At 41.5% G+C, this 63,695-nt stretch overlaps 1 protein-coding gene across 1 annotated transcript; it reads right to left on the reverse strand.

The window, feature by feature from the left end:
• Window positions 1-39,506: 39,506 nt before the first annotated feature.
• Window positions 39,507-59,419, reverse strand: LOC310956353 (carnitine O-acetyltransferase-like; the record flags this gene model as incomplete). The annotated part of the gene is made up of 6 exons (XM_083926550.1): window positions 39,507-39,630; window positions 48,727-48,907; window positions 50,485-50,659; window positions 50,758-50,923; window positions 51,193-51,218; window positions 59,153-59,419. The coding sequence occupies 6 exons, from the start codon at window positions 59,417-59,419 to the stop codon at window positions 39,507-39,509; spliced, it is 939 nt and encodes a 312-aa protein (XP_083782676.1).
• Window positions 59,420-63,695: the final 4,276 nt, after the last annotated feature.

The raw sequence follows: 63,695 nt of genomic DNA on the forward strand, positions 1-63,695 counted from the left end.
AAAACTCCTTGTTTCTCAAAATCGAAGGGGAAAACAAGAAAGTTAATGCCGGTACAATTAACCCATCTCTTGTGTGTAATCAAACAAGGGTACTGTGGAAGATAGAGATCTCGTGCTGACTCACACACCCCTTGTGCCCACTCACACTCACCTCGTTATGACCCTAAAGAACAGAGGAATGCTCATTTCCTCATTTTATGACACACACACACACACACTCATTAACTAACAATGTCCTGTGGTGCAAACACAGACACATCTGTTCTCTCTAGATAGCCATATAGGGACATGCACTAATTTCCTCCACACAGCTTTTAGTGTTATAATGTGTTGCCAGACAGATTAATGCCCATTGCCGCCTTCTTTTCCTTTAAGGCGTTACCATCGACAGAAGGGTATTTAAGCCTCTACCCCTAGACAACAACAGACTCTTCTGATGTATGACTTGGTTTGTGTTGTATCAGAACTTGTCTCCGCTTTGCAAAGTGCTCCAATAAAGATATTGGTGTGATCTCAAGCCATCGTCTCAAGATCTCTCCTTCTATCCTCCGATCAACGGACCGGGGGAGGTAACTGCAGGTTGATCTCAACAATTTGGGGGCTTGTCCGGGATCGGAAGGAGGAGAAGGCAAATTCGACCTGAAAAGGTTTCTTCACAGGGAACAGCGTGAGACACAAGCCGGCACATTAGTAAAGGTAAGCAGAACCTGTTTAATCGAAACTCTGCACATTGGGCATTCTAAAACATTGTGTCTTGCCTGCGCCACAGTGAGTAAACTATTTAAATTGAGATAATGGCAAAACTGAGAATGGTTAACTGAGAATGGTCCTGGGTCGTGGTTGACCCCACCGTTATTCTGACGAGGATACGGACAAAACCTAGGAGGTTACTGGGTTAGAGGCCCAGGGAACTGAGGATACCCCGAATTCTATAAGTGAGTTTTTAGCTCACAGAGGCATCGCAATTTTGCTATAAGCCGAGTCTGGGACTCATATGTAGAGGCATCGCAATTTTGCTATAAGCCGAGTCTGAGACTCATATGTGTGTTTAAAGAAGTATGGGAGGTTCGTGTGTATATCCACTTTGACATCAGACTCAGGTTCTGAGGAATAAACATTTCTGTGGGACAACAGAGGGCGGTATAGTTCTGTAGCTGTTTTTATCTGAAACGGGAAAAGTGGTGCACGTTCTGGGGTATTACCGGCATTGATCCCCGTTGACGAGAACAGTGAAGTGTTATAACTTCATTCATGGTTGCATCATATACGTCACCGGAGTATTTAGCGTGGATTGTGAAAGTGAATAAAGAACAGAAAAGGCAGACGAGATACTTAGGCGCCATTTTTAGGAGTATTCGTGTTAGAGGTGGTATTGGTTGTCGGATATCTTATTCACGCATACACGGATAGTTAAAAGTTAAAATATGGATTTCCATCGGGAATAATTAAATATCGGGCTTGCTGTTTTCTGACTAACAAATGAGAGAAGTGTTTTGGAAAATACATAAGCATTTAGGGAGAAAATGAATGATCAATCAATTCTTTAAAGGAGTAGAACTTTTTAAAATGCAAATATAATCTGCATGAGTGTAGGGATTCCCAACTACAATAAAATGGGCGTATGAATGTGGTAAGAAAAATAAACTTTGTGGTAACTCATTTCAGTGTCTAAATATCCAGTTTGGATATTAAAGGTTGCGTTGCTCGGAACGAAGGTGACGTACAAACCACCTGGCTGAAAGATTATCCAAAGTTAGTGTATGTGTGATAAGATCTAACCATATTCGTATGGAAAGATCAGCATGTGTGAAATCTGTCTGAGTGAACAATAAGCCCATTGAAAGTAAAAGCACATCCCAGTGAGTCAATAGTAAAATGGGAAACAAAATGTGAAAGTTAAACTTTTTACAGATCCTGCTAAATTTATAGCAGATAAATGGGTTAATGTGGTTGAGAGCTTCCATTTTGGCACTACTAGACTTTCTTCGTCTTTTATTAGGCACATGTTTAGGTACAAATGTAGTGAAGAGGGTAAAGTGATGAGAGAGAAAGGGACAGCGAGTAGGGAAAGATAGGAGGAAAGCAAACTCAGTTATAGAAAGACAAGAAAACAAAGAAATAAGTATGTGTGACAGAAAGAGAAGTGAATGAATGATGAGGAGCAGAGATTAGGGATAAAAGACAGGGCCTCCTCCTAATGTATAAGTTAACAAGATGCAGCGGCTCTTAGCTCTCCAACTTGGTGTTTTGTTTTATTACTTTTTTTGAATGTTCTGTTGGACCTTTGCACTGCAGCCATCATATATAGTCGCCAGAACCTAATCGACCTGGGCCTAAGGCACACTGTGTCTGTAACTGGCGACTATCAGCAAAAACACAACTTCCCGGAGGACATCGTGAGACCACCGGGATCTCCATGGATGGTCATCCCGCCCAGGAAGCGCAGGAGGCAGCGGAGAGAGAGGAAGCAGAAGCGAGGATGCCGGTCGGGCCCAGATGCTAGGCTACGTAAACAACCGCACAGGCCAGCATTACCAAGCCTCTTCATCTCCAACGCCAGAACCATCACCCATAAAATGGACGAACTGGAGCTACAGATGGCAACAACCAGTTTTGTGCGAAACTGCAGCGTTATTGTCATCACGGAGACGTGGCTTCACCCGCTGATTCCCAATGCTGCAGTTGAGCTAGCAGGCCGCGCGCTACACCGGCAGGACCGAAACGGAGACTCAGGTAAGAGCAGAGGAGGGGGGCTTTGCGTTTACGTACATAACGAGTGGTGCTGTGACAGCAGAATCATTGACACACACTGTTCCCCTGATCTAGAGGTTCTGGCAGTCTCGTGCAGACCTTTTTATCTACCGAGGGAGTTCACTGTAGCCATTGTTATAGCTGTTTACATCCCACCGGATGCTAACGTTAGCACGGCCCTCAGCCTCCTGCTTGCTACCATAAACAAACAGCAGCTCGCCCACCCGGATGGGGTCTTTACCGTTGCCGGTGACTTCAATCAAGCGTGTTTAAGGACTGTGCTCCCAAAATTCGTACAATACTTGAATTTTGCCACCAGAGGGGAAAATGCTTTGGACCATGTTTACTCTAACATCAAACATGCGTCCAGAGCGACGCCCCTCCCCCACCTTGCTGGATCTGACCATCTCAGCATGTCCCTCACCCCCACCTACACCACCCTGCTGAGGAATACAAAGCCACTAACAAAGACAATAAAAACGTGGCCTGAGGGAGCCCTCTCTCAGCTGCAGGACTGTTTCTCAAGGACAGTATGGGATTTATTCTATAGCCATAACCTCCAGGAGCACACTGACACTGTGATCTCCTACATCAAGAACTGTGTCGACAACGTCACCGTCGAAAAAAGGGTCAGGGTCTTTCCGAACCAGAAGCCCTGGATGAACAGTGAAGTCCAGTCCCTCCTAAAAAACCGCAACACCTCCTTCAAGTCAGGGGACAGGGCCCTGTACAGTGCAGCCAGGTCAGACCTGAAAAGAGGCATCAGGGAGGCCAAGGCGGCTTTTAAGAGGAAGATTGAAGACCACTTCGCTGTGAATGACCCCAGAAAGATGTGGCAGGGAATAAATCACATAACCAATTACAGAAGCAACAACCAGGGGACTGCTAGGACTGACGCCACACTGGCAGAGGGGCTCAATCTCTTCTTTGCCCACTTCGAGACAGACAGGTCCTCAGCAGCCACACCACTCCCACCTCCCTCCAGCACCGCCACACTGTCATTTCAGGAACATGAAGTGGGACGAGTGCTGAGGACAGTGAACCCCAGGAAGGTGGCCTGCCCAGACGGAGTACCTGGCAAGGTGCTCAGAGCGTGCGCTGACCAACTGACTGGAGTCTTCACAATGATTTTTAACCAGTCCCTGGCACAGGCCACCATACCACCCTGCCTCAAAGCCTCCACAATCATCCCCGTCCCCAAGAAGACAGCAGTGGACAGCCCCAATGACTACAGACCCATGCACTCACGCCTGTAGTCATGAAGTGCTTTGAAAGACTGGTCTCTCAACACATCACGGCCTGTCTGCCTCCCACTCTGGATCCCCATCAGTTTGCCTACAGGGCAAACAGATCCACCGAGGACGCCATCACCACAGCACTCCACACCGCGCTGAGCCACCTGGAGCACAGGGGGAGCTATGTGAGGATGCTCTTCCTGGACTTCAGCTCAGCATTCAACCACATCATACCAGAGATCTTGGTGCAGAAACTCTCTCACCTGGGCCTCTCCACCCCCATCTGCCACTGGATTAAAGACTTCCTGACAAACCGACCACAGTCTGTCAGACTTGGCCCTCACATCTCCACCGCGATCACCCTCAGCACAGGCTCTCCACAGGGATGCGTATTGAGTTCCCTTCTATTCACCCTATACACACACGACTGCTCCCCGACCCATCTCTCAAACACCTTCATCAAGTTTGCCGACGACACCACAGTGGTCGGGCTCATCTCAGGGGGAGACGAGTCCAACTACAGGGACGAGGTAAACAGACTGACGACGTGGTGTTCAGTAAACAACCTCCAACTGAACACCACAAAAACAAAAGAACTGGTACTGGACTTCAGAAAGGGCAGAGCGGACCCAGCCCCCCTTTACATCCACGGGGACTGTGTGGAAAGGGTCCACTCCATCAGGTTCCTGGGTGTGCAGATGGCCAATGACCTCTCCTGGACTGCAAACACCACGGCGGTGGTTAAGAAAGCCCAGCAGCGTCTCCACTTCCTGAGGGTGCTCAGCAGAAATAACCTGGAGGAGAAGCTGCTGGTGATGTTCTACAGAGCCGCCATAGAGAGCATCCTGATGTACTGCATCACAGCGTGGTATGCAGGGTGCTCAGCCGCAGACAGGAAGGCGCTGCAGAGGGTCATCAACACAGCCCAGAAAATCACTGGGTGCCCTCTGCCCAGCCTGGAGGACATTGCCAGCTCTCGCTACCTCAACAGAGCTGAAAACATTATCAAGGACTCCTTTCACCCCAGCAACCACCTGTTTGACCTGTTACCCTCAGGCCGACGCTACAGGTCACAAAAATCACGGACAAACAGACTCAGAGATAGCTTCTTTTCTAGAGCTATCACTGCAGTCAATAACAAAAAATAGAACAACGAAACAAACTACCTCAATGTTACAAATATTGATCTCAGATTTAAAAATTTAGAATCTAAATAACCTGAAACAAAGCCACTTTAAACCGAAAAAAGCCACTTTAAAACTCTTGTGCAATAATAACATGCTCCACCCTAAATATACATATTTTAGTATAGTTTCTGTTCTCCACCCATCTGTTTATACTGTTCCCCATCTGTTTATACCGTTCACTATTACAGGAGAAATATGTTCTCTTCGATTTGTTTTAGTTAGTACACGAGCTGCAGCGTTTTGGACCAACTGGAGACTCTTAACAGACTTATTGGAGCAGCCTGATAATAAGGAGTTGTGGTAGTCCAGCCTAGAAGTAACAAATGCATGGACTAGTTTTTTTGCATCTTTCTGAGACACAATGTTCCTAATTTTCGCAATATTACGCAGGTGAAAATATGCAGTCCTCGTCGTAAATTTTATGTGAGAATCGAAGGACAAATCCTGATCAAAAATAACACCCAGATTCCTCACTGTGGTGCTGGAGGACAACACCACATCATCCAGATTAACAATGTCTTTAGCTATTGAGTTTCAGAGGCCTTTGGGGCCAAGTACAATGACTTCAGTTTTATCTGAGTTTAACATCAGAAAATTGCAGGTCATCCAGCTAATCTCGCCACCTGCCTCGTCTGCCATGCTAACTTTCACATGTCAACATATTTCGGTGGTGTATCCGTCAAACGAGACGAATATTACTATTTATTGTGACTTTCGGGGTCCTGAAACGTGAAATTATCAAAAGTTGCAGGAGCGAGACTGGACCCATGTCTACTCCATCCATGTCTACAGGAAGTATGACTTATTTTATATTCTGAACAGTTTTTATATGAACAGGTAACCTGTTCCAGAGCTTTGGGGCAGCCAGTGCAAAAGCTCAGTCACCACTGTTTTTGTGTCTTGATCTTGGAACATGATGCATGTGATCAGTGTCATCTGGAGTGTGAAGATTCCAGAGTTCTGCTATATAAGGTTGTGAAAGCCCATCTATAGATGTTGGTTATTTCAGATATTGTAGTTGGCAGTTATTTAGGTTTAACAGCATTGAATAGGATGCACTTTTCATACTATATTAAATTCAATTCAATTTTATTTATAGTGCCAAATCATAACAAAAGTTATCTCAGGACACTTTACAGAGTAGGTAAAGACCACACTTTATGACTAATTTATAATTTTCATAGACCCAACAATTCCCCCGTAGAGTACGGTGGACTTCTGGACATTGACTGTAATTTATCCTTGTTTTATTTAAACGACAGACTTGTGTATTGAGCTTGCTGCTAACATTAGCCTCGGCTGCAGTTTGAAGAACCTGAGCAGACGGTGGTGGGGGTCGTTTTAGCTAGTTAGCCAGCTAGCTCGCACAGCCACAAAACAGTGGTCCGACCGAGAGCCGCTCCCTGTGTTAAAAATAGTTTGAATCCAAATATCAACGCTCTCTGGTCTCACCCGTGTGCCCCTCGCCTTTCTCTGTTGGTGCAGTGAGTCGATCCAAAGCACCATTGACGTGCTAGCCGACTTTGTAGTTAGCAAAGCTTCGATGCTACCACTCCGTGAACCCCTACGATGTTGTCCTCCTTCGGGACAAGCACACATCACGGCCTGTCTGCCTCCCACTCTGGATCCCCATCAGTTTGCCTACAGGGCAAACAGATCCACCGAGGACGCCATCACCACAGCACTCCACACCGCGCTGAGCCACCTGGAGCACAGGGGGAGCTATGTGAGGATGCTCTTCCTGGACTTCAGCTCAGCATTCAACCACATCATACCAGAGATCTTGGTGCAGAAACTCTCTCACCTGGGCCTCTCCACCCCCATCTGCCACTGGATTAAAGACTTCCTGACAAACCGACCACAGTCTGTCAGACTTGGCCCTCACATCTCCACCGCGATCACCCTCAGCACAGGCTCTCCACAGGGATGCGTATTGAGTTCCCTTCTATTCACCCTATACACACACGACTGCTCCCCGACCCATCTCTCAAACACCTTCATCAAGTTTGCCGACGACACCACAGTGGTCGGGCTCATCTCAGGGGGAGACGAGTCCAACTACAGGGACGAGGTAAACAGACTGACGACGTGGTGTTCAGTAAACAACCTCCAACTGAACACCACAAAAACAAAAGAACTGGTACTGGACTTCAGAAAGGGCAGAGCGGACCCAGCCCCCCTTTACATCCACGGGGACTGTGTGGAAAGGGTCCACTCCATCAGGTTCCTGGGTGTGCAGATGGCCAATGACCTCTCCTGGACTGCAAACACCACGGCGGTGGTTAAGAAAGCCCAGCAGCGTCTCCACTTCCTGAGGGTGCTCAGCAGAAATAACCTGGAGGAGAAGCTGCTGGTGATGTTCTACAGAGCCGCCATAGAGAGCATCCTGATGTACTGCATCACAGCGTGGTATGCAGGGTGCTCAGCCGCAGACAGGAAGGCGCTGCAGAGGGTCATCAACACAGCCCAGAAAATCACTGGGTGCCCTCTGCCCAGCCTGGAGGACATTGCCAGCTCTCGCTACCTCAACAGAGCTGAAAACATTATCAAGGACTCCTTTCACCCCAGCAACCACCTGTTTGACCTGTTACCCTCAGGCCGACGCTACAGGTCACAAAAATCACGGACAAACAGACTCAGAGATAGCTTCTTTTCTAGAGCTATCACTGCAGTCAATAACAAAAAATAGAACAACGAAACAAACTACCTCAATGTTACAAATATTGATCTCAGATTTAAAAATTTAGAATCTAAATAACCTGAAACAAAGCCACTTTAAACCGAAAAAAGCCACTTTAAAACTCTTGTGCAATAATAACATGCTCCACCCTAAATATACATATTTTAGTATAGTTTCTGTTCTCCACCCATCTGTTTATACTGTTCCCCATCTGTTTATACCGTTCACTATTACAGGAGAAATATGTTCTCTTCGATTTGTTTTAGTTAGTACACGAGCTGCAGCGTTTTGGACCAACTGGAGACTCTTAACAGACTTATTGGAGCAGCCTGATAATAAGGAGTTGTGGTAGTCCAGCCTAGAAGTAACAAATGCATGGACTAGTTTTTTTGCATCTTTCTGAGACACAATGTTCCTAATTTTCGCAATATTACGCAGGTGAAAATATGCAGTCCTCGTCGTAAATTTTATGTGAGAATCGAAGGACAAATCCTGATCAAAAATAACACCCAGATTCCTCACTGTGGTGCTGGAGGACAACACCACATCATCCAGATTAACAATGTCTTTAGCTATTGAGTTTCAGAGGCCTTTGGGGCCAAGTACAATGACTTCAGTTTTATCTGAGTTTAACATCAGAAAATTGCAGGTCATCCAGCTAATCTCGCCACCTGCCTCGTCTGCCATGCTAACTTTCACATGTCAACATATTTCGGTGGTGTATCCGTCAAACGAGACGAATATTACTATTTATTGTGACTTTCGGGGTCCTGAAACGTGAAATTATCAAAAGTTGCAGGAGCGAGACTGGACCCATGTCTACTCCATCCATGTCTACAGGAAGTATGACTTATTTTATATTCTGAACAGTTTTTATATGAACAGGTAACCTGTTCCAGAGCTTTGGGGCAGCCAGTGCAAAAGCTCAGTCACCACTGTTTTTGTGTCTTGATCTTGGAACATGATGCATGTGATCAGTGTCATCTGGAGTGTGAAGATTCCAGAGTTCTGCTATATAAGGTTGTGAAAGCCCATCTATAGATGTTGGTTATTTCAGATATTGTAGTTGGCAGTTATTTAGGTTTAACAGCATTGAATAGGATGCACTTTTCATACTATATTAAATTCAATTCAATTTTATTTATAGTGCCAAATCATAACAAAAGTTATCTCAGGACACTTTACAGAGTAGGTAAAGACCACACTTTATGACTAATTTATAATTTTCATAGACCCAACAATTCCCCCGTAGAGTACGGTGGACTTCTGGACATTGACTGTAATTTATCCTTGTTTTATTTAAACGACAGACTTGTGTATTGAGCTTGCTGCTAACATTAGCCTCGGCTGCAGTTTGAAGAACCTGAGCAGACGGTGGTGGGGGTCGTTTTAGCTAGTTAGCCAGCTAGCTCGCACAGCCACAAAACAGTGGTCCGACCGAGAGCCGCTCCCTGTGTTAAAAATAGTTTGAATCCAAATATCAACGCTCTCTGGTCTCACCCGTGTGCCCCTCGCCTTTCTCTGTTGGTGCAGTGAGTCGATCCAAAGCACCATTGACGTGCTAGCCGACTTTGTAGTTAGCAAAGCTTCGATGCTACCACTCCGTGAACCCCTACGATGTTGTCCTCCTTCGGGACAAGCTTTGGGACTGCGCTTCGCTCGTCTTCCAGGGATGGCTAGCCGAAATAGGCTAGCTCGCTACCTGTACTCGAGTCCCATTGTTAACTGCAGAAACAAATTGAGCATCGCCTTCGCAGGAAAAAAGCGTCACATCTACTCAGTGCAATAAAGCGGCGGTGTCTAATCATTAATATACCACAATATATCATACAAATTGTTGTGCAAACTGTATGTTTTTGTAAGATGAGAATATGTTGCTATGCGATGATAAAACCATAAAGTCAGTGGCTTACTTCACCCCAGTCACTGCTTTCTCCTTCACCTCTTCTCTCCCTCCTTTCACACTCACAAAGTCATCCCTGTCATCATCACATATTGGTATTGCTTTTTTTATATGTTCTTTGTGTTATAAATCTGGCTTGCCAGCAGTGCACCCGTAGGCTGAATTCCTGCAGCAGCATAACCGCACATCATGGCTTGATATTTCTCTCTCTGCTCCAATTACAGCACTGAGTATCTGCCCAGCATCTCTTGCTCTGCCTGCCCACTGTGTGGACACACCAGGGGATGTAAGCCTATCTTTTATCCACTTTCATTTTATCTCTCATCTCATCTCATCTTCAACCGCTTATCCGGGGTCGGGTCGCGACCCACTGGTGATTCCTCTCCGCCGCCACCTGCCCCTGTTCCACAATATGGACAAAATACTCTAATAAAGACAGTCATTTGTCATGTAGGATTCAACTGAGGTGGGCTTTTGAATGTAATATTAACATTTGTATGCCATTGTTAAGTTTTGTAGTTGTATAGGGTGGATTATTTCATAATCAATGTAAGAAGAAGTATCCTGTTATTTACTTACTTAAGTAAAAGTAGAAATACTACAATGTAGAAACACTCCATAACAAGTACAAGTGCTGCATTCTCAATTGTATAACACCATTCATATCATTTGAAACTTAATATCAATACTGGAAAAGCTGCTGTATACAATGTGATACAGGTTATCTGGATTATCCATGCACTACAGGCACTCCTTTGAATACGAAATAAAAAATGCCCGCATATTTTTTCAATGTAAATATTTACTGAGTTGTATCAAGGTGATGCTGCAGGTATTTAAAGTTATTAAATCGATCATTATTTATTTTATAGGCAAATTAATTTTTTTTTTGTCAAAACGTCCATAAATGCTATCTATTATTTAATGATTCCTTTACAAGGGAAAAAAGGATGTGTTATGTGCAACTTATATTAAAGTGAAATTACGTAGCAAACCTGCTCTCATTGTTGACATATTATTTATATATCTTCCTCTTCTTAGGTGTGTTTTCACATACAGTATAGTCCTCTTTAAACAAACCAAACTCAGTCCTCTTTAAGTGGACCCAAAAGTGGACCAACACATTGCTTTCACATTGTCACTTCATGAAAGAGGATTCAGTTCTCTTTTAACCTTTTTCAAGTGACAGAGAATGGACTCCGTAATGGTTCGTGCAACTTTTTTTCTGGGCAAACCAGTTCAACTTTGACAACATCAGTGGGTGTGTCAATCAAAAGATAGAGCAACGCAGCCTTCTTCATCAGGGGCATGACCGATAAAGGACATGAATATGTTAAAGGAGATGTGTTATGAGTGGATGAGAGAGTGTGATCAGATCTATGGAGAAATAAACTTTATCAAGATATGTGTGAAGATATCTAGTGAATGAACAGCAGCTACAGTTTTCAGTTTGAGAACAAATAAAGACCAGCAGAGGAGTCCCATGTGTTGTTTCTACTGCTGAGTGAAGTGACGGAGGTTTTCTCCAGAGACTCAGGCCAGAGGACAAAATAAAAGTGTCTCCTCTTGTGATTTCGGACCAGAAACAGCTTACACCAAGCTACTGTAAGATATTTTATTGAGTTACATCCAAATCCCCAACAAAGCGAATTCCTGGTTGATCCAATCAAGAAGTGCCAAAAACGTCAGTTCTCTGAGTGTCCCAGGTTTTTAATAATAGAGCAGTTTCTCATTGACCCCCATGTTAAACAGGCCATTTTCACAGCATGATTAAACCTATTTAAGTAAAAAAACACTATAGTCTGTATGTTTAGGTCATATCTCCATGACAACACTGTGGGAATTTTTTTGTACCAGGCTAGTTTTTATTTTATTGGAGTTTAAAGTTTATGAATAATTAGGGGCATGGCCTCTTGAGTGACAGCTAGCCTCTGGCCCTCATTTCTGCTCTGAGGTATACCTCTGAGGTCAGCCAGATGGACGTATCTCCCCCCAACGTCACATACATGCCTCTTTTTGGTAAGAGGAAATGAGGCGGAGTGGAAGTCTGACAAGATGCCGTAGGCAAGGACGATTGGATCAAGTTGAGAGAACGGACACTGACAGGAATGCTACGTCCATTTTTTACCAGTCTATGGTGGCATCTTTTTTTTCTTGGCAGTTTTTCAAGCCTTTATTACCTTTTATTATAAAGGACAGAAAGGAGATGGGGTGAGAGAGAGAGAGGGGGAGACATACAGCAAAGCCATAGTCGAAACCCGCGGGCGCTACCTCGAGGACCTTCGGCCTCTTTACATGGGCGACTGCTCTAACCACTCAGCCACTGGCCGCCCCGTATGGTTGCATCTTAATGGAATGCTCTGAATCAATTTAAGTTCCCTCTAGTAAACAGTTAATTATGTAGTGTGTGTCTAGAGCTTTTATTGTGAAAGGTAAGAACGGAAGAAGTGAAGCTGCGCTGATTTTGTCGAGGTTAAAGTAGAGAAATAGTTTTCTGTCTGCACACAGAAGACCTCTGTGTTGTTGTCATATAATCCTCCGAAGAAAGCAACACAATGTGATGAGAGAGAAAATTACCCCACATTCAAAATAATAACCTTTAAATGGAACTAAATAATAATAAGCAGTCCACATTATGGCACATTCAGGTCATTTATGCACCCCAAAAACACACATACATCAAGCTCACTGCACACAGTATTGCATTTACTGCCGTTGTACATTGTGCACGCCCCCAGTTGCTGACACATCTTTGATTACAGTGGTTCCACACTTAACTGATGGGGGCTTGTTCATTAGACAGCACCATGGTTCAAATAATTCTGAATGAAACCGGTTCACGAACCCGTTCCCTGTCAGTCGAAAACCACTACCTTTTGGTCCACTTCAGCTTTGATTGGGCTTCAGTCCTCTTTTTATATTTATATATAGTTCCTCTGGAGCTTTACTGCTTTGGATTGTGGCTAGTTTTCCCTTGGAACAAGATATTCATATATTTGATATAATTTTGGACCTGTATTATTATCTAAGATAACCCCCATAAAGCTTAAAGCTGTGGTCCATCAGATTTTCATCTAGTTAAATGTCTGTTAAGTTCCTATCTATCAAAGAGTGAGTTAAAACAATGGTGACCGATCATATGACCCACTAATGAAAGCACTCGCTGCTTTGCCCAGAGATATGATTTTTCAGTGTCTTTGGCGACATTCCTGCACTAAAATCAAATGTGTCTCAGTTAGTGATGCTTTTTACATAATTTTACAGCATAAAATACAGTCTGTCACAGTCAAACAGTATATAGTACAATTGTACAATACTGCACAGACACAACAAAACCAAAAGGTGATTAAAGGACATTTAAGCAGAAGAGAAATTTAATATTTAAAGTAAATAAATAAAATTTATTGGAAAAATGCTTCTTTTTTTTTGACAAATGATAGTCTTTCCCAAATTGAGTATATGTATTGTAATCGATACAAGACACACACACACACATATATATATATACAGTATATATATATATATATATATATGAATTAACAGATAAATAAATACATTCTACAAGCTTAGAAACTGCATTGTCCATAAAATTTAGTCTTTCTCTTGATCCTCTGTTAAATCCAATCCTTAACATGGTCTATGGAGGGTCTCCATATATTTTCAAATATTTGCTGTTGTGCTTTTATTGTGTAACTAAACAAGGAAGACATGATAACATCGGTCTTATCCACTGAGGCATGTTTGGTTTTGTCAACGTTCCTCCATAAGATTGCAATACAGCTACATCAGCTTAGGATGGGGGGCCCAATTCCAGGGACTGTATATTTGAAGTTAACAGGTTTAATATGCAGAATATACTGTAAATTCTTTATGAAGTCATTCAACATTGAGGAATTTTACTAACTTGAAGGGGGATCAAATAATTAAATCATGTGGCTCTTCCTAACTTACAAACCGAATCGAGTCATTTCGCCAAAGGTTTTGACGCTCCAAACTATTTATCTACCGTTTTAACAGTAGTGTCTATAGACTGTATGGAATTATTTCTATAGTAGCGTATATAGACTGTATAGAATTATATCAACAGTAGTGTCTATAAACCGTGTGGAATTATATCTACAGTAGCGTATATAGACTGTATAGAATTATATCAACAGTAGTGTCTAAAGACTGTTTTTCGGCCCGGGATGGACCTGCCGTCCAGGAAAATCTCCCGAACCTCCCAATGGCTAGTCCGCCCCTCCAGCCCTGGGACATGTACACAGCACACTCTCATGAATGACAAGTAAAGAGACAGACAGGGCCGGGCTACCAGTAAAAAGATTTAAAAAGTGGATGAATTATTAAATCTCGGCATACCAGCCTGTTTCAATTGATACAGGTGAAACATAGCTGAGGCCGCCACTGCATGTATTACATCCAATTAGTCCAGTATATAATCTCAATTAAATCTAAACTAACAACCTTCTCATGCTCTGTTTTTTGTCCCCCAGGTTCGCCTGCCACAGGTGAAGAGTGAGTCATACCTGCTTGTATGTGCAGAAGGAAGGGAGCTCCAAGCCTGGGATAGACACTGTTATACTGAGCTCACCTGAATGTGCTTCAAAGGTGGCACATGCTGACTTGGAAAGGACTGAGCCCCTGCTCTTTGCTCACTCACTGCCCCACTTCTCAGTCTCCTAAACTTTCCAAGATAAAGGAAAAGCAGGACTAAAACCCTTCCATTGAGAGCTTCTGAGGGATTCAGTATTGTTAGAGATTTTCAAAGTGATGTTTTCAAAGTGATAGGAGGAGAAAGGCCGATTGGGTTACTGGGATCTAATGAAGAAATGATTACAACATCTTCTGACCAACTTTGTCTGAAAGGCACGATAGAGATGCAATGAGTTCATGAAACACTGACAAAAACACTTAACTTACTTTAATGTGTGATAGTGACAACGTTGTTTGAGTGACACACAGGGGGGCCACAATCTCCTGTATCTGCACCTTGAGGTGGTTTGTTCTTCTGCTGGACTACTATAGACATGCTTTTGCTGTGCCTTTTTTAGTATTCAAAACGTTACTAATACTGACCATGATATCTGTATATTAACTTACACTGACAGTTTAAAAAGGTGTGCTGCATAAATAAAGACAGACATCCTTGGAGAGTTAGGATGAAAGATGTGTAGTGTATATAGTCAGTTATGAAGCATAGATGACCGTAACCGTAACCGTAACGTAATTTCAGTATGTCAGACTGCAGGACGGAGTGTCTGACACCGTGGTCTGCAGCACTGGAGCTCCACAGGGTACTGTTCTTTCCCCATTTCTGTTCACCCTGTACACCTCAGACTTTCAGTTCCTCTCTGAGTCCTGCCACCTGCAGAAGTTTGCCGACGATTCTGCAATTGTTGGCTGTGTCAGTGAGGGGAAGGAGGAGGAGTACAGGGGCGTTGTGGACTCCTTTGTCGACTGGTGTGCAGCTAATCACCTGATTCTAAACGCCACCAAGACTAAGGAGCTAGTGGTGGATTTCCGCAGGAGCAAATCTGCCCCCACACCCATCTCCATCAACGGACTGACTGTGGATGTTGTCCAGGATTACAAATATCTTGGAGTATACCTGGACAACAAACTGGACTTTTCCAAGAACACTGAGGCTGTATACAAGAAGGGCCAGAGTCGTCTCTATTTCCTGAGGAGGCTCCGGTCATTCAATGTTTGTAACACCATGCTGAGGATGTTCTACCAGTCAGTGGTAGCCAGTGCCATCTTCTTTGCTGTTGTGTGCTGGGGCAGCAGACTGAGGGCAGCAGACGCAAAGAGGATCAGTAAGATCATCAGGAAGGCTGGCTCCGTCCTGGGGGTCAAACTGGACTCTTTGGTGGCGGTGTCTGAGAGGAGGATGCTGTCTAAACTGCACAGCATCCTGGACAATAACTCTCACCCTCTCCACCAGCTGCTGACCTCCAGCAGAAGCACATTCAGCCACAGACTCATTCTCCCCCGGTGTAATACTGAACGCCGGAGGAAGTCTTTTCTTCCGGCGGCCATCAAACTTTATAATTCATCTCCCCCCAGTCAGGTAAGGAACAGTGGAGACACTGTATCCTGAAAATGTCACTTTGTCACTTTATACCATCACTGCATCACTTTATTCAGTTGTACTTTATTCAGTTGTACTGTCACTTACTTCAGTAAGTAATGCTGCTATACGACACTGTCACTTTATATCACCACTACATCACTTTATTTATTTATTAATGGTTTACTGTAACTATCTGCTGATACACTTACTGTGCTTTAGGACATGCTGCTACATTTCACTGTGGTTTACGTTAACTGACTTAAGTACGAAATGCTGCTACACTCCACTGTGCCATACTGTCACTTAGTTCTGTAGGACATGCTGCTACATTTTTATCATTTTTAACACTTATAACTTATCGCTCCTTCTCACTTATTTAGTTTGTACTTATTTTATTTCAATCTGCTGCTAAACTGCACGCTGCGTATTGTTGTATATTGTATATACCTACGCTTAACCACGACGTCTGTTGCACTCTGTCACACTTGGTTCATTGCTTGATTTATCTGACGTTAGCTTTATTTTGATTTGATTTATGTTTATGCTTATTGTTACTCTGATCCTTTTCCTCCTTGTATCGAAACTGTTGCACAATAATTTCCCTCGGGATAAATAAAGCTTCTTGAATCTTGAATCTTGAACCCTACGTCACGCAAAAGGCCGCGCCCCCTTGCCGTTGAAAACAGAGAAGACCTGATTGTTCTATAGGCGCTAATATGAAAAACAGGAGTGAGTACTCAGCAGGTACAAAGTACATTTGAGGGAATACAAGTTATATTTACATATTTATTGATAGAATGATGACAGATAGATTACAGACTGATGTTAAAAAGATGCATTGAGTGTGTTCGTCAGAGAGAGAAAGACAGTCCATTTTCATTTAACCTTGGGTGGACAAAGCCTTGGCTGTTTGTTTTGTTTCACATAGCTTAACTAAAACGACAGTATAGATAGAGAAAGGGATCTTTGTCATAGGCCTGCATTACCTAGTGATTTAATAAAGTAGGAATAAATGTGTCGGGATGTCACCTCTGGCCGCTGAGTAGGGTTGTTTGCCTACTTCTCCGGTAAACTGGACAAAGAATCCATAACTCTTTGATTTTATCCATGTTACGCCGATCATCGCTCGGCAACAACGTAATATAGCTGTCTGCCTGATTAAAGTTAGTCATAGCAAGAGGTTTCCAGGCTGGAATAAGGACGGATTACAGCGGGATTTGTATTTACTGCCAGTCAAACAGGCAGTTTGTTTTCACTGGAATGGGGACACGGCCTCATATGCTACAGTCATCTATACAAGTATGACTTTACTGTGCCTGAATTACGCCCAAGATGATCGACATCAGCTGTTTCATTCTCAACTGGCTCATTCACAGCTGTTTGGCTCCCAGCTGACTAGTAACATCCAATCGTCTTCATGCAAGTGTACAGTGCTGCCATTATAACCAAGGGCTTCATTTATCAAATGTGTACATACAAATGAAGAAATGTTATGTCTTTGCCAAACAATGTTAAGTTTTTTTTACACCTGCCAGTGCACAATTTATTTTTATAAATTCCATATCAACCTGGATCAGCCTCAAATCCAACCCTCTACACCAGTGGTTTCTCAACCTGGGGGTCAGGACCCCTACAGGGGTCAAAAGATCATTTTTCTGGGGGAGAAAAAAATTACATAATAAAATAGAATAACATATTTTAGACTGGGGGATATTTTTTCATTGCTCTGTGAGTTTGGTAATTTTTTTTCTTTTCTATTCAGGGCTTAATTTATAAATCAGTGGCTTTAGGTGGTAGCTGTAAAACTAAACAAAACTGTCATTACAAACAAAGCAAAATCAGCCAGCAGTTCCACTCTTTCTCTTGCCCTGGGGGGTTATGGTGGTTGCAAACACCAACCTGATTATTCTAGGGGGTCATGGCTCAAAAAGTCTCAAAAACTTTCAATTATACACAGTCATTGCAAAGCACTTCATATACAACAACTAAAAATCATACTTGGTAATATATGCACAGTATTAGAAGATATTGAAAACTGCGGTGCACTCCACAACTGACCACGAGTGTCCAAAGCATACACTCACACAGTTGAAAGGTGTTCATGGAATAGTTATGGCTCACTAGCACAAATAATACTGATGCATTTAATGTTCATGTTAACATGGATTATAATTAATGTTAGATATGAAGTGAAATTAAATGTGTGAGCTGCATCATTGTACTTATGATTCATCCAACAATACATTTCTACAATATTGCTCCAATTCATGACTTCACCATATGCACAACCAATTTCCCATCACCTTAATGTGCGTACAGAGTTTCAGTGATAACTTAATTTATCTTTGATGAATTAAAATCATTCTATGATAATATGATGACATGACACATATTAGAGATTTTTACTTTTCTTCACGACAGTACTAGAGTATCATGTTATACTCAGACTCCTCTAGCCCTTGTATAATGTTAATGGTCAATTTGACCCATTTCGATTTTTTTGGTGTTGACCAAAGTACAGGTTATCCTTTCTTTTTCTTCATAAAATTTACCTCATCTAGGGTCATGAACTGGTGTGTATGTATGTGCAGAGTTTGTATACAAAGATGATGTTGCGGGACACTCTTATGTGGGTAAGTAGCTGTACAGATCAGAAATAAACATACCTCTTTGACTGCCCATTAATTGTATTTTGACTGCCAGAGACCCAGGTGTATGTCGAGGAGGGACTTTCTCTTCCTTGCCCTTGTCACTTTTCTCATGCCATCTCTTTGACAAACACACCAAAAATGAGCTTCAGAAGGTTTACAGGTAAAGGAGCTTTATAACAGATTTTGAACTGGGATAGTAATGCAGAGGAAGAGATTTCAGAGACTGAGGAGAATGTAATTGATGATCCAGATTTTCCAACGATGAGGAGGATTCAGAGGACTCAGAGGATGAGCCTGCTGTTGTGTCTCCATCGGATGAAAGCCAAGGAATGCAGCAATCATCATCCACAGAGGGGACATGGGCATCTAAAGATGGTAATATAAAATGGTCAACACCACCACACTAAAGCCGAGGTAGTCTCATCTTCCAAAGTCATCAAAATGACTCCCGGTCCTACAAAATTTGCTGTCACACGAGTTGATGATATTTAAACAGCATTTCTGCTCTTCATATCCCCACCAATAGAGAACATTATACTGGAAATGACCAACTTGGAGGGAAGGCATGTATTTCAAGAGAAACGGAAGCCACTGGCTGACTAACATGGAATTCTGGTATTAGCTGGAGTGTACAGGTCAAACGAAGAAGCAACTGCAAGTCTATGGGATGAAGAGTTTGGAAGGCCAATCTTTCGAGCAACAATGTCTCTAGAGATATTTCACATGATATCTCGTGTGATTCAATTTGACAACCGTGACACCAGAGCTGGTCGACGTAAAGGGAAAAACTAGCTGCATTTAGAGATGTATGGGATAAATGGGTTGAAATTCTACCTTTGTTGTAAAATCCTGCTACTGTAGATGAGTGCCTTGTACCATTCAGGGGGCAGCGTCTTATCAGACAGTACATGTCCAACAAGCCTGCCAAGTATGGCATCAAAATGTGGGTAAACTGTGATGCAAAAGCCAGCTATGCATGGAATATGCAAGTATATACTGGCAAGCTACCTGGAGGAGCATCTGAGAAGAACCAGGGGATGTGTTTGGTGCGGGAGATGAGTGAAGGGTTGCAAGGTCATAACATCACATGTGACAACTTTACATCCTACCGCCTTGGAGATGAACTTCAGAAGAGAAAGTTGACTATGTTGGGAACAGTCAGAAGAAATAAGCCAGAACTTCCCAGTGAGATTTTGAAGATGCAGAGCAGACCTCTGCATTCCTCAATATTTGTTTTCACTGAGAAAGCAGCAGTTGTTTCATACTGCCCAAAGAGAATCAAGAATGTTCTTGTAATGAGCACAATGCACACAGATGCATCTCTGAGCACAAGAGAAGACATAAAGCCACAAATCCTGGACTACAACTCCACCAAAGGAGGAGGGGACAATCTGGACAAAGTCACAGCAACATACAGCTGCCAGGGCAAGAATGCCCGTTGGCCCTTGGTGATTTTCTACAACATTGTCGATGTGTCTGCTTACAAGGCCTATGTCCTGTGGACTGAAATCAACCAGCAATGGAATGCTGGCAAATTGTACTGACGCAAAGCACTTGTCACTCCCAAGATGCAGAGGCGAGCCAGGCCAGCTTAATCCCCAGCAGCTGCAGCTGTCATTGAAAAGGTCAAGGTCAGGTCATCACAAAAATAGTTCTTATATGTAGAGTTGAAATTAAAAATATATTATGTCTCTTTTATGAATGTTTATATAACCTCAAATAAAGTTGTTATTGGTTTAACCTGTGTTTTGACTGTTTTGAGTGGATTTACACAGTACGGGTCAAAATGACCCACAACATAATCAATGTAATTTCTTTCAACATAATACAAGGGCTAGCTAAATGTCTGTGACCTTATATGAAAAAAACAATATACAATCATTTTAAATAACACACTTACTTTAATCAAAAGAAAATAAAATAAAAAGTGGACTTCTTATAAAGGACGTAATAGACCACCTACCAGTTTTTGCAACCATATCAAGACATAAACACAAGGTGCAATTAATACTTTTAAAGAAGACCTAATAAAACAAGACTGGAAAAAGTTTATATTTAAGCTAAAGATGATGCCTATGAGACATTTGTGACCATGACAACAACTCACCATGGCAAAAAATTGTCCTCTAGTAAGAAAAGTGATGAAACTCGCTGAAAAACCATGGTTTATAAAAGGCATACAGAAAGCATGCACTCACGAATACATTATATACGTTTTTTTTAAAGAAAAGAATAAAATTAGCAGAGCTAGCATACAAATTATACAAAAAATAAACTAATTTATTATTTATTTATTATTATTATTTATTATTTTAGTAAATCATTGGAAAATAACAAATAATGTAAAAATGACGTGGAAACTATTAAATCAAATGCATTTCAGTGGCTGGTGTGAAACTGTGGAATGGAATGAGCATGAAGCTAAAGTAATGTTCAAACATGGTCCATTTTAAAAAAAGTACAGAGGAATGATTTTCAGAAGGTATAGGGACGAGGAAGGTCTTTAAAAACAAACAAACAAACAAAAAAAATTGCTTTGTGTAGAAATATGGGCTATATATGTATATTTACGGTTATACATCCATATGTAGATGTGCTTGTATGCATGTTTATATGTAGGCCTATACATTATATTATGTTACTTAATTTTATAATATTGATTATTGTACATAAAAGTCGTCGATAAAAGATACAGATTAGAGCATAATGAATAAGGATTAAATAAGTGAAAACGTCTTTCTACTCCTTTTCAGACAGAATTAATTGTATATATATTGTTACGGGTTTCTTTTTGTTGTTTTTTTCTCTCTTATTTGTTAAACTAATTTGATTTTGTATACTTTTGTATTCTTTTTTTTTACATGTCTGAAATAAAACATTTTAAATTCAAAATTGATTTCAATTCAAATACTGTAGATAGAAATTAGGTCAGAAGGAAAGGTTACAATACCTATTTTGTGTCAAAGAATAATGCAACAATTAATTATAAGGAACAGATTAATAAAAACATATTTCATGAGTTTTTCTTGAATGTTGGTCCCAATTAAGCTAAATAGATTGTAAAGACTAGTAGTAAAAGTAATATAGAAAGAAAATCCAGTAAGGTAAATATATTTTTATAAAGGGAACAGATGAAAAATAAATTATCGATATAGTTAAATCATTTAAAATAGGAAGTCAACTGATTGGTCAATCATATTATTGAGTGTGTTGGGAAACCACTGGTATATATTTGTAATTTGTCTCTTCAAACAGGTCTATTAAATGAAAATTTTCAAAGTTATACGCATAATGCTCGAGATCGACAGGCACTTTCAAATTATAGACCTGTCCAAAAATAATAATTAGAATTGTTTTATGCAAGATTAAATTACTTTGTTACAAAAGACAATGTACTGAGTTGTCAGTAATATGGGTTTTTGTTGAAAGTCAGTCTGAAATAAAACTTACATGAAATGTAATTTCCAGCCTTTTCAAGCTCTGAAACGCCTTAAACCACGTTTGCATGGAAGAGACTGTAACTTCTGTTTAGAAGCTTTCAAATACAAATCTCACAGTAATATATGTGCAAGGCAGCCTAACTATGAATAATATGTGGTTGATTTCACTTTTCTATTGCATTTGGCCTATTCACACATGAAATGTCATTTCCAGCCTTAACAAGCTCTAAAACACTTCAAAACGTAATTTACAGCCTTTTTAAGATTATTTTGGTTTGTTTAATATCAACTAAATGTATTTATTGAGTCATTTATTTATGTATGTATTTATTTAAAAAATTTTGCAGGTTCAGTTTTCCATATACTCCAAATACTGATAAAAAGTGGGCTAGGATTGCTTCCACATGGCTCTCACCCCAATACGTAAAATAACTAGATATACAATATTTCAATAAAGATGAACACCTGCTTAGGCAACAAACATCTCAATCCCCAAAATTAAAATGGTAATGAAGGAGTTGGAGAATTTGTGCATTTGCTGAGAAGGAGCAAGTTGTGTATGCAGAACAGATGTGATCTTTTGAACCTTTGTTACAGTCATTGCTGTATATAATTTGAAGTTATTCATGTGACTGAAAAACATTTCCATGCCTTCCTGAACTACTGTGAGACTTGGTCACTTAGACTATCACTTCATCTTGGATCAGGTGGTTTTTAACAATAGTTTGGCTTTTTGTAAAAATGTGCTTACTTGCTTTCTTGCTAAAAGAAAGATTTGGTACTACTATCGAACTAACTCATCTAAATCAGATAAACAAATTTCGCAAAATGTCATTACTTTAAATCTGGAGTAGCTTCGGCTCTTGAAGTTTGTTCCAGCAGGGTCCTCATGTCCAACAGTGCATCCTCTATTCCTCGGATCAGATGCGCTGTGTTGTTTTCTTTGCAGGTGTTTGAAGCACCAAAAGTGGACACAGCAATGTCAATGTGATCATTGGCAATACTGTACATCATATCGATTATTCCAGGTCCATCAGGGGCAATACATGGCACACATCCAGTCTTGCAAATTATCTTTGAACAGGAACAGAGGTGAAAATGAAGTGGTTAGTTATTAATGTAGCACAAAGACCTCTGATATGGTTTTCCATTAAATGTAGTGGAAAAAACATTTTCAGCAGAGTATGGCTGTCACTGACTTGTTAAAATGTGGAACGTTTCAACTTACCTTACAACTAACGGCATAATGATTCTGTTTTGACAAGAAGCTTTTTTATCATAACAACATATCACTTAATCTTTTTATGTAAATCAACTTCCATAACACAGTCAAATTGACATTACTATTAAAATTTTTACAATTGATGTAACATTTGTGGTTGCTTGCATCTCTGGGACTATCTGTCTGTGTGCCTTTGTGTCTGCCCGTCTTTGTCTCTGTCTGTCCATCACTATTAACATATCCGTTTAATGACACATTTCTGAGTTATTTTATTTGGAGTTGTCTGGAGACATTGTAACCTTAGTATGAAAGTCGTGTCTGTCTGTTATTTTTGTCATTTTTTTGTTGTGTCTTGATATGTCCTGTATAAATAGAGATAAAAATAAAACGTAAACGGGGCAGCTGCGGCTCAGAGGTAGCGGATCGTCCTCCATTCAAGAGAATGTGCCATACATGAATGCATGGCACAATTATACACATTTGAATTCAACCAATCAATATATGTATATTCACAACTGCTCAAAAAAAAGGGAACACTTATTCGTCCCAGTATAACACACTCAGTTATACTTCAGGGAAATTTAGGAAGCACAAGTGATTGTGAATCTGTAGAGAGACAAAAAGCAAGACAAGTTCTGTGTTCTGTCTCGTGTCCTTGTCACTTCTGGTAGCATGAGGTGGTACCTGAAGCCCAATCAGGTTGCACAGGTAGCCAAGCTCATCCAGGATGTCACATCATATGTGCAGTCATAAGGTTTCCTGTGTCTCCCAGCACAGTCTCAAGAGCAGGGAGGAGATAACAGTGCTGCGTTCCTATAGTGGTTCAACATGCCCTTGTTTACTACCCCTCAGTTCTTGCCCTCGGGGAAATCCCCCCAATAGTTTGAAAAACTGAAGGTAACTTGGTGAGATGGACCCTTGGAGGGCTGAGCGATCGAGTGAACAACGATGGTCAATCCAGAGGTGGATATCACCCACAATGCACTGCAGTTATGCATTTGGTGGAAGAGAATACATCTGTGGGTAGGTGGCAGTAATGGACATGCAACTCTGTGATTACGCACCACTAAAGAAGAACAATATTCATAAAAAAAAGAAACTTTTTATCATCATTAAAAAAACCTTCATTATCTGACATGACATCTATAAATAATATCTTATTATAAGTCTGCATTCTTATATGTGTGGGCTATTAACCTATTTAGCAGATAGTTTCTGAAAAGAATCTCATTGAAAGCTTCATATTTTACTGAAAAATTACAGATTGCAGTAATCTATATATCTATACTTGACTTGTGTGTTTTCTTCTCAACATTATCTGTAAACGCATGGAATACATTTTATTTTGCAATATATCATAGCAATAATTATGATGATAATCATGATACAGATCACAAACAGAAATTTCTGAATCAAAGAGGATGCATCTGTTTGCAAAGTGCAGACGGTGCAGACATGTTGCAATCATCTGCAGAAAATACCGTAATCTCATTAAAATGAATCCAAAGGTATTTGTGATTATTAGTGGTACAGCGTTAAACCTACAGCTGTTGGTGGATCCATGATAGTTTGGGCTGAAGTGAACAAGGGCAGGTGCTTCGCTCGCAGCCCAATTTCCCTCAGCTCTCCAAGTAGCCTCCGTGTGACGTGTGGTACGTAATAAGTAATACGGGCTGAGGGGAAGTGAAGGAGGGCATGTTGAACCACCATTGAAATGCAGTCAAGCTGTTACACGAGGAGATGGACAGGGCCGTAGAAGGGCATCAACCCAGCAGCAGGACCACTCCTCTGGTCCTTTGTGCCAGGAGGAACAGGAGGAGCACTGCTAGAGCTCTACAACATTACCTCCAGCAGGCTGCTGGTGTGCATGTTTCTGACCAAACTGTCAGGATTACTTATAGAGTATATACTATATTATATATATTATACCACAATTATTATATTATATATCTGATATGAACATATAAGTAATACATTTTATCTATAGAAAGTTATATATTTGGTTACGTTAAAAAAATATAAATATAAAAAGTAATAATAAATAATAATAGGACCAGTCCCAGCCTGATGAAGCCTCTTGGATGAGAGGTGAAACGTCTTCCTAGACAAACAACAAGTCCAGTTGTTTTTGACTGAAATTGCTTTGAGGATTTATAGAGTAGACGATCACCACATCTAGACTTCTATGGTCTCACTCCAGTCTGTGGGAAATTAGCCTATGTCCGATTATTGTGTGAATTGTATTGTGCTTCCCCCCTGGATCATCAGCCCGTACAAGCTCAGACCCAGTACACACAGACCTTGCAGTATAGCCGTCTTCAGCTACTGACACAATGCCAGGTGAAGTAGTAGGAACACTGGGGTGTCAGATGTGAGCCGTGTGGCATAGGCACACGACTCACGCTGTCAGGAATGAGGGCCCATAAGCAAAATTTTGCTCTGAGGCCTCCCAGGGAGGTCATGACTGGCACTGCTGCTGGTTATGCTGCTTTTCCTTGTAATAACAAATTGGAAACCTCCAACTTTGGAGTCAGGCTTGTAGTAAGGGCAGAAGTGTAAAAGGAACAGGTGTGTGTGTTACCTGACTTGTCGAGATTCCGTAGTCAAAGGCTTTAGCGAAGGAGGCATCTGTGAAGAGGTCAGGCATTGAGATTTCTTCCACAATAGCCAATCCCATAAGACCCTGGAGATGTGATTCTATGGACTGGCCACTGATTGCCTGTTAGGATGAAGAAAATTCAATTTGTTTGCAATGCACCTGATGTGGTACCAGATAAAAGGTACCTTGTGGAGTTTTCTTGCAAACATAGATTCTGTTTTTTGCACCAAAACTGTGACCTTGATGTATTATGAATGTGTTTTATACATTTCCTTCTTCATAAAGTCATCTGTTTTTCTTTTAAGTTTGAAACCTGCACTTTTCACTAGGTTTACTCACCATGTTACTGTACCATTGGTGGGCCTTTATAGCTTTCTCCAATAAATGAACCTTTTCTGAGTTCTGTGACAAACAGGAAAAAGACAGTAATGTTACAACTCATCACTTGTAGTTAGCTAGTATTAATTAGTGTGATTGGTGTGCAGCAACAGTAGGATCTCAAGTGATTCCGTGTGTGCAAATTCCAATTAATTGAATGAGTTCTCTTTTGAGTGTTCTTTGCACTGTCCTTTCAAAGTTGTTTCATTCTACCTGCCCATGTTTAATGCTTCACAGCTGCTTCCAAAAATGAGTAAGTCCATCACAACTTAGCATAGCGTTACATGGCAAAACAAACATCCAAACCATTGCAAATAATGGGCTTCAGAGCACAGTGGTGCCGTGTTTGGTCTGAAAGGCCCAACAGCCAGCTATGCCTCACAAGAGACACACTCTAAAAGGTTTTTTGTGGAAACAAATCATCCAAAGTCCTGCTTTGGGACTATTTTCAGTGTTGCGAGTAACGTCGTCTAAGTATAACGGCGTTACTATTTTTCAGTAACGGGGTAATCTAACTAATTAATGTTTCCGCTGTTACAACGCCATGACCGTTACTGAATGATGAATGTGGTGCATTACTATGGATTGATTGAATCAATTGCGTAATCCGAACGCAACCCTGGCTCCATGCTCCACACACAAACTGCTAGCGAGGAGACCGGTTGGATTGACAACTAGATAAGCGAGTGGCTAAGGCAGAGTCATGTTTCATGGTAGCCAATCAGAGCCAGGAATTTTATACACAAGCCAGGACACACACACACACACACACACACACACACACACACACACACACACACACACACACACACACACACACACACACACTGACTATTGTGCATGTGTACATCGCAATGCTGAAATGAAAAATCGCACAGCCATACAATAAGGTTTTGAAATTGGAATAAAATCTCTCAAAGCTATTATGGTTATTTATTTGAGATCAACTTTGAGTAGCCAACTCATTACACTAGAGATGCAATGAGTTGCATTGCAAGGTTCCCCATCATCTGACCTGTTTTTGGGGGTCATCAAAGGCCTTGGCAAAAGCAGCGGAGGCAGGCGAAGTTGAATTAATTGCAGCTAAACGGCCCAGTCTGAACATACGTAGGGAGGCAGGTTCCATTATTGGAGTGCACCGCTGGTGGATCCTGATAAAAGAAAGAGATAAATGTTTTTAAAAAACTATGTCTTCCAACATACAAAACTCCATAATTGATGATCAGTTGAGATGAGTCAATTGAGATGGGCAAATGAGTCTCCATGAAGCGTCATGAACCATTAGTTGTATTTGTTGAGCCCACTACATGGAGCTCTTGGTTTGGATAAAAAGGCTCAATGAATGGTAATTCAGTGAGCTTTCAATCCCTCATGAACAGAGATTTTTGCCACAGCAGGCAGGAGGCCAGAAACAGCGCCAGATCTTACCTGTGTGCGGCAGCAACACAAAGTTTGTTGATCCAGTGGGAATTTGGCAAAACTGCATAGACTGACTGTAGAAAAAATATTTATTTTGGGAAAAGTTGCAGCACTGGGTGGAATTAAAAATATACTCAAGTACTGTATTGAAAATTATAAATTGAGGTACTACTTATTTCGCTCATAGTGCGCATACACGAAAGTTGCCTGCTGTCTGTTTCTACTCCAGCCTTTGAGTTCACTTTTTAAAACTGTCTTAACTTTTATTCTGTTTTTGTTTGTTTGGTTTCTTCACCCTAACTTCTGGGAAGTTCTGCCCTCTACAATGAGGTTACTTTCGCTAGTTTTCGTGTTTCCTTTCATGCCTCTTCCACCGGGACACACTGTCTTTGTTTACTCAAGAGAACAGCTGATCACCGGGGACGCAGAGGTGGGAAGATACGTCAGGGGCAATGGAAGAGGGTCGAGACCGGACAGGCTTATGGAGAGGGGAAGATTTAAGCCGTGTCTGCCCTCTGTTGTTATGGGCAATGTAGGGCATCTACTGTTTGTCTACAACAAAATGGATGAACTAACGGCGTTAACGGTGCCACCCGGAGTACCTTGAGTGCAGTCTGATGTGTTTCACTGAGATATGGCTGCACAGGGACATTACTGACCAGAAACGTCTCCGTGGATGGCTTCCACACCATTCGGGCTGACCGGGATTGCACCAAGTGCGGTAAGCGGAAAGGACGGGGGCTTGCCATTCTAGTTAACAGCAGAGGGTGTAATCCTGGTCATATCACCGTTAAAGAACAGCTTTGTAGCCTGGATGTTGAACTGCTGGCCGTTGGACTCCATCTGCCTAGAGAGATCCCGCATGTCATCAGTGTTGTTCTGTACATCCCTCCCTCTGCCTGCAGCATGATACAAACCACCATCTCCAAACTCCACACTTAACACCCCAATGCTGTCATCATCATGTCGGGAGACTTTAACCACGTCACCTTGGATAGAGTTCTGCCGACCTTCTAACAGTACGTGAGCTGTCCTGCAAGAGAGGAGAGGACTCTGGACCGGATGTATGCTAACATTAAGGATGCATACATCTCTTTTCTCCCCCTTCTGGGCAGGTCAGATCATAACCTCTAAAAGTCTGAGGAGGCTTTTGAAAAACTGCAGGGCTACTCTGAATTGACTGACTGGCCTGCACTTTGTGAGCGGCATGGGGAGGACATCAATGGGCTCACTGAGTGCATCACGGACTACAGTAATCTTTGTGGGCCTGTGAATGTTCTCATTTGTCCAGGTTATCGTTATCCCCAAAGCAATTTCAGTCAAAAGCAATTGGACTTGGTTATTTTCCTAGACAAATAACCAAGTCCAGTTGCTTTTGACTGAAATTGCTTTGGGTATATTCATATTTGTGTGGACTGCAATATCCCAGCTCGGACTGTAACCTGCTATACCAACAACAAACTCTGGTTTACCAAGGACATTAAGGCCATCCTGAATGAAAAGAAGAAAGCATTCAGAGATGGCAACCATGATGCTGTCACCTTCAGAAGTTTTCTGATTACCCAGCAATAGTTGGCTGCATTGGAAATGGGGATGAAAGTGAATACAGGACTGTTATGGATAACTTTGTCACTTGGAGTGAGCTGAATCATCTGCAGCTCAACATGACTAAAACAAAGGAGCTCGTAGTGGATCTGAGGAGGGTCAAAACACCTGTGACCCCTGTCTCCATCCAGGGGGTCCCTGTGGACACTGTAGAGGAGTATGTGTACCCGGGGGTGTACTTCAATATTAAGTTGGACAGGACTAGAAAAGCCGAGGCTGTCTAGAATTCATTGTTTGCTGTGATGTCGGACACTTGGACAAACGTGATTCACCTTGGTTGCTGTGGTTGCTGCACTTCGGATGAGAATGTGGTAGCAACCCTGGTCTTTCTTTTCGTTTTAAAAAAAGAAATACCTCGGCAAAAAGGTCTAAATTTTATTTTATGAAATAGATTTAAAATGGAAGTCAATATGTTAAGTTTGTGAATGGAGAAGGGGTAGTATTAAACAAGTTTATTCTTCTTACTACTCCTTTTCGGACACTGTTTCAATATGTTGTTGGTTATTTTGTTTTATTTTTGGCAAAAAAAAATTTATTGTGATTTTTTTATTTTATTTCTACATTACTTCTATTTTTGTTGTTATTCCTTTCGAAATAAAAAACTAAAACTTAAGTGTGTGTGCCTCAGTAAATTTTGGGTTACTGATAATATTATATTCAAAAGTATTTATTTCCTGGAGTGCAATTCCCCAGGTGGTGTTGTCAGATCTCTATTTATTCATATATATAAGCCACTCTGCCAAATAACATTTTACTTATTTTTACTTGAGCTGTCAATCAATATAACAAATAAGTATTTAATCCCATGATTGTTCATATTAACTTGTAATTAATCACACCATATGTTCTATATGTAACTTAAGGGGATATTTTTCAAGTTTTTATCAACATGGGAGAGGAAAAATATGTTTATCATTATTGCAACAATCCAACAAACAAATACTGTCCAGATAATTTTACAGAATAACCTCAAAGGTACTGCATGCTCCAAAAGTATGCTGAAAGTGCATATTGACTTGAATGTAACATTACTTAGTAATACTATCAAGCTTGGTCTGACTTTGGTGAGGGGGAGGAGCCTCTCTGCATCAGCAAGTAGTGTTTGAGACTGGAGGTGTTTTGGTGGTAACTCAGTTCACAGTAACAGTAAATGCAGAAAACTTTGGTCCAGAGAACCATCTGATTTGAAGCTGAACTTCCATTCAAAGGATAATCTTTATTCATTTCTGCTTGTTTCTGTGAGGGTCATAAACACAGAACATCCATTAAATGCAGAGCAAGCGATGTTATTTGTCTATGAGCATGAAAAATTACCCCAAAAAGCACCAACACTATATACACGGCTGAGAGCTGGTGTGTCATTGACGGAAGCAGAGCAGGCAGCTCATGTGTTGGTTAAAAGATGAAAAATTAACCCAATGCATAGTTATCATGAAGGTGATTTGGCATTTTACCATTGGGTTTGATGTGGATTTGCTCTGTTTTGGAACCAGTCAAGTGGCCACTTGATGGACTGTGTGTGGCTTGCCCTCGATTACCTCATGAGCCCTTTATTGGCAGGGGGTTATACATTCTGAGGCCCAAGACTTGACGCTCATCAATGTAAAAAATATACGTTTTGTACACACAAAATAAAATAAAACTATTTTGTAGTGTATACATTCTTTTACCTAGCATATTATAGCTAGTAGTATTAGTAACCCTTTTGTTTGTAATATGGAGATGCATACAAAGACTTTTCAGCAACTCACCTGTAATAGGTCAGCTGTAGCGCCATCTGCACAAAAGCATCAGGGCTCAACTTGTAGGACTTAAGAAGAATTTTCCCAAAGTGGTCAAATACCGTAGTGCTCAGATCCAGGTCTTGGGCCAGCCTGTGGTGGTGAGGATGGGAGAAAATTGTGGACAGTGAGGCTTTACTTAGGTAGCTGACAGGTGTTTGCAGTATTTGTCAGAATATCTGTATCCCAAATAATAAGTAAATGTATTACATATGTAATCATTTTTATTCTGAAAATGTCATACCATTTCATAATTTCTGTAGAACTAGTTCTATCTATCAGGCTGAATTCCATGCTCCCTCTTTCTATTGACAGGACACTTCTAGCTATCTATCTGTCTATTGTACTGTGGGTATGGAAAGTATTCACACACCCTCAAATATTTCACTTAGATGATTTTAGCAAATGTCAACAAATTAACAAAGTTGATTTATTTTCTTCATTTATAAACACACAGCACCCCAAAACACAGAATTGTAGATTTTTTTGCAAATGTATTAAACAACAAAAGCTGAAATATCACATCCATAAGTACACAGAGCCTTTGCTCAGTATTGAGTATAAGCACCCTTGTGAGCTCATACAGCCAGCAGTCTTCTTGGGAATGATGCACACCTGGGTTTGAGGATCCTCTGCCATTCCTCCTGTAGATCCTCTCCAGTTATGTCAGGTTCGATGGTGAAGGTTGGTGGACAGGCATTTTCAGGTCTCTCCAGAAATACTCAATTGGATTTTAGTCAGGGCTCTGGCTGGGCAATTCAAGAACAGTCACAGAGTTGTTCCTAAGCCTCTCCTCTGTCATTTTAGCTGTGTGCTTAGGGTCATTATCTTGTTGGAAGGTGAACCTTGAGGTCCTAAGCACTCTGGAAAAGGTTTGCTTCCAGGATATCTCTGTACTTGGTCACATTCATCTTTCCTTCAGTTGAACCAGTAGTCCTGTCCCTGCAGCTGTAAAACAGGCCCACTGCATGATGTTGCCACCACCATGCTTCACTGTTGGGATTGTAATGGGCAGGTCATGAGAGGTGCCTGGTTTTCTCCACACATAGTGTTTAGAATTAAGACCAAAAGTTCAATCTTGGTCTCATCAAACCAGATAATCTTATTTCTCATAGTCTGGGAGTCCTTTGTGTGTTTTTTGTGGGCTTTCATGTGTTGTGCACTGAGGAGAGGCTTCTCTCGGGCCACTCTGCCATAAGCCCAGATTGGTGGAATGCTGCAGCGATGGTTGACTTTCTAGAACTTTTTCCCATCTCCCCACTACACCTCTGGAGTTCATCCACAGAGATTTTTGGGTTCTTCTTTACCTCTCTCACCAAGGTTCTTCTCCCCTGATTGTTCAGTTTGGCTGGACAGCCAGCTCTAGGGAGAGTTCTGGTCGTCCCAAACTTCTTCCATTTAAGGATTATGGAGGTCACTGTGCTCTCAGTAACCTGAAGTCTCATCTCATCTCATCTTCATCCGCTTATCCGGGGTCGGGTCGCGGGGGCAGCAGCTTTAGCAGGGGACCCCAAACTTCCCTTTCCCGGGCCACATTAACCAGCTCTAACTGGGGGATCCCGAGGCGTTCCCAGGCCAGTGTCGAGATATAATCTCTCCACCTAGTCCTGGGTCTTCCCTGAGGCCTCATCCCAGCTGGACGTGCCTGGAACACTTCCCTAGGGAGGCGCCCAGGGGGCATCCTTACTAGATGCCCGAACCACCTCAACTGGCTCCTTTCAACGCTAAGGAGCAGCGGCTCTACTCCGAGTTCCTCACGGATGGCTGAACTTCTCACCCTATCTCTAAGGGAGACTCCAGCCACCCTCCTGAGAAAACCCATTTCGGCCGCTTGTACTCGCGACCTCGTTCTTTCGGTCATGACCCAACTTTCATGACCATAGGTGAGGGTAGGAACGAAGATTGACCGGTAGATCGAGAGCTTTGCCTTCCGGCTCAGCTCTCTTTTCGTCACAACGGTGCGGTAGAGCGACTGCAACACCGCCCCCGCTGCTCCGATTCTCCGGCCAAACTCACGCTCCATCGTCCCCTCACTTGTGAACATGATCCCGAGGTACTTGAACTCCTTCACTTGGGGTAAGGACTCATTCCCTACCTGGAGTAAGCAATCCACCGGTTTCCTGCTAAGAGCCATGGCCTCAGATTTAGAGATGCTGATCCTCATCCCAGCCGTTTCACACTCGGCTGCGAACCGATCCAGTGAGTGCTGAAGGTCACTGACCGACGATGCCATCAGGACCACATCATCTGCGAAAAGCAGAGACGAGATCCTCAGCCCACCGAACTGCAACCCCTCCCCACCACGACTACGCCTTGAAATCCTGTCCATGAAAATCACGAACAGGATTGGTGACAAAGCGCACCCCTGGCGGAGGACAACCCCCACCGGAAACGAATCCGACTTACTCCCGAGGATCCGGACACAGCTCTCACTTTGGGTGTACAGAGATTGGATGGCCCATAGAAGTGACCCCCTCACCCCATACTCCCGCAGCACCTCCCACAGTATCTCCCTAGGAACCCGGTCATATGCCTTCTCCAGATCCACAAAACACATGTAGACTGGATGAGCATACTCCCAGGCCCCCTCCAGGATCCTTGCGAGAATGAAGAGCTGGTCCGTTGTTCCACGTCCAGGACGGAATCCACATTGTTCCTCTCCAATCTGATGTTCGACTATAGGACGAACCCTCCTTTCCAGCACCTTGGAGTAGACTTTACCAGGGAGGCTGAGTAGTGTGATACCCCTGTAATTGGCGCACACCCTCTGGTCCCCCTTTTTAAAAAGAGGAACCACCACCCCGGTCTGCCACTCCCTTGGCACTGTCCCAGACTTCCACGCAATGTTGAAGAAGCGTGTCAACCAAGACAGCCCCTCCCAACCCAAAGTTTTCAGCATTTCTGGACGAATCTCATCAACCCCTGGGGCTTTGCCACTGTGGAGTTGTTTGACTACCTCAGTGACTTCCGCCAGGGATATTGATAATGATTCCCCATCAGCCTCCAGCTCTGCCTCTACAAAAGAGGGCGTGTTAGTCGGATTAAGGAGTTCCTCAAAGTGCTCCTTCCACCACCCGATCACCTCATTGGCTGAGGTCACCAGCGTCCCGTCTTTACTGTAAACAGCTTGGACGGTTCCCCGTTTCCCCCTCCTGAGATGTCGAATGGTTTTCCAGAAGCACCTTGGTGCCACCCGAAAGTCCTTCTCCATGGCTTCTCCGAACTCCTCCCACACCCGCTGCTTTGCCTCTGACACAGCAGAGGCTGCAGCCCTTCTGGCCCGTCGGTACCTTGCAACTGCCTCCGGAGTCTTCTGGGATAGCATATCCCGGAAGGCCTCCTTCTTCAGTCGGACAGCTTCCCTGACCACCGGTGTCCACCACGGTGTTCGAGGGTTACCGCCCCTTGAGGCACCTAAGACCTTGAGGCCACAGCTCACCGCTGCAGCTTCAGCAATGGAAGCTTTGAACATTGCCCACTCCGGTTCAATGCCCCCAACCTCCACAGGGATGCCAGAAAAGCTCCGCCGGAGGTGTGAGTTGAAGATCTCTCGGATAGGGGCCTCCTCCAGACGTTCCCAGTTCACCCGCACTACTCGTTTGGGTTTACCTGGTCTGTCCAGAATCTTCCCCCATCCTCTGATCCAACTCATCACCAGATGGTGATCAGTTGACAGCTCTGCCCCTCTCTTCACCCGAGTGTCCAAAACATGCGGCCTCAGATCAAATGATACGATCACAAAATCGATCATCGACCTTTGGCCTAGGGTGCTCTGGTACCACGTACACTTATGAGCATCCTTATGTTCGAACATGGTGTTAGTTATAGATAATCCGTGACTAGCACAGAAGTCTAATAACTGACGACCACTCGGATTTAGATCAGGGAGGCCGTTCCTCCCAATCACGCCTCTCCAGGTGTCTCCATCATTGCCCACGTGGGCGTTGAAGTCTCCCAGCAGAACTATTGAGTCCCCTACTGAAGCCCCATGCAGGACTCCATTCAGGGTCTCCAAGAAGGCCGAATACTCTGAACTGCTGTTTGGTGCATATGCACAAACAACAGTCAGAGTTTTCCCCCCTACCACCCGCAGGCGTAAGGAGGCGACCCTCTCGTCCACCGGGGTGAACTCCAAGCCGGGGGTTTGTGAGTATCCCCACACCCGCCCGGCGCCTCACACCCTGGGCAACTCCAGAGAAGAATAGTGTCCAACCCCTATCCAGGAGAACGGTTCCAGAACCGGGACTGTGTGTGGAGGTAAGCCCCACTAGATCTAACTGGTAGCGCTCCACCTCCCGCACAAGCTCCGGCTCCTTCCCCGACAGAGAGGTGACATTCCACGTCCCAAGAGCCAGCTTCTGCTGCCCGTGTCTGGTCCGTTGAGGCCCCTCACCTTCACTGCCACCCGTGCAGCAGCGCACCCGACCCAAGTGGTTCCTCCTGCGAGTGGTGGGCCCACAGGATGGAGAGGAGGGAGGTGCCACGTCACTTTTTCGGGCTGTGCCCGGCCGGGCTCCGTGGCAAACCCGGCCACCAGGCGCTCGCCGGCGAGCCCTCCGTCTGGGCCTGGCTCCAGACGGGGGCCCCGGGCTTCCTCCGGGCAGGGTCTCTCTTCCTCTTTGTTGTTTGTCCATTGAGTCTTTGTGAACCATTCTTAGTCCAGCCCCTCGCCTGAGACCACTTTGCCATGGGAGACCCTACCAGGAGCATTAAGCTCCAGACAACACAGCCCTCAGGTTCACAGGGACACACAAACCTCTCCACCACAATAAGGTGATGGTTCCCGGAGAGGTAACCTGAAGTGCAGCAGAAATTATTTTGTAATCTTGGCCTGATCTGTGCCTTGCCACAGTTGTGTCTCTGACATGCCCTGTGAGCTGTAAGGTCTTATATAGACAGATATATAGATAGCCTTTCCTAATCAAGTCCAATCAGTTTAGTTAAACACAGCTGGACTTCAATAAGGTGTAGAACCATCTCAAGGATGAGCAGAAGAAATGGACAGCACCTGAGTTAAATATACGAGTGTCACAGCAAAGGCTCTGAATACTTATGGACATGTGATATTACAGTTTTATTATTATTTCTACATTTCTGTGTTTTTCTGTCAAAATGGAGCGCTGTGTGTACATTAATGAGGAAAATATGAACTTAAATGATGCAGTGCAGTCTGTTAAATAATGACATTTATGTGAACTGCGATTTATACTCACCTCAGGTTAAATAATAAATGTTTTTTCAGTTTTCCTAGTGTAATAGCAAGATATTATAACATACAATATACCAGTCGTGTTCAAATAAAATTCAAAGAGGTCCAGTTTGACAATATTAACTCAAGCTGAGGTCCGGTTGTCAATTTTCCCATTTAATTGAAGGGATTATAAATAATAAATAGGCTACTATAAACACATTTTATTTTCTTATTTCAAGGAGCTAAAGTAAGGGCTGCATTTTAAATAAAATACATATTAGAGAGCTTTTGAAAAACCCTCTCATCCACCGGAGTAAACTCCAATACAGCACCTCTCAACCGGGGGTTTGAGAGTATACCCACACCCACCCGGCGCCTCACACCCTGGGCAACTCCGAAGAACAGGGTCCAACCCCTATCCAGGAGTAGTGTTCCAGATTCGAGACTGTGCGTGGAGGTAAGCCCCATCAGGTCTAACTGGTAGCTTCTCCACCTCCCGCACAAGCTTGGGCTCCTTCCCCCAAAGAGAGATGATGTTCCACCATATGCATGGTGGGTTCACAGGACAGAGACGGGGGAGGTGCTGTGTAGCTTTTTCAGGCTATGCTAGGCTTGGCTCAGTGACTAACCCTCCCACCAGACCCTCTCCAAGGAGCCCTCCATCTGGACTGGGCTCTAGACAGGGGCCCCGGGCTTCCTCCGTCAGCGATATTTTCCCCCCCACGATGGTAGAGGAAGGTCCCGCCTTTTCGCCTCTGATTGGCTAGAAGGGCTCTCGCCCGATTGGTTATTTGATTTGGCCGCGTAATGTCATCTCACTTTTATAGCAGGCTGTCGGCTAGTCTGTTTTGATCGCTTTTACAACAGAAGTAAACTAAGTCAATTCGACAGTACTAAGAAAAGCTAAAAAAAATTTAAAAAAATCTCTTATTATTATTATTATTTTAATATTATTATTATTGTTGTGAGTACAAATCTGAGTGACAACAACCTCTAACAAATAGGCTCCTACCAGCAAATAGGCTTAGAACAGCATCACAATGAACAGAACAGTCAACACAGAGTTCATTAAGGCTCCCTGAGGTGACAACAGAGATGTGTTGGTCTTAACGTGTATCCTGCAGGCTAAAAACAACCTATTTAATAAAACTATTACATCCAAATGATTACCAAAGTAAAGGCATGATATTTCTCAATAGGCTACCACAGATGAATAAAGCCGCAGTCAGCCAATTGCAGAAAAAACACCACAGTATGATTCAAATATGACTGGTTTTATTTATTGTGAACCTAACAATGCATAAGTGCTAGTAATAAACGGTATACGTGCATCAACATTAACTGCATATTAAACATTACTAGTAATTATTGTGTGGGTGTGTCTATGGAAAATGATCATGCCTTTACTTTGGTAATAATATGGACGTAATTGTTTCAGTAAATACAACCCCAAACTGCTGGGACTAATCTAAATAAGATCTAAACAGGCTTCTGTTGGCAGTAAAGATGATCAAAATAGATTAGCTGTCAGCACACCATAAACGTGAGATGACGTTTCCCGGCCAAATCAAATAACAAATCGGAGGAGAGCCCTTCTAGCCAATCAGAGGCGTAAAAGGTGGGACCTTCCCTTGCTATCCTGGGAAGAAAAAAAATTGCTACCGGGAGAGCAGAGACAAGCGCCACATAGTGCGCCATGGGTAATGTAGTTTAACTGCCATGATTCGGCAAGAGACAAATTTGGAGAGGAAAGGATTCAGGAAGCTTGAGAAGCTCCGGTATGCCAGGGGGTAAAATCTGGAAGTGGGGATACTGCATACCCCACTTCAAGATTGTACTGGCCCACTCAAAGCACTGGTATAAACAGAAAAGCTTTCAATTGCCACTTTGATATTTACAAAAATCACCTTTTAATCAATTTTGCCGCTGCCTTTCTAACATCCTCTGCACGTCCCTTCTACACAGCAAATGTTTTTACACAGTGTCTTGTGTCCTTGAGATCTCTGTATTAAAAAAGGTAAATCAAACCTGCTCTCTGTTACCCACCCTTTATATCATATTTAACCCTTTATTCCTATGAATATAATCTGTATGGGACCTCATGATTTAAGGCCAAAGCCAATGAAGAAAGCACTGTGTTCTGTAGGTAATGAGGTGGACAGTAAGGGTGTGAAGGTTGGAGTGGTGGGTGGGCCATTCATTATTTCTGTATTTCTGTCATCTACACTTATTTCTGAATCCATATCAAAGATTAAAGATCAATATCGAATCATGAGATTCTTAACAACAATAATAATAATAATAATAATAATAATAATAATAAAACTTTGGACTTATATAGCGCTTTTCATGGTATCCAAGGTCGCGTAATAATTGTGGGGGGGGGGGGGGGGGGTCAAAGGACTTGGTGAAAAGAAATGTTTTGAGGTGCCTTTTGAACATAGGCAGGGACGGGGCAGAGCGGACATGGAGTGGTAGGCTGTTCCAGAGTGTGGGAGCGTTGACAGAGAAAGCCCTGTCCCCAAAAGGCCGCAACCTGGTGCGGGGGCTGGCCAGCAAGTCCTTGTCAGAGGACCGCAGGGAGCATGACTGAGTGGAGGGGTGGAGGAGATCTGTGAGGTATTGTGGTGAGAGTCCATGGAGAGATTTGTAGGTGAGCAGGAGGATCTTGTAGGCGATGCGTGACTTGACTGGCAAGCAGTGGAGCTGTTGGAGAATGGGAGTGATACGCTGCCAGGGCTTTGTGTGGGTTAAAACCCTGGCAGCTGAGTTCTGAACATACTGGAGTCTCCTAAGGGCCTTGGTGGGCAGTCCAGACAGGACACCATTGAAGTAGTCAAAATGGGAGGTGATGAAGGCATGGATTAGTGTCTCAGTTACTGAAGGTGTGAGTGAAGACCAGAGTCGTGAGATGCTTCTGAGGTGGTAGAAGGAAGACTTTGACTTGACAATGTTGATGTGAGACCGGAAGGAGAGAATGGAGTCAAGTATAACACCCAGGTTGCGCACATCAGTAGAATGGGAAATGGAGCAGCCATCCACAACCAGGGCCAGGTCTCCAATTGTCCTGAGCAGTGGTGCAGGGGCCACCACCATGAGTTCTGTCTTATTACTGTTGAGTTTGAGTAGGTTTACCCAGCCCTGTAATCATGATCTTTCCAGGTAGATTTGCAGAAAGCAAGAATTTTGAATATGTTGGCTCTGGATTTAATAATATATATGGAATCCAGGGTTCTGCAGGGTTATGGTTCAATATGTATATTCTTGCCTGATCGTCATATCCTGTTTTTAATCTTTTAGGTCATAAATGAAGTTCATTATCTATAATCTGTGTTCTTGAAGTGCGAACATTGGGTTGCTGCTGCATGTCAAACACAACTTAAAGCTGCTCTTACATGTTCATGTGCTGCTTGGCCTCCTCAATGTCCTTGCTGATCCCTGGAGTGATGTTGAAGTGTATTTTCTGGGGAAGGGGCAGGGGCTCCATTGGATACTTCATCAGCTGTGACATGTTCCTGTTTCCGCACACAAGAGAAACTTTGTTGCATTATAGACTCAATTTAAAATAAGTAAAATTAGTCGTATTCCTCATCAATCTAAACACAAAAACAGATTTTGAAAAATTTTAGCAAATACTTTAAATGAAAATCATTTTAATAGTATTATTTTATTGTATATAAGTTTTTTATAAAAAAAAATAAAATATCAAGTATGCAAAAGTTTATGAAGCCTTTTCTCAGTACGCTGTTGAAGCACCCGTGGAAGTAATTTCATCCTGGATTCCTCTTGTGTATGAAGGTACAATGTTTACACACTCAACATCACCACACTCTTTTTAGCCTGATTTTCTATCAAGTTTGCTTCAGAAATGACAGTGTATTGTCCTAAAACCTTGAAATAGTGTTATCCAATGAGATTTAGTTGTTGTTGTCACTAGGCAGAAAAAGTAGAGAAGTAGTAGATGTAGTACTATGGGTAAATCAGCCAATCACATTTTGCATCGCCCCATGCCTTCCAGAAAGCCTCTGACATGTAGACAGGTCAGTGAACCCGCAAAGGGTTAATTGAGTACAACTCTTAAGGGAGAAGACAACAACACCGTGGCTAGCTTAATAGCATTGCTTTTTTAATAGTGTGCTTTCGAAAGATAAAGACCAACTTCAGCATTGGAATTAACAGAAAAGTGGAAAAGTGTTGAAAGGCACTTTAAGATCGCCAGTTATTAATGCTGTCTGAGGATTGACCGATCAAGGTCAGCCTCTCTCACCAGGGTTCTGCTGCACACCTGAACATTAGGTGAGTTTAAAACCATTTGGGGATGTCAGAGTAGACCTTCAACTGAATGACCAGTAACGTCAGGCAGAATTATGGAGTAATATTTTGCTAATTATTTTGTTGTGATTTATACAGCTCAGATGCCATATTTTGCAGTGTGAAGGCTGATTTAACCGTTATTACTGTTCTAAGTACGGAGAAAGACATCCAAAGGAAAAATTGAAAATTCAAAAGTGTATACAACCTTGTTAAAGGTTTGAACAAATTATTTTTAAGTTCCTTTGGAATAATAAGCCTGACAAGATGTAAATACATTACATATATAATTCACATGAAAATGGTGGATTAGGGGACTTCCAGTGGAAAGACTGGTAACTAATCACCAACTGGGCATTAGTACATGTTATAAGACTGTATGAACGGCTAAGCATAGCACTGTAACTTTGTTATAACCTGAATTACAACTTCTGAGATCTTCAGCCTGCTGGCTTTTGTGTGACTTAAATGTTCACACCATCTCTGCAGGGGTCCAAACCCAACACCTCTCCTCTTTGTTTCACACACACACACACACACACACACACACACACACACACACACACACACACACACACACACACACACACACACACACACACACACACACTCAAATAATGAATGTTTCTGTTTACAATATGTCCGTTTATTTAATATTACCCAAAGATGAATGAGCCAGCCTCTACTAAGAAAATTACTTTTAAATCCTTCAACTGATTAAACTATTGCATTTATCGGTGTTCAACCCTTAATTAGTAGTTTAATATATTTAATGTGACTTTTATATTGGTTGTCACTCCGTCTATGACGGTGGTGCCCCGAGGAACTCTGGTTTAATTAGATTAATTTTTATTATTATCTTTCATAATTATTGGTGATAGCTAATATTTACTTGATTAAGGACAAGTTTATTGAGAATACTCAATCTCATAATCTGAACGTGAGTCAAGGCCCTACATTTAATTGGTTCTCCATGTGAAGTTTTTAATAAATTAAAGTTATTAATTTTTTAGTAATTTCTCTTCTTTTTCAAATATTTCATTTGATAGTCACACTTTTGATTCAATTAACATAGAGTACCTACAGCTGTGTTTTTTTCTAAGGAAAATAATGGTTTTGTGAAAATGTGTAAAATGTATTCACTAGACAAAGAGGAGTTTATTAAATAGTGCATTTAATAAACTGTAAGAAAAACTGTCTTATCTGTGATATGGATATATTATAAATACTATACAGAACTACAAACTGAACTGATATAGCTGCATATAAAATCAGACATATATTTGTTGTAAAAAGAGAGAGAGGAAACCGGGCAGGATGTGTTGTAAATACCTCAGATTAAGTCCTGTAGAAAATGTAGACGTAAGTGGAAAAGTTAAAAGTTAGACAATAAGCATAAAAAAGGTAAAAGTAACTGGAAACGTAGGTTCAAAATCAATGTTAAAAGACTGATAGACTGACTAAAGTGATATAGATGATATAGATCTAACTGTTGTCGTGGATAGCGTTAAAACTGTAGTGGATAGTGTTAAAACTGTGAACTATGTGTGCGAGTGAAAGAAAGAAAAGGAAAAAAGAAAAGAAATCAGAGCAGGACAGTGAGAGAGAGTGGGGGCTTGTGTTTATTGCGTGGGCGCGTACGTGTGTATGTGTGTTAGAGCAAGCAGGACCACACCTACTGAGAGAGTGAAAATGACTGTGGAGTGAACTAAGTTGTGATGAATTCAGAATTGCCAAGAAAATTGTGTGATGCCTCTGTACATAATCTGTGTGTAAAGTTGCTTTGAAGCTTGATATATAGTACGTTCTATTTTCCATACGCTGTGAAGTGAAGTCAGTAGGATAGCCATTCTGAAGTCTTATTCTGGGTTAGTAAGACGTCAGGCCGATAGAATAGGATTCACGGCAGCCTGTTCTTACAATATAAAGGGAGATATGTTATCCTAGGCAGTTCACAAACAAATCTGGAGACGAGAGGAAGTGAGAGACTGCTAGACAGCAGGGGCGGAGCTAAGAGCCACAGACAGTGAGACCAAGACGTGCAGAAAGGCAAAGTAAGAGCTAACTAAAGTGCAAATAGGAAAAAGGTATATGTTAATAACTTAACTAAAAAGTGAAATTTAACATTAACAACAGTAATAAAATAACAACAATAATTCACTGAAATAAAAACAATTAGGTAAGTTAGGTAAAGTATATTTGAGCCAACAATGGAAATAAATGGTGAAGTTAATTGAAACTACTGTATATTCTAGCCTTTGATCTTACTCAACAGACTAGATTTTTAGAAAAACCCAGAACAAGGGACAGACACAGGTAAGAGATTCTATTGAGAAATAGCTGACACATTAGTATTTTTAAATATTTTTAAAAAACTGGCTGCGTGTTAACAAAATAAATAAAGTGATAAATAAAATTAAGACACATAAAGTAAAAATGAATGGAACACTGGCAATCATTCTGAGAAAAACATCCCAACAACAAGAAGGAGATTAAGGAACTTTCTGAGCAATGGAAAAAACTAACAAAGGGTTTAGATTTAGCCTGGCCAAAAGAAGAGACCGTTGGTGTGGGACTGTGTGAGGACATGAAGCTTCGTATTTAAGAATACAAAGCAAAGGATAAGAGCTTGCAAGAAGGGATCAACTCCCATTCACCTGACTCAAAGCTGCCGAAGCTGAAGAATCCAAAGAGACTCTTTTTGGCTTAAAGCTGAAGATTTCAAATCGTTGGCCATTTTATATTTGTGGTCATGAAAGTTATCTAATGTCTGAATAAAAATAAGTAGATCAAGATAGGAGGCTAAACAAAAATCAGTAGGCTGGATTAATGAGCGTGAGTGTGTGTGAGATGTAGAGACACAACAAGTGTTATACAGTATATAGTGGTTGGACTCTCTGTATCTGCGGTTATAGAGATTACTGAGATTTTCACAGGAACGTGCTTGATTGTGAAGAGTTTTAACCCAATGGGCCGGTCATGAACATCACACAGCTGCGCAGCGCAGTCTGCCGGCCGGTTCACTTGAGCTTATGGGCCACGGGCTGACCGGGAAAACTCCCGTTTGTCCCGATGGCCACTCCGGCCCTGCCCCTCCTATAAATACACAACTATATAAATGATATGTATGGAGTCATCAGGATAACTGATGTTATTTAAGTGACATTGTTTGTTAATCCAGTTATTATTACCACTATTATCATTATTGTGGTTTCCATTTTTAAAATTGTATTATTTATTCATTTTTGATTTTCCGTTTTTACCATTTATTATTGCTAACTACTGTAGTTGTTATAAATATCATGATTATTGTATGAATATTTATATAACAACTATCACTATATTGGCCCTTACCAGAACCTTATTTTTGAATCTACTGTAAATAATAGCTCTAAGATGATGTGATGATGATATGCTGATGGTGAAAATGGCAATATAATGATAACTGTTAGTATTAGATGATTGTAATACTGTTATTATTAAAATTATTAATATGATAGAAATAAACTCAGACTACTCAAAGTGACCTATCACTGAAATGTGCCTTTCTCTCTCTTGCATATTAAAATCCACATAGCATATTGTAATATAGTGTTTATCTGCGATACTGTACTTTTATTTTATTTTATTGTTGTTCATATTTTGTATTTTATATTTAATCTTATTTGTAGTACTTCTGATTGCTCTGTACCGCTACTACGATGACCTAATTTCCCCTCTGGGATAAATAAAGTTATCCATCCATCTATCTATCTATCTATCTATCTATCTATCTATGATGATGAAATTTATTAATATTAGAAGTGCTATTTTTTAATTAAACTATTATTGTTGTCATTTCTATTATCCAATTAGTATTAGCGTTATCACTAAAAATACAGTGTTGCTATTATGTTACATCATATCATATATGTCTTACAGGGGTGGGAGATATGATGATATAACGCCCTAAAGACACGCAGATCAACCAATCATAGCCAACTACAGGCAGTCAAGAGGATTTCTTTCTTACATCCTGCTTGAGTCAGAGAGTAGCAGGAAGAAAACAAGAGCGAAACTCACATTGATGCTGTTTGTCCACACTTCGCAGAATGTGTGAAACAGGCTGTAAAATATGCGCCTGAAAATGTCCTGTGCACCAGCGGACTCCTAATGTGTTTAAAAAGGGAGCAGCACCGTCATTTCACAGAGGCCTTCCACTTCTATCAGAGGGCAGGGCCTCTTTTGTCCCGTGAGATATACCCGGTTGCTGATTGGATGTAGCTCTCAGTGGGATGTGACGTGTGGTAGTACAGACGCCACAACAACACAGTGAAGTAGAGTAAAGATTAAAGATTATTTAATTTGGCAGATTATTATAGAAAAAAGGGAGACTGAGGTCTATTATAAGATTATTTTTTTGGCAGTTTTCAAGCCTTTGTTATTATATAGGACTGACAGGAAATGGGGTGAGAGAGAGGGGGGGGGAGAAAGGTAGCCGCAGGTTGGAGTCGAACCCGTGGCCGCTGCCTCGATGACCTTTAGCCTCTTTACATGGGGTGACTGCTCTAACCACTCAGTCACCGGCCGCCACAATTTAATCTAACGTTATTCTATCTAAATTCATTGCTGCTTGTTTTTACATGTCATCTGAATGATTGTGTGCGGTATGTAAAGCCCCTTTAAATGGCCTCTGTTTGAAATGTGCTATATAACTGAACTGCTACTAGCAGTCTGTTCTGATTTAAAAGTCTCTGTGTACACATTGCCTTATTGCTGCACTGCTAATCAGACCATAACAACAACAAAACACCAACAGTAGCTTATTTAGTTTTGGTCTACTTACATGTTTGCTACAATGCGGTCACAAAAGGCTGTTGAGACAGAACCATCAACATGAGCATGAGAAAAGAGCGCACCACATGTCCCCTCTTGTCCAATGATGAACTGAAAAAAAACACACAAACCAAGCATTAGCATTTTTTCGCAACTCCTCATGAGTTAGTTTGTTCCTCTTAGAGTGAGTTTGTCGCTTATGTTTTTCTAATGTATTTTGTGCTCGCAAGTGTTAAGTGTATTTTGACAAGAAGGAAAATTCAGAGTCATCACATAGCCATGGAGCCAAATGATCATTTTAAAATACCAGGAGTTAGTAGGTTGAAAAAAAACAACCAGTAGGTGTTGCTAGAGCAGTTACAATGCCCTGCTCATTCTCCAGCTTTAAAACCTGTAAACACTACCTGCCTGATCCATATTTGAGTTTGTTTGCTTTCCCTGAACACCTACCTGTTCCTGACCTGCACTGAAGATGTATTAAGATCATGAGGTTGTTGTGTGCTGTGTATCAAGTAATGGAGGAAGAGGACATTGATTCTGGTAACTCTCCTTCCATCCATCCATCTATTTGCATCTGCTTATCCGGGTCTATGTCACAAGGGCAGCAACTAAGCTTAGTATTCTAGACGTCCCACTCCCCAACAACACTTTCCGGTCCTTCCTGGGGGGACCAAGGAACCAGATCAGAAGAGATACATGATTGACTTCCGGTTTGGCTGAGATGGAGTACACATGGGTCGAGTCTTGCTCCCGCAACTTTTGATAATTTCTACGTTTCAGGACCCCGAAAGTCACAACAATAGTAATATTTATCTCATTTAACGGATACACCACCTAAATATGCCGACACATTCGACCAGACAGACTGTAAAAGACCAGGGGTCGAAGGCTAGCCCTATGCCTGCTCAAACTGTTATGTGAATTCAGTTTGTCTTTGGTCGCCCTTCGTGCTGGAACTGGAAGCTCGTTTGCATGTGGATTTCAGTTCGTTATTATAAATTTCTTTCACAGCTTTATTTTATTTTATTTAAACTTTTATCACCCACCGCCACAGTGTTACTTGAAGTATTCTTGTGCTCTGTTTGGTCAAAGGGCTTTACTGAAGCCTGACACTTGTATAGAGGTGACCTGTATCGATACATGCATTCTAACGCAGGGTGGAGGGTTTTATAAATGCATTTTATTCATCTGAGCTGAGGTAGAAAAATATCCTCATGGCATCTTGGCGCCCTCTGCTGACTAATTTAATTTAATGTCTGTTCTGGAATAATTATTAATACTATTTTTATGTTTTATCCTTAACTATTATTCTCGTGTGACTTTAAGGGGTCAAACACTGTGTTTAGCGAGGAGACTCCAGAAGTTCAGTTAAGTTGTTAGTTCAAGTTTTTTCTATGGGAGTAGCCCTCAGATTGGTCACATTGTTACAGTATTGTTTTATGTTGCTTTTGTCCTGTTTTATGTGTGTTGGGCTTCTAGATTGGCTCCACGCCGAAGTTGAGATAACATCTTCCTCCTGCTCTTTGCACTGTACGCTTTGCTCACAGCTCTCCATAACTGCCCACAAGTCCTCATCATATCCGGATGCCGTTAATACCATTAAAATTTGGATCGAGTTCAGGAAGCAGTACAGCTTGCAAAGGGGTTCGGTCCCTGCCCCAGTTTTGAATAACCATGCGTTTCTCCCTTCCTGCACTGATCCTGCATTCTGCATATGGTCAGATAAGGGATAAGCCTCAAAACTCTTAAGGACCTGCATGATGAAGGGGTTATTGCGTCCTTTGCATCTATGTCTTGTGATGCTTGTAACCCCTGTAAGCAGTCCTCAGCCGACCAAGCATCTTTGTCTTGTGTTGCTTGTAAACGCTGAAAGCAGTCCTCAGCCGACCACGCACACATGTTCTGGACATGCCCGAAACTTGCTGCGATATATTTCAAACCCTCAAACAGGCTCTTAACACAAATTTGGAACCAAATCCCCTGACTGCTCTTTTTGGGATCCCTTTTTGGGGTCTAAAAATCTGCCCATTACTACACAGCGTGTTGTGGCCTTTACCACCCTGCTCGCCAGACGTAACATTCTCCTTAAATGGAAACATGTTTCTCCACCGACTCATAATAGTTGCATCCATGAACATTTGCAATGTTTCCGTTCGGAGAGGTTAAGGTTTTCAAAGAGGGGATCTTTGACAGCATTCCACAAAACCTGGGACCCACTGTTAGCTTTTATTAGCCATAGTATTACTGTTATTCCTGACGATGCTGAGGACAATTCCTAGTGCTGGAAGTAGAAAGACCCCACCACCCTGTTATTTATTTATTTTTTGTTGTCTTTATCTTTCTTGAATTATGTTAATTATTTTTGCTATTAGTTTAAGGGTTTTCTTACTTTATCTACTTATGTTACATGTTATTCGGTTAGTTGTTTTTTTTGTCTGATGTGGGTTGTTGGGAGGGATAGAGGGATTCATGTTGGGTTTTTTTTTTCACCTTAAAGCAGACACACTGTCCAACAGTTGTACTCTTTATTGTGTACTTGTTTGCATAATTCAATTAAAAAAAAGGTGAAAAAAATATAAATATTTTCTCTCCAGTGTGTTCCAGGAGAAGGGAGGGAAAGAAAAGCTCCTTGAAGTCTCAGCATCTTACCAGGCACAGGCTTACCAGATCCTCAACACCGATCCTGTCCTCCCTGATTCAAAATGCCAGGTCATCAATGAGGTTGACACTTCCAGTGTGGGGATGGAATTGGTTCTGTCTCGACAATTGGCCCACGGTCAGTCCAGTTACCAGACCACAACTCCTTCATGTGCATCTGCCCCTCATTAGTCTCCCAGTATATATATATCAGCCCCTTTTCCTAGTCATTTGCCTGATCATCTGAGTGCTCTGTAGCTTCAATGACCAGGTAAATGTCTTTTTAACTTCCACACATTTAGACTCAGTACTGTTTCTGCTTGAAAAGGTGCAGAGACACATGCTGGTCACAGCGGATTTGGATGGGGTTTTTTCTACAGTGTATTACTTAAGAGAAAACTTTTAATGGTCACTGATTTTTCAGCCATTTGGTGAATATTTGTAGATTATGTTCTTTATTGACTGTCGCTTGTGAAGATTTGTTGAGTTAAAAACTCCATCAGCCCACATGTCAACCCAGCATTTTGATGATATTATATAAAATACTTCAGGGAGAAGCTTATATTTGTAAAGATGCTGATAGGTTGTTTTACTGTTTTGATTGTTTTCTGGTATGTTTTATCATTACTGGTTAACCATGATGGATCTGGTGTGGCAGTATGAGAGAGAGGGGTAAAATAACTTTGACAAAGAGAGAAAAATATTTTCTAATAACTTCTTCTAAACTGCGTTGGCCTCTTGCTTATTGTCTCACCTGCAGTTTGTTATTGGTTCCCAGTACTTGCCGGGGAAGAACAGCAGTGTTTGGCAGTACAGTTGACCTATGGATCATTTTTCTTATATGTTACATCACCTGCACCCCCTTGTCAAACCAGCGGTTTCCACTGTTCCACTGGCTGCCTCCATGCAGAATCTGAAGATAAGCGCTGTTGTGATACATCTCATCAGACACTGGGGGGGTCGCTCCATCCAAACACACTGTGATGATGCTGCTCTGGATAGCTGACACTGACTCTTTGTTGGTCTCATCTAAACAAATCAACCACAGAGTAAATATCATGTTATCTAATCAGACTACAACATTTCAACAAATCAATCCTAAATATTTCCACATTTTTTACTTAGTGTTATTCACATGTTGTTCCATGTTTTTTAGAATTTACTTTAATTTTGAAAATAGATTCGATGTTTTTGTATGTTCAAACAAAATTCTGCAAATGCATACAGCCTCTTTCTTAAATAGTATTTAAGCATGGTCTGATGTACATTTTCTTTTCTTTGATACAATATTTGTTTGAGTTAGCAAAGCCAATTTATGATTGTTCTTTTTCCCCCTCTGCCTTGTTGAGTGCTCATACACAGATATATTGTGTGAAAAAAATTTTGGACTTCAGTATACTACACAAAAATAGTAGATGCATATCATACAATATTACATTCAGAAGGCACAACTACACCATGGGCCTCATTTATCAATCTTGCGTGAAAACGGGCGCAGATCTGAGCGCAGAATTGGTCGTAGGAAAGGACCCACGTGTGATTTATGAAACATTCGTATCGGACCAAGCGGCTGTATTCGATCGTCATTAACATGTTACACCCTTAAATATTCCTATTTCGGAGGCCTCGCCCACTGAGGTCAAACATGGAGAGGAAGAACGCTGGGAAGAAAAGACACTTTTCCAACACAGAGATCGGCATCCTGACATCCGAGATGGAGCAAAATAAAGATGTGCTTTTTGGCAGTCTTAAGAGTGGAACAAAAGCGGCCCATAAAAACGCTGTATGGAAAAGAATAACGGAGGCAGTCAACCCGAAGCAGCGCTCCACTGTGGCGTGTGTGCGCACTGCTGAACCTGCGCTCCTGCTCTGTAGCGGGGTTTGCTAGCGGGGTTATTAGGTATTCCGTTAGACCTTTGTCACCTAGAAGAACCATACCAAAATGTTAATCATCTGATATCTTGTTTGATTTAATGCAATTTATCGAGGGTAGCCACTTACCGAGGAGATGAATTGGCTCTGCAGTGCGCTTTCCTTTTCATTCAGGAAAGCACAACCGCTTCAACCGCTTGTCCCTGTCGGGGTCGCGGGGGGCTGGAGCCGAGTTGTTTTGAAATATAAAAGAATCATGTGCCCCCCCCCCCCCCCCCACCTGGCCACCACGTTTAAAAGCGATAGCTTGGCATCACAAATCACCTGTACATTTATCGAGTGGTAGTTTTTGCGATTGACGAATGCGTAATCATTCATGGATGGTGCCTTCAGACGCACATGAGTACAATCAATTGTTCCAACCACAATTTTTATTTTTTTTATTCGTTTTAAGAATCCGTTTTGATTTGTTCTTAATAGGTGACTGCTTCTGCTTAATGACAGCTGAGGTTTGTTTATTATTTTCAGCCAGATTTTGCTGTGCTGCAACGCAAATACACAGGCTCAAATGTGCGTACACGATCTCAGACCAGACGTGAGATTTGATCGTAGCTCACGCTCACGTCCAAATTGATAATTGCCGGAGTTTGCCAGGAAATGGCCGTACGTTCGTTTGATAAATGAGGGCCAATATGTGTAGATCCTGACTTGCATGAGAGCACAGTTGTTCTCACCCTGGATGAGGTTGATGTAGGTTTTGCTCCAGGTGTCACGACACCCTGTGGTGAGGATGCCGAGTGGCTCTGTGTTAATCTCTTTTGAGGAGTTGCAGATCCTCTCCAGCTGAACACAGAGCTGATCAACTCTCAGCGGAGTCCCATCACCGTTATACACGTCCAGAACAAAGAACTAATTCCAAGGGGAGGACACACATGCAAGCAACAGTGAATTACTATGTCAGCATGTTACTAGCTGAATGTTACTAACTGAGCAAGGCCCCACCTCACCTGACAGTTGTGGACAACAGAGATGTGTTTGGGAGGGTTGGAGCTCTTGGAGTAGAACTCCACTGAATCTGTCTCCAGACCAGGGATACGGCAGGATGAGATCACCTGCTCGTACTGCTTCATACACATTGGCTTCCCTCTCATGTACTCAACTGGTAGTGTTTCACTGTAAAGCACAGAAAAATGCTTAATTAATTAATCTTCTGCCAATCAATATAGGTCTGGCGGCTGTGGCTCAGGGGTAGAGTGGGTCGTCTTCCATTCGAGAGATCGGTGGTGAATGTGGTGTGAATGGTTAGATTATATTAGATGGTATATAGATGCCGACTGCCATCAGTGTGAATGTCAATGTGAGTGGATGAAGGTGACAAGTGTAAAAGTGCCTTGAGTAGTCAGAAGACTAGAAAGGCGCTATTTAAGTCCATTTACCATTACCATAGTTTACAGTTGTAGGAGAACACCTGTAAAATTAAATGTAACTTCATTATAAGTTGAATACAATTGATTAGTGAATAATTTGTTTTATTCTGATGTAACTCTAGCTCTCCTGACACAAATCTCCAAATTACAGAAATGTCTTATAAAGCCACGGTGTCCATCCAGTGGACGAATCTGAATATGGTTTAATAAGAAACTTTAATATCCCACCATGATAGAAAAAGTAAATTCCTAAATTATGACTGTTGTTTTGAATCCTATTTCTTTTAGTATTTCATTTATATTATCATAGAAAGTAGTTCACACACTATGGAAGATATAAAAATAAGTTACCCTAAATATATTTACTTGTAGAATAATGACTAATGTTAGAATGTCTCTGAGATAATGTAATGGTTTTTATGTTATTTCATGATATCATTATAAAATGATCTCCCACAGGTTAATGCAGAAGTCGCATTTCCATAATGTGCTTTTAAACTGATTCCTGATTCCTGAATGACTTAATGTTGTTAAGGTAATCTCTTTGATAATATGTTTGTCTAAATGGGTAATGTCAAAACAACTATGGATGATTGAGCCACACTCTAAACACCTTCAGAAACTATTATCAACAGATAAAAATAAGTTTCAGGCATGTAACAGCATACAAGAAAGGATGCACTAGCTGTATTGTATATATTACAATTAAAACAATTATGCATTTGGCCAAAAGTTTGAAGGTTTTTGTTGCATGTTTAAAAATGTCTTGATGAGGTAAGGGCCTTTTGGCATCCAAATGTTCTGTTTAGGCCAGAATGTCTCAGTGTAGACCTAAGAGCTGACTGATATATATATATATATATATATATATATATATATATATATAAAGTCATTTCAGAGTTGACAGAGGCTGAAAAGCAATTGAGAAAAACTATAATGCTCAGGGGGAGAATTCATGCCCATCAGTTTATGAGATGAAAATAAATTCATTCAAATTCTTATTTATATCAAAGAGATTTGTGTCTATCTGCTATCTGCTATCTGCTAGTTTGGTTAAATTACCATTATGTTTAATCAAAAGCTTTTGTAAATTGACGATGGTGCTCCTTAACGACAAATATTAATTAATTTGATTAATTAATGTTTCATTAATACATCAATGTACTGTTTTTCCTACAAAGTCTACAGTTTACTTTGACCTATGAAACAGCATTTGATTAATATTTTTAATAAAGTTGTAAAATAATAAAATAAAAATATGAAAGCAAAAACAGTGTTTTCAGATTTAGTCACATTTTTTAAAAATAATTTTACGTATAGTAGTTTGTACAAAATACAAATACCAGAACTGATCCAAATGATGCACATGAGTGTTTTATAAAGACAGAGCAAATGTCTGAATACGGTTGAGCTTCTATAAACATCTTATTTGGATATGAACCCAGTTCATTCACTTCAGGGAGCAGATGTTACATCTACTCTATGTCTTCAGACAAAGACATTCAAATAAAAATCTGCATATACTGTAACTGTTTTCAGGCAGCAGTTGAAACCTTTGACAGTTTATAATGTATAATCTAACGACTTATTCTGTCGCTTAATGTTTACAGGTGAAAATAGCACATGTACCATAGTTTAGAATATTTAGTAAAACCGCCAGAAATTAATGAAATTATTAGGATAATAAATATCTTCTTTGGGAACATTTGAAATTCGGTACTCACTTGTCAATCATTGTCTTTTCATACAATACAGCCGATATTAATTCAGCAGCACACCTGGACAAAGGGAAACATGGTTATTTGTTCTTATTTTCAAAAGCAACAGCAATAATTTAGTTATTATGCCACCCTAAATATTAAAGAGGTTTGAGAATGAGACTGATTTTAAAAGGACTTGACAAGACATCCTGACTGTTAGTCCCTTGTATAGGTCAATCTCCCAAAACCCTGAATTTGAAGTCTGAAGGCCAATTCAAGATGACCCTGACAACATCATTAGGATTAGATTCAACTTTCTTATCATTGCACAGGGTACCGCTACTGAGACAAAGAAGTGCAGTTCTGCATCTAGCCAAAAACTTTAATGCAAAAAGCATTAAAGTTCCATCCATAATCCATCTTTAACCGCTTGTCCCTATGGGGGTCGCAGGAGGGCTGGAGCCGATCCCAGCTGACATTGGGCGTGGGGCAGGTTACTATTTTCAGCAAGTTCCTATCTATCAAAGAGTGAGTTAAAACAATGATGATTGATCATGTGACCCATTCTGCGTTCCTTGACTCAGAACTTCCAACTTCACTAACCTTTGAGTTTCCTAGTACACAGTTGCCATTGCAAGTAGGGAATTTGCACTTTTGGCCATGAAACATTAAGCCTGTTTTGAATGGATAAGGCTGCTTCAAAATTGGTGAAATCAGAAGTGGTGACAGTTAGTGTTTGATATGTAGTGAATTATGTCCAAATGGAGCACTGAGCTCTTGGTTTAAAGAGAAAGGCTCAATGAATGGTAATTCAGTGTGCTGAACAGAGAGCTCCATCTAGTGGACTCAGAAAATAAAGAATATGCTTCATTGACTTCAAGACCTTTTGGACATCACTGGGCTTGGGTGTGGCAGCATAGCTCAAAAGCACCCCTACAAACTTTCAACATAGAAGCCAAAGTGGCACATTTTAGCTAGATGAACAAAATATAGTTGGCATATGTAATATGTTGAGCCTTTTAGTGTACACCCAACAGGAAGTCAGCCTTTTTTAATCTAGCATTTTGAAAGATCAGCACACCAACACTGCATCTGATTGACACACATGTCCATGACACACATATCCAACTCAATGTGCTCTACAAAAAAGCCTCTTGAAATTTAGAAGTCTGCCATGATGGACTCGTTTTTATAATCTGAAAAAAGTAATAGAAGTAATAAAAGAAGTAGACCCATCATGCAGTTTAACAAAAATATAAAGTTGTTTGTGTCATTATTTGGCACTACCTCAAGCAAAATGTCAAAGAACGTAAAACCTACATAATAACTTCAGTTAATTCATCTTCATCTTCCATAAAAAGCAACTCCAAAGATTTCTAGCCAAAAACCCATGGTTCCATTAGGGTATATTTTAGGTTGTGGCCCAACTATCAATCTGTCAAGTCCACATTGACCTGCTGTTTTATTAGAACTTCTTTGGTAACATCAGTCAACTCCACATTTATAAATCTATCTTATAGCAGTCACTTCATCGTGAACTCATATTTTGGACAATTTAGTTTCCAAAAGCAACCTAGACCACGATGCTACCAACCAGTTGGGGCTCAGTTCTCATAAAAGTGGGTAGTGGCTGTGGTGGTAATTTTCCTCAAGGCAAGACAAACCACCTCTTCAGGTATAAAAAAGTTTATTTTAAAAACAACAAAAGGATATTCTGCTTGGCCAAGGCCTCTCCCTCTAAGAATCCATTATGACACAGATGGCCCAAGTTTGTTTCTTATTTCAACCTATTTTTCCAATCTTACACTATCTGGTATATGCTTAATACTTAAGTAACAGCATTATTAAACTTCCCCCCAGTAAGTCTCAGAGCAATAAAAAACATTTAAACATTATTTTAGTCATATTCTCAGTTAAAATAGTTTGAAAAAAGCATTGTGTGTGTTACCTGATCTGTCCTGGTTTATCCCTAAAGTCCATCCGGGGCCAGAGCAACCCATAGCTTGAGAGAACCATAGGTTTCCGGGAGTCGAGATATAAATGCCTGATCCAATGTTCTGTTAACTACAAATAGTTACAAACAATAAGTGACACAAATACACACAGGAAGGTACAGTTTAATAAATGGACTAGGGTAAACTGACATTTCATCCAGTTTAAGCCCTGATACACTTTTTAAACTTATCTTTGACTGGTTGAAGGATTTCTTGATCTATGGATTTAAAATTTTCACAAAAGAGCTGTTCAAATACTTTCAACAGCTGGTAGCCATTCCTTAAACTGTGTTAGCAAAAATCTCCCCATCAGATCTGACTTCCGGTTCGGCTGAGATGGAGTAGACACGGGTCGAGTCTTGCTCCCAAAAGTTTTGATAATTTTACGTTTCAGGACCCCGAATGTCACTACAATAGTAATATCCGTCTTGTTTGACTGATACACCACCAAAATATGCCGACGCATTCAACCAGACAGGCTTTAAAAGACCAGGGGGTGAAAGTTAGCACCCCAGACGTGGTGAGATAACCATGGCAGCTATTACTAACCTCTTGGAGGTGCACCGCACATGAGTTTGTCTGTTGCTGACAGTATAGCTGTGCAGTCCCGGACTGGCCGGAGTTTATTTTTGGACTGCATCACTAATAGTTAAAGTCCTGACGGGCTGCTGATATTCTGTGTGTTAAAGAGGTTTGAACAGAAATCACTAAATGGACATTTTAACACACTGTGGACATGTTGACTTGACAATCAGTGTTTTCTGATGTTTTTTGAATTCCCGTTATCATTCTCTCCATTCCTGCTCACACGGTTATGTGAATTCAGACTATCTTTAATCGGCCTTCATGCTAAGCACTGGAAACTATTATATATTTTCTTCACAGCTTTATTTTATTCTGTTCTGGATGTTTATCACCCACCGCCATAGGGTTATCTGAACTATTTTATTTTCTGTGACTCGTTCGGTCGAAGTGTTTTACTGCAGCCTGGCACTTGGGAAGAGGCGACCTGCACCAGTGCAGTGTATGTATTCTGGCCCAGGGTGGACAATGGGGACTCATATAGACAGGCATTCTACTGTATTTATCTTGTTTGATGTGGAGAAATGCCTCCATGGCCTGCCTGCCCTGAGAAATCTTGGCGCCTTCTGCTGGCTGATTTAATTTAATTTATTTGACATGGCTGTCATTGTCTGTTCAGAATCATCACTATCATAATTGTTTTTATTATTATCGTTATTATTTATATGGGACTCAAGGGGTCAAACACTAAGGGAGGAGACCCCGGAAGCTCAGTTTAGCTGTTAGTTGCAAGCTGGAGAGCTCAGATGGTGTTTTTTTTTCTATGGGAGTAGCCCTCAGATTGGTCACAAATGTTATTGTCTTGTTTCCTTTATGTTGTTTTGTGGTGTTCTACCGTATGTGTGTTTGGGTCCCTCTTTTTGTGCCTGTTTTACTCTCCCTCCCCACTCTCTGCCTCCACTACTACAGGATACTGTGGGTCATGCAGTATAATTCTAACTTATTATCATTTCTCCTATGGCCAATGCTGTAAAGACAGGTACTGGAGTAGTCTGAAATCCTGGAATACTAAGGGAATGAACTACACGGTCAGAATTGGTAAGGTCCTAACACAGTTACAACACCTTAAGGGGGGTGTGATGTTTCAGCAGGAAACACATCTCAAATCAGCTGTCACTCCACGTATTAAGAGGGCGTGGATGAGCAACTTATTCCATTCAAAATTTACAGATAGGGTCTTGTTTGAGCAGACAAATGTAATCCTAGATACTGAATGCTGTTATGTCATAGTTTTGGGCATACTCCAGAACACACCAGTGGTCTTAGTTTTGGTTTATGCGCCCACCTGGGACGATGAACAGTTTTTTACAAGGCTACTTGCAAAAATCCCAAAAGCCCACAGTCAACGCATTATCATAGGTGGGGACTTCAGATCCTTGGAGGTTTAGAAACCCCCATGGGAAAGCTTTCTCCTTTTTTCCCACCACACATTCTCCCGAATTGATTTCTTTTTACTCAATAACAATCTTCTCAACTGCGTGAATGCATGTGAATATCACCCAATAGTCACTTCTGACCATGCTCCTACCACAGTTGACATTAGTTTTCCACGGGATACAATTACACGTTCACCATGGAGGTTCAGCTCACACTTACTGTCGGATAGTAAGTTTAAAGATTTTGTTGCAACTCAAATCTGCTCTTACATAGAGTTTAATGTCACCCCTGACGTCAGCAGTGGCAAGCTGTGGGAGGCGCTTAAAGTCCGATGACAAGTGATATCCTATGTTTCTCAAATGAGAAGGGCTGAACATGCTAGGCTGGTGGAAATTGCAGAAGAACTGGTAAACTCGATGGAACTTACTCCACCTCTCTCCACCTTAGTGAGACATCCATTCTTCAATAACAGAAGGCTGTTCAACATCATTTTCTAATCTGGGTCGGACACTCCTGAGGTTTTAGTGGCGCTAGACAGGGAGAAAGCCTTTGACCAGGTGGAATGGGGCTTTCTACTTTTCACTTTGGAGAAATTTGGATTTGATTCTAATTTTATTTCTTGGGTTAAGGTTCTGTATGTAATCCCCTTTACATCTGTCCGCTTTCACCCTTGTTCAACATAGCCATCGAGCCATTCTGTGGCTTAGAAACCACAATGAGTTTGAAGGCATCACTCATTTTGGTCTAGTCCACAAACTTTCCTTATATGCTGATGACCTTCTCTTACTTATTTCAAACCCCACATCCTCCCTCCTCCCAGTTTTATCAATTCTGGATAAGTTTGGGCACTTATTTGGGTATAAGTTGAATATTCAGAAAAGTTAGTTATGTTTTGTCAACAACTTTGCGAGATCACTCCCATAATCCATATTCCCCTTTAAAACAGATGACAACGGGTTCAAATATTTGGGGATGTTTATCACCAGCTCCTTCAGGGACCTTTCCAAAATAACTTTCAGCCACTATTAGATAAATGCAAGTCAGTCCCCCTGTTCCTTGCAGGCCGGGTTAATCTTATTAAGATGGTTATTTTACCAATGTTTCTCTATCTTTTTCAACATCACCCAATTTGTCTTAACAAATCGTTTTTTGCTAATCTGGACTAACAACACAACGCCTTTATTTGGCAGAATAAACCAGCCTATATCAAAAAACATATTCTTCAACACCCTAAAACCTGAAGGGGGACTAGCACTCCCTAATGTCTGCTACTACCTCTGGGCCTGCAACATTAAGAAACTTCTATATTGGCTCCACGTTACAGACGTCTGCCCACCCTAGGCTCATACTGAGATAACATCTTCTTCCTGCTCTTTGCATTCTACGATTTGCTCACAGCTCCCCATAACTGCCCACAACGTCTCATCTAATCCGGTTGTCACCAACACCATTCAAATGTGGATCCAGTTCAGGAAGCAGTACGGATTGCAAAGGGCTTCGATCCTTGCCCCAGTTTTAAATAACTATGCATTTATCCCTTCCTGCACCAACCTGTATGACGAAGGGGTTTTGCATTTATCCAAAAGCAATTCCTACATTTTCTGAACAGCCCTCCCTGAAGCTGAGATGGACCAATTCCTGTCTTCCGTATGGATTGCAAAGGGGTGTCATTTATAATAAGATTGCTCTTCTGAGCCCAGTCCCCACTGTCTCACCTAAGAATGCATGGGAAAAGAATTTGGGGGTAGACATTACTGAGGTCCAGTGAAGGACATTCTAAAACTGGTTCACTCTTGCTTGATTTGTACCAGGCAGGGCCTATTACAGTGGAGGGTGCTTCACAGAGCCCATTCCACCAACGCTAAACTGGCTAAGATATACTGTAGTCACAGTGATACTTGTAACAGTTGTAAGCAATCCCCTGCCGACCACAATAACATGTTCTGGACGTGCCCAAAGCTTGCTGAATTTTGGTCCGATATATTTCAAATCCTAAAACAGGCTCTTAACACAAATTTGGAACCCAGTCCCCTGACTGCTCTTTTTGCACTTCCTCCGTCTAAAAATCTGCCCATTACTAAACAGCGCGTCGTGGCCTTTACCACCCTGCTCGCCAGTAGGTGGGATTATAGAAATCCCACCTACAGTGTGTGTCTATGGGCTTTACTACACATCCTGGTAGGATGTGTCTACAGGTCAATCCAAGGAGTGCAGAATGAGCTGCTGATTTGGTAAATCAGGAGCTAAATAACTGCATAATGTGTCAGAGGTCCCTTCCATTGTCTCATTAAATGTATTCACAGCTGTAGTTGTTGAGCTCACCCAGTTCTCACTGTTGTCTGCTATATACTCCAAACTTCTCTGAAGGCTCTCCCCAACCCCTCCTGCCTTCTGAAACTCTTCCACCAGCTCTTTTGTTTGCTTCAGCTCGTCTACCTCCAGGATAGGCTCCAGGAAGTTGAGGTAGATCTCACAGGTCTGCTGCAGAGGGGGGACAGGCAGACTGGGCAGTTCCTTCTGCTGGGTCAAATTTCTGCCAGCAGTCAGAGTCACTGATGCAGGTTTCACCAAGTGACAGGGCTTAACCATCCCCACCTTTACGTGAGACAACAACAATGTACTCATTGGCTCTGAAATATTGATAACTGTTTCATCTTGACCAGAAGAGTGAGGCCTTACTCTAATTTGTTCACTTCCAAGGATAAAATAAATTACAGTGACATTGTAAACAGACATAATGAATTGAATGTTTGTTACTTACCAGAGCTCTGCTGCAAATTCTCAACATTGTGCTTACACAGACACCCCCACAGACTGAAGCGAGACACTATTTACCTGTTGGAATGTATTATAGGGAATCAGATCAGTGATGTCTGTAAAAGAAAAGCTTCTTCTATATAAGAGGAGTTGCTAACCGCTGCTCTGCTGCCAGCTCTCAGAGACTATGTGACACAGACTGAATATAAAGTTAAGTTTTGTTTGTACTGGATTGTGATGATGTCACTAACGGTCAAATTTGTTTTTCCTTAAGTAAATTTGTCTTCAACAGCATTGTTTGTCTGACAAGGTTTGTTCGGGCTAAAAGTCTCACTCACAAAATGTTCATTAAGTCAACATACAGTACACTAAATTCAAGTTAGTGTATGTTTATTCTGATGTCCAAATCAAATGTCCCTTATTTATCGAAATGAGGACCCCAGATCATTTTTAGCAAAGGGGATTATGTGTGATTTGTGCGTGGATGTGTTTAATATACAGATTTTAAAATCTGTATATTTCAGTTTCAGTTGACACACAGACAGTCTGTGTGTGTGTGTGTGTGTGTGTGTGTGTGTGTGTGTGTGTGTGTGTGTGCGTGTGTGTGTGTGTCCAGAAAAATATCTGAAGGTCCACAAAGCGCAGGAAGTCCACATCTGCATCCAAGCAGTTCAAAGGGGAAGTTGGACAAGATTCAACCAAAGGGATCATTATTGTTGTCTAGCCGGTTCTTGGAACAACTGCTACTCTGCTAACTTGTATATCTTACTGTGTTTCTCTTCTTTTCTATTATTTTAAGCTCCCCCAGAAAAATTTCAAATTGGGCTGATGAACATGCAATTGTGTTTGAGAAGGACAGGAAGGAGCAATGGTATGTGTGACTCCCGTTGGGGCAGGTCTACTGAGTAGGTTAATGTTTCTGGTATGCCCTCAGGACCAAGCAAGTGCCCTTTTAAAAGTTGTTTTTTGACATGATCATCTACAAATGCTCGACGATGAAAAGTGTGTGATAATAATGCCCCAATTAATAAGGCCCCCCTCCTCCTCCACACACACACACACCATTCTTCCTTTGTCAACATGAACACACATAGCGGGCACAAATGGAGGCTCGTTGCAGCAGCAGTGCACAGCTGCAGACCACACACACCTCCTCCCCTGCCCCACCAGCCAGGTAACACATAAATTAAATTAGTCAGGTGTATTGATTGCCTTCTAAGTCTCAGCTGCCAAGCTATAACTTCCATTTATTTGTCTCTGTTGTGAAGTAGCCTGTCTCATACAGCGCCACACAGCTGAGCATAAATTAGCCAACTGCCCACCTGCTTAACTAGACACTAGCCAAAATCACTGATATATATGACGTGATGACGACCACACAAGTAATGTCAGTAGAGAATCAGTACACTTGAGCTGCATATTTAGTATTGTGTAGGTTTACATAAGGCTGCATAATTAACACTTGCAGTAATATATTTGCTAAATGACAAACAGGTAATTTACAATTGCCTGCATATAAAGTAGCCTTGAACTACTACTACTTGAAGGTATCTCCATAATAAAAAAAAAGGAAACATTAATTACTAAATTAAAATAATAAAAAAGAAAATACTTGTGCTGCTATGTAGTCACGTTCATGAGTTACGACCTAAACTGTGATGGAAGATGGTAAGCAGAGGTACAATGATTGGTCTGAAAACTCTGACGCGTCAGTTCTGATGTTCTTCATACAGCGTAGCTGCGGCTGAAGAAAGTCAACAATAAATGATCTTCTAATTAGGAATAAACCTCCCTGTCTGTAGCTGAATAGTGTATTTTAACAGTGGTGGGACTGGAGAGAGCCTGGTATTTTCTCAGGTGGTGCGTCATGAACAAGGTTTGAGAACCACTGCTCTACTGTATGGGACTATTTTCATCAATATTATTATGATTTTTTTTTCGGTGTCCAGTGCTATTCCATAAAGATCCCGGGCTATAGCCTCAAATGCCTCGGTATAACAACACGCCTGTTTTCTCCTTTAGGCACTCTCATTCATCTTTCTACTCTCCCCCATGTTGCTTTTGTTAGTTCCCCCGGCACCCCTTCCCCAAGCTCACAGGTGTTGCTATCCTTAAAAAGATCTTTTCTGTACTCTCACCTTCCGCGAAACAATTTTGAACAAATAGACAAAACCATAAACCAATTATCATACCGGTTGTCCTCTGCAGCAGCAGTGTCTCCTCTGTTGATATTGTTTTTAACTGTGTCTATATACAGTATAGGCTACCTGTTCTTACGGATACGGGCAGGCAGGACTGGCCCCAAGGCAGGACCCTGAACAGGATATGTTCTCACACTAACCCTCCCCTTTACGAGTGTTAATAAGGTATTAACAAACTAATTGATTCTCGAATACGGTTCACTGAAGAGTTGCACAACACACCTGCAAGACAATTACATGCATATTTATATATATATAAGTTACAATTTTAAGTAGATTAGGTGTTGAACAACAAAATGAAGACTGTTCCTCGATGCATGCCAAGTCCTTTGTCTGAAGCTATTAGGAGGTCGTTAGTAATTTTTACCGGTGCTGTCTCAGTGATATGATTCATTCTAAATCCTGACCGGAGGTCCTGAAATAACTCATTATTATGTAAAAAGTCACACAGCTGATTGGTGACTAATTTCTTGAGGATCTTAGAGGGAAAAGGAAGGTTAGATATAGGTCTATAGTTGGCTAGTACCTCTGGATCAAGACTGGGCTTTTTAAGAAGAGGTTTGATGACAGCTACTTTAAAAGAATGTGGTACATAACCTGCTGATAAAGACATAAACTGTGAAACTGCAATCAGGCTTCAAGAAGCACAGTACCATCACTGCGGCTACAAAAGTGATCAATGATACACTTGTTGCTCTTGATAAAAAGCAGCACTGTGCTTCACTTTTTTTTGACCTGTCAAAAGCTTTCTGACACTGTGGACCATGCTGTTTTAAAGCATAGGCTTCTTTGTTTGGGTTTGCCAGATAATGTAGTTTCCTGGTTTGCAAATTATTTGAGTGACAGGACTCAGTGTATTAAATATGATGGTCTGTGTCCATAAGGGGGTGCCACAGGGTTCGTTACTACGACTCCTCCTGTTCATTATGTATATTAATGATTTGGGGAAAAAATGTGTTGGATGCTAACTGCATTTTTATGCTGACGACACAATTATTAGGGGTCCAAGCCCGAAGGGACTGGGGCCACGCGATGCAAGCAGCCGTGTGGCTCCCAGTACCAGAGGTGCTGGGAACCCTATTGTTTTTCAAAAGGATTTTTATTTTTTCATCAGTAAAACTCATACTGCAGCCTACACTGTACAAGTTATGAAGGTGAAACTTTGAACATTGGTTCAGACCCCTGCACGTACGGCAGACACCAAAAATTAATCACGAACACGAACGTGTTTTTGCCTGTAACTCCCACATTGCACCTTGCACATTCGAAATTCTTACATCCAGGCATTCCCTGAACATACGTGAATCTCGGGATAAAGGCCACGTCCATTTCAGCCCAAAGCTTTTTTTTTCGCAGGATCACGATATATGCAAAAGCTACTTTTTCGCACTACTCCTAGGCCAAGTCTCCGATCAAGATGAACCTTGGTACACATAATGTTTGGATGGTCTTGACCAAAAGTCATCAGGATTTCGATACTCTTATAAATACTGACATTATAAAGGAGCAACTTCCTGTTGATTACCTTCAAAACCGGAAGTGCTGCGTATCTTCCTCAAATTGTGTCGGATCGACACAAAACTTGGTCATCTAGTTTCTTATGTCTTACTGAGGCCTTCTACAAAACAAAATTGCACACCAACCAACCACTAGATGGCGCTGTTAAGCAGAATTCATCATATTTTTAGCAATTCAGCAATTCTTAGCAAAATTCAGATTAAAAAGAAATTTAGAACAATAGTTTCTGATCTTATGACATCAATCATCCAGGAGGTAGTGCTGTTTTAAATATAACTCATACTGGAGCATTAACCGTAAAAGTTATGGAAACAAAACTTTCAGGGGAGGTATAGTCTGGTGCCCCCAAAGAACACACCAAAAATGACACATGTCCACCACAAGGTGGC

Source organism: Echiichthys vipera (genome assembly GCF_963691815.1).
Source record: "Echiichthys vipera genome assembly, chromosome: 14".
Classification (NCBI taxonomy): Eukaryota; Metazoa; Chordata; class Actinopteri; order Perciformes; family Trachinidae; genus Echiichthys; species Echiichthys vipera.